Source organism: Haliotis rubra, unplaced genomic scaffold (genome assembly GCF_003918875.1).
Source record: "Haliotis rubra isolate DU_JTF1 unplaced genomic scaffold, ASM391887v1 Scf6, whole genome shotgun sequence".
In the NCBI taxonomy this organism is placed as follows: domain Eukaryota; kingdom Metazoa; phylum Mollusca; class Gastropoda; order Lepetellida; family Haliotidae; genus Haliotis; species Haliotis rubra.
The window spans coordinates 1309164-1381252 of NW_025767301.1; the positions used below are offsets into that span (position 1 = coordinate 1309164).

A 72089-nucleotide genomic window follows, 5' to 3' on the forward strand; every position below is an offset into this window, starting at 1 on the left:
GCAAGAAACAAACCTACATAATGAGTGAAATATTGGTGCCGTTTTTACAGTGGTATTACGTCAAACAATATGGATCACGTGTGTACCTGTTGCGGTGTCAGACTGGGATCTTTCTACACAATAAACGGTGGCGTTTTATACGCAAGAAACTAGTCTTCCGTAAATTATCTATCTTGTGCAATGATTGGTCAGATAGTCTGATATCCACCAATGAAATCATCGCTACCCAAAGAACCTCAGCAGTCAAGCGGAGCGGAAGGAAATAGTCGTGTGGAAGCACGTATTCTATGTTCAGGTGCGTAATACTGTGAAAAGTAGTCTGACTTGATGTGATGTATGATAAATGTATCAATAATAGAAATATGCATCTGTCTGATCGGTTGTCAAGATGATAACCAGGCAACATGTCACATAGGCGACATTTTTCTGACAATTGTCCTATATTCGATCAACTAAACACTACATAATCTCCATTATATCTTTACCTATTAATTTGTATAATGATGAGATTTAGGTCATGAACGTGTAACGCAAATAACTGAGATAAACCTGGGTTGCAATCGGAGTACCAAGACGGGGTATGGTGACATTTCTATCAGTCAAATGACACGTTGATATATTGTATTAAAACAGCCTTTTCTTTGAATGTTAGTCGTAGAGAAACGCATAATAAATATTAGCTACCTACCTTGGTACAGACTATGCTTGTGCGCAACATGCATGCATAACAGATGCACTCACCCATCCCCCCACCAATTCCACATCCCAGATTCCCACTATCATCAGCACCTCACCCAACAGCACAAAGTATATAGTGCTCTTGTGGGGTTGAGTCCCATCCAGGATTCAAATCCACACCCCAATTTGCTTTCTATGGACACTTGGTTTGGAATTCTAGACAGATCTCGGTCATCATATTAATATGTGGATCGACTTTTATCTCACTGTTTGAGAGTGCCAAGCACCCAGATGTTTAGAATGAACGCTCCTGGTATTGTTTTCAGCTCTGTTCTGCAGCAATTATGACCAGACCTGGTCAAGATGAAGAAGAGAGATTTCTGGACAGCTGTTGTTGTTGTGTCGATCATTTACATCGGCCTGAGTTTCTGGATCTACTTTAGACTCGAATCTCAACTGTCACGAGCAGTCAGTCTGAAGAAACAGGAAGAGGTAGGATTGTAACGATATACAATTTTATGTCCTGATACACTTTGCTGGAATATTGCTTAAAGCAGCGTAAAACTAAACTCATTCACTCCTTGGCCAATATTAGTGTTGTTATATGATACACTTACCTGGATGCGGAAACTTGTTTTTATGTGATACACTTGTTTGTGATACGATACACTTATTTACTAAGCAGTATACTTGTGATATGATACACTTGTTTTTCAAGTGATACACATACTAGTAGTATGAGATTCCTATAGTGACTATTTGCAATCCTGATATTATATGTATTTGTATTCAATCAGAAGTGCCCCAGAGCCTACTCCCCCCGCCACGCCCACTTCTCTGGGAACACAGCAGCAGTGAGGCAGATCTCAACAACATGGCCGACCTGCCAAGCCAAACTGACAGCTGATCAACATGGAGTTGATATTCAGGTGAGAAAAATCAGGTAACAATCTCAGATTCATCAAGAAGTGTTCTTAGGTAATGAGAAATCTCTCGTTGCCTCTACTTCTGGACCCACAGATTTGATTGATTTCCCAGACTTTCACCATGTTGTGATTGACAACATCTCTATAATATATAACTTGTTTAGGATTTGTAATTAATGGCCTACAGTCTTATCAGTTTTGCTTGTTTAAAATGCATGTTTAGAATGGCCAGTGAATTCCTGGCTTAGAATCACCTGCAACCCTAGTTAGGCATCTTTGTAATGCTTTAACATTTTTAGTATTTATATTATCAGTCCATCAAACCCTAGATTACAATACAATAGGACAAGCCCAAAAAGGAGCCTGGGAACCTCTAAATTGCAGGAAGTTATATACATCCTGTCAAGACTAGTCTGTTGCTCCCAGTGAAGATCGGAATTGTTCTTCAGCAACATATGTTTGTCGTAAGAGGCGACTTATGGGATCATGTGGTCGTGCTACTGACTTGGTTGATGCATGGCGTTGTATCACAATTGCATGGATCAGTGCTCATGATGTCAGTCACTGGACTGTCTGGTTCTGACTCGATTATTTACTGACCATCATCATGTAGCTTAAATGTTTAGTGTTGAGTGCAGTATTTAATAACAAACAGTGGTCAGTACAGAATATTGCTCCATTTCCTTGTATAGGCACCATATACACAATAATTTGTAAAACATAATTGTCTGACATATTTCATGTCATTTGCTAATAACTGCTGTTGCTATGGCTTCAGATGGAGAGGGAATGGGCGTTTATCAAGGTGGCGTACCCCAAGTTCATCCTTACTGTGAGTGGGTGGGTGCCGGATCTCCAGGTACCCTACTACACAGTCAAGGGAGGGGACAGACCCCTGCATGTTATAGTGGTGCCCCACTCACACCAGGACCCAGGCAAGTAGCTGTCTTCTTATAACATTGCAGTGATAAGGCTAAGGTACCCACTTGCCCACCCACCCACCTGCCCCATTCACCTGCTGTAGGATATTGGTCTGTAATGGTTGTTCCCGGCTGTTACGTTAGTACTGTCCGGATGTTAATCACGGAAGTAGGAGAGCGGAAGTGGCGTTCTCGTCTGTTGTGAGATGGCGACCAGTAAACGATGTCAACCGATCTTGTCTCTTGTTATTGCTGAGTAGTTCAGGATCGAAGGGTCTACGGACAAGTACACAACAGATAAATGGCGACGAGGATGGGATCCACGGATTCCTTGTTGTAAGTCTATGAAAGATACGTGTTTCATAGTGAACTTTTCACTCGAAGTGAAGTGATGTTGCTGGTCGCCATCTCGATAAAAGGGACCACGGACCGACCATGTGCTTTCGTGGGAAGCTCGTTGACAAACATTAATTGTTATTTTGCTAAGGCGGAATATCCACAGAAACCTTAAAGTGAGGTTGCAATAATCACGTGAACATTGCATTATATATTCTACATGAATATAGTGAAAAGTACATGTATTCACGTGAATGCAGTATCAGTGTTGGAACTTTGGAAAATATTCTCGTGAATATTATGAACAATTGTCACTTGTCAAAGAGACGTTTCCTCTTCTAGGACGGATAACGTGAACTTCTGTGAATCTATGTGTCATTAATACTGTTGCTGATTTCGAGTGTGAACCATGAGTCAAGACGAAGGCCCAGGTGACCAAGGAGTGCCTCAAGTAAACTTTTCACTTATTCCTATTCCTAAATTCTCTGGAAAAAAGGAGGATTTTAGTATCTATACAGAACGTTTCATCTCAAGCATGGAAGCTAACAAGATCACAAATGCAAAACGGATTACCCATACACTTATCTCAACAATGGGTGATGAATTGTATAAACTGGCACATGACTTGTTCGCACCTGTCAAGGTGTCTACACTCAAGAGTGAGGACATCATTGAGAAATTAACACAGCATTTGAACCCTCCTCCGAGCATCATTATTGCTAGATGTAACTTCAATCGATTGTCACAAAGGCCTGATGAGACAGTCAATGAATATGTTGCTAAGTTACGACGATAGCAGAAGACTGCAGTTATGGTGAGAATCTGAACATGTGGCTGCGAGATCGATTTTGTGGCAGGTGTGCACAGTGAAGTGATACGTCGGCGACTGTTACAGGAGGATGCTAAGATGACCTTCGACAAGGCCTACCAACTTGCCGTTGGAATGGAAACTGCCACCAAGGAGGCAAAGAGTCTGCAGCAAGGTCAAGGACATGCAGTGAATAAGATGATACATAACAAAGGGCAATAAAGGCCGTGGATTCAAGAGGGACCAGATGGATAAGAAGCCAGGTAACCATGGTAACAAGGGCCAGAGACTGAGCTTAACCAGTGTACTTTCGTTGTTTGTCCACTAGGCACTCTCCACCGAACTGTCCATATAAGGATACTGTTTGTAACTTTTGTCGCAAGAAAGGACACTTGGTACGAGCTTGTAGGAACCGCTCGAACAGAAATCAATCTCAAGTTGGTAAGACCAACATGGTGGATCACTGTACGTCAGATGAATTCACAGAATTGTACATGGTGTCCTCAGTTAGTCAAGGTGGAACACAGAAAATAAAACAATCACTTAAAGTGGATGACATAATGGTTGAATTTGAAGTGGACACAGGATCAAGTGTCACATTGATAAATCAAGGGATGTATAATTCCTTGTTCCCGGACAAAGAACTTTTGGAAAGTTCATGTGTACTGAAGGCTTATAATGGGCAAAGCATACCTGTAATTGGACAATTACAAGTGGAAGTTGACATGAATGGGAAGATACTGGAGTTATCTCTCATTGTAGTGGATGGTACAGGTCCAGCACTACTGGGTCGAGACTGGCTACAGCATATGATGTCATGGCAACACATGTTCACGAACAGTATTGCTAATTCCTCGCAGAAGGAGGATGTCACCGAGATATTGAATGAATATCAGGAAGTCTTTGATGAAGGACTTGGACATTTGAAGGACTTTAAAGTCAGATTGTCAGTACAAGATAATGCTGTTCCGGTGTTCTGTAAGGTCAGGAATGTACCTTTAGCTCTACGCCAGAAGGTAGATGCAGAAATTGATAGGATGGAGTCCGAGGACATCATAAGGAAGGTTAGGTTCTCACAGTGGGCTACTCCTGTGGTTCCAGTCGTTAAACCATCAGGCGAGGTTCGTCTCTGTGGAGATTATAAATCAACTGTGAATCTGTTCTCCAAAACGGACATTCACCCGATTCCTAAAGTGGATGAACTGTTGGCAAATCTGAGTGGTGGTGAAGAATTTACGAAGCTAGATCTTCGTCATGCGTACCTACAGTTGGAACTTGACGAACCATCAAAAGAGCTGACAACCATAAATACAACAAAGGGGTTGTATCAATTCAACAGATTGCCATATGGTGTAAGTGCAGCACCTGCAGTGTTCCAAGAACAATAGAGATGGTGTTAAAAGGATTGATAGGACTTGTAATTTTCATGGATGACATATGCATAACAGGCAGAAACCGTACTGAACACAAGAGGAACTTGAAAGCAGTTCTCAAAGCTCTCAGGAGTGCAGGACTTAAACTTCGATTGGACAAGTGCAAGTTTTTCCTCAGCAAGGTTGAATTCCTTGGCTTCACGGTTGATAAGGATGGTATTCACCCTACACCTAGCAAGGTTTCTGCGATCAAAGATGCTCCAGCACCTAAAGAGGTGAATGAGCTGCGTTCTTACTTAGGAATGTTAAATCACTATTCCAAGTTCTTGCCGAACATGGCTACTAAGTGTGCACCATTGTATGATCTGTTGAAGAAGACTGCCACATGGAAATGGACGCAGGTTGAGCAGCAAGCATTTGAAGATTCCAAGTCTGATCTCACAAGTGATAGTCTTCTCATACACTATGACAGTGATAAGGAGATAGTTGTATCATGTGATGCATCTCCTTATGGCATAGGATGTGTACTTCAGCACCGAACGGAGGAAGGGGAAAAACCTGTCGCTTTTGCATCACGCAAGCTCAATTCCGCAGAGAAAAACTATTCTCAACTGGAAAAAGAGGCATTGGCCCTTATCTTCTTCGCGGTCACTAAGTTCGACAATACCTACTTGGAAGACAATTCACTCTGATTACGGATCATAAGCCATTGATTCACCTGTTCTCTCCATCCAAAGAAACTCCTGTGATGGCTGCATCTCGGATCAAGAGATGGTCTCTGAAACTTGCTACATTCCAATACAATATTGAATATAGGACTTCAAAACAAAATGCCAATGCAGATCTGCTTTCACGATTGCCTTTGCCTTTGATGGAAGATTCCACGGAATCTGACACAGAACTAGTTCTACTCCTATCACAAGTTGATGAGGATTTGCCCATAACTGCACAAGCCGTTGCCAGGGCAACAGATAATGACAAGTTGCTTCGTCAAGTACGACAACTCACACTTGAAGGTTGGCCTGAGGAGCCTGATCATGTATCACAAGAATTAAAGCCGTTCTATCAACGTCGATTGGAGCTGACAGTTGAACAAGGTGTTGTGATGTGGGGAACAAGAGTGTTGATTCCTACTATTTATAGGGAAGCCCTATTGAATGAGTTACACAACGAACATTCGGGAATGGTTCGTATGAAGTCAGTTGCGAGAGGTATCATCTGGTGGCCCTACTTGGACCGTGATATTGAGAATCTGGTCAGGGGATGTTTAGATTGTCAGGAGGAAGCCAATCATCCAGTATCAATCGTGCCTACCCCTTGGAAGTGGCCATCATCTCCTTGGACTAGACTGCACATAGACTTTGCAGGTCCTTTCATTGGACACTCATTTCTCGTAATTGTGGACGCTTCACTCCAAATGGTTGGAAATATATCAGATGAGGTCTACCACTGCTACGATCACGATCAAGCATCTTCGCCGATTGTTTGCTACATTTGGACTGCCACTCCATATTGTTTCTGACAACGGAACCCAATTCACATGCCAGGAGTTCCAAACATTCTTGCGTCGCAACAAAATACGACACACCACAACTGCACCTGCCCATCCGGCAACAAACGGACAGGCAGAAAGAGCAGTAGCATCTTTCAAACAAGCCATGAAGAAAATGAAGAATCAGGATGGTGACATTGAAGATAAGTTACTGAGATTTCTATTTTCTTATCGCACCACTCCTCACTCGTCAACAGGAAAAACACCTGCAGAGTTACTCATGAAGCGCACCTTGAGGACTCGACTCTCCGCTCCGGCCAGCAATGGAGAATGATATGTCTGTGAAGGAAGACCCTCACGACAATGCGCCCAGATACTTTGATGTAGGACAAGCTGTATTTGTCCGTAACTATGGTGTTTACGGTGCTAGATGGTTAATTGGCACTATAGTTGAAAGACTAGGGGACAGAAACTACCAGGTTTCTGTAGGAAGTCAAGTGTGGAAAAGACATGTAGACCAAATCAGGTCGAGAGACATAACTACAGGATGTAGATTGCCTCTCGATCCATTCATTCCGCACATTCCGGACCAAGATATTTCTCAACGAGGAAGGTCAGAGAGCATGTTATCCAGCAACCAGCCAAAGCAGGCAGAGAGCAACCTAGCACCACCTCTAACAGTTGTTCAGGGGAAGAGTTTGACTGCACCATGTGGGAAGCCAGCTGCGACACCAGCTGCTGTTGAAGAACCCCGTCGCAACCCTCCCAGAGATCGGAGAAGACCAGCCCGATTCAGTGACGTGTAATAATGAAAGAGTGTATAGAACACTAAAAGTGTGAATGTGTTCATTCATTGTGTTCTGCAAGATATTGTGCCAGTGAACAGTATTAAGTTCAAATATGAGTGCTACAGATTGAACTCTAATTTTTCTAGTGCTGATGCACATTTCCTTTTGATGTCATGGACATTATATTATTTGAGAAGGTGACAGAGGACTTATTGGTTTTAAGAGGGAAAATTTTAGTTTTTTTGGTTTTGTACCTCTCGGAGGAAATAGTAAAAAACAAGAGGGGGTGATGTAGGATATTGGTCTGTAATGGTTGTTCCCGGCTGTTACGTTAGTACTGTCCGGATGTTAATCACGGAAGTAGGAGAGGCGGAAGTGGCGTTCGTCTGTTGTGAGATGGCGACCAATGCATGATGTCAACCCGATCTTGTCTCTTGTTATTGCTGAGTAGTTCAGGATCGAAGGGTCTCACGGACAAGTACACAACACCTGCCGCCCCATTCACCCACCCACCCCATTCACCTGCGGCCCCATTCACCCACCTGTCCCATTCACCCACCCCATTCACCTGCCGCCCCATTCACCGCCCCATTCACCCACCCACCCACCCCATTCACCTGCGGCCCCATTCACCTGCTGGCCCCATTCACCCACCACCCCATTCACCTGCCAGCCCCATTCACCTGCCCCATTCACCCACCCACCCCATTCACCTGCGGCTGTCCCATTCACCCACCTGTCCCATTGTCACCCATTTCACCCTAAGGATTTTGTTAGTTGTCCTGTGCCCATTTCACATTTGCCACCTGTGCAGTATAAAAATGTTTACATTCAGTTGTCCTTCTGTATTTCAGGATGGTTAAGTACCTTTAGTCAGTATTCGACTCCTACACTAAGGGAACTCTGGACAATGCTGTAGAACAACTGACCAAGAATCCAACAGACTCCTAATGTCAACCGATCTTGTCTCTTGTTTTGTGAGTAGTTCAGGATCCTGAACATGCCCCATTCACCCACCCACCCCATTCACCTGCCGGCCCCATTCATGTCCCATTCACCCACCCATTCACCTGCCGCCCCATTCAGACCTGCGGCCCCATTCACCTGCTGGCCCCATTCACCCACCCACCCCATTCACCTGCCAGAGCCCCATTCACCCACCCACCCCATTAGGCCCCATTCACCCACCTGTCCCATTCACCCACCTGTCCCATTCACCCACCCAATTCACCCATTCCACCCACTCAGACTCCTAAGGATTTTGTTAGTTGTCCTGAAATGATTGCAATGCCAATTTCAGACATTTGCTTTCAGAGTTAGGGCCTCGGCGCAGGGGTAAATATCTAGTTTAATGCAGTATAAAAATGTTTACATTCAGTTGTCCTTCTGTATTTCAGGATGGTTAAGTACCTTTAGTCAGTATTACGACTCCTACACTAAGGGAACTCTGGACAATGCTGTAGAACAACTGACCAAGAATCCAACATGGAAGTTTATTTGGGCTGAGATGATATTTCTGGCAAAATGGTGGGAAACTGCATCTCAGGAAACCAAGGACAAGTTTCTGAAGTATGTCAACAAAAACATATGTGAATATTTTGAACGTGTCGACTGACTGACTTATTCTATACAGGCAAACACCATTGTGTTGAAGTTGAAGGGACCTAAGAAAATGTTTCAGACACATCGAAGTTCAACCCAATGGCATTTGACGATATTTAATTGATGTTGAACAAGGTCATTGGTAGATTAAATTAGTTTTACTGAGTAATGCAGGTAGTCATGTTTGGACAGCATTATGGAATTAGTTTGTTGTCATAGTTTCTCATGGCACTAATTCTGTGAGTGTACTAACTCAAGAGCTTGTTCACAATTGCCTCTGTTCACCCAGCAGAAAATGGGTACCCGGTAGGATAAGTCATATGACTATTAACCTTTAGATACCTCAGAGCAGCTTGGGTTATCTGGAGTAATAGTAATCAGATTGTGCGCTTTGAGCATCCTTATGGTTGGAATTAGAGCCATAGGAATGCACTATTATTATTATTATTATTATTATTATTATTATTATATTGTTATTATTGTACAGATTGGTGTCAGAGGGACGTCTTGAGATTGTGACAGCAGGCTGGGTAATGAGTGATGAAGGGAATGTGCATTATGAAGCCATGCTTGACCAACTTATTGAAGGACAACAGTGGCTGAACTCAAACATAGGTCAGTGGTATTGTGTTCTTGTGTTAAGGATGTCGGTTACATTATGTATGTGAATCTGTCAACCAAGTATTACCAGCAGTTCTCATTTTACTGTTATGTAGTGACCATCAGTACTTCATTGTAAATAGCTGAGTCTGTACCTGTTTGTCTGTTGTTTAATCCTGTACTCAACAATTTTACAGCTATATGACGGCGGTGTGTATATAATCGAGTCTGGACCTGACAATCCAGTGATTGATATCATGAGCAATGCTCTGGGACACAGTTACATGCATGAACCGATTCAGTGAGCCTGACAACCCGAGCCCGTTGCATGGGCTGCTATAGTTCAGTGTACCTGGAGTCTCACCCACCGTTGCATGGGCTGCTGAAGATGAGTTCTAACCTGGATCATCATGACCCACTGCATGATGGGATATTTTGTTCAGGTGTAGGTGACGAGGCTAAGACCGGCTGGTCTATAGTTCAGTGTACCTGAGTCTCACCCACTGCATGATGGGATATTTTGTTCAGGTGTAGGTGACGAGGCTAAGACCGGCTGGTCTATAGTTCAGTGTACCTGAGTCTCACCCACTGCATGATGGGATATTTTGTTCTGGTGTAGGTGACGAGGCTAAGACCGGCTGGTCTATAGTTCAGTGTTCCTGAGTCTCACCTACTGCATGATGGGATATTTTGTTCAGGTGTAGGTGACGAGGCTAAGACCGGCTGGTCTATAGTTCAGTGTACCTGAGTCTCACCCACTGCATGATGGGATATTTTGTTCAGGTGTAGGTGACGAAGAGGCTAAGACCGGCTGGTCTATAGTTCAGTGTACCTGAGTCTCACCCACTGCATGATGGGATATTTTGTTCAGGTGTAGGTGGCCGAGGCTAAGACCGGCTGGTCTATAGTTCAGTGTTCCTGAGTCTCACCTACTGCATGATGGGATATTTTGTTCTTTAGTTCAGGTGTAGGTGATTTTGTTCAGGTGGCGAGGCTAAGACCGGCTGGTCTATAGTTCAGTGTACTTGAGTCTCACCCACTGCATGATGGGATATTTTGTTCTGGTGTGTAGGTGAGGCTAAGACCGGCTGGTCTATAGTTCAGTGTAAGACCGGCCTGAGTCTCACCCACTGCATGATGGGATATTTTGTTCTGGTGTAGGTATATAGTTTGTTCAGTGTACCCTGAGTTCTCACCCACTGCATGATGGGATATTTTGTTCTGGTGTAGGTGAGTTCAGTGAGGCTAAGACCGGCTGGTCTATAGTTCATGATGTATTTTGTTCAGGTGTAGGTGAAGAGGCTAAGACTGGCTGGTCTCAGTGTACCTGAGTCTCACCCACTGCATGATGGGATATTTTGTTCTGGTGTAGGCCAAGACCGGCTGGTCTATAGTTCAGTGTACCTGAGTCTCACCCACTGCATGATGGGATATTTTGTTCTGGTGTAGGTGACGAGGCTAAGACCGGCTGGTCTATAGTTCAGTGTACCTGAGCCTCACCCACTGCATGAAGGGATATTTTGTTCTGGTGTAGGTGACGAGGCTAAGACCGGCTGGTCTATAGTTCAGTGTTCCTGAGTCTCACCCACTGCATCATGGGATATTTTGCAGGTGATGGGATATAGTTTGTTCTGGTGTAGGTGGGATTTTGTTCTGGTGTAGGTGACGAGGCTAAGACCGGCTGGTCTATAGTTCAGTGTACCTGAGTCTCACCCACTGCATGATGGGATATTTTGTTCTGGTGTAGGTGACGAGGCTAAGACCGGCTGGTCTATAGTTCAGTGTACCTGAGCCTCACCCACTGCATGAAGGGATATTTTGTTCTGGTGTAGGTGACGAGGCTAAGACCGGCTGGTCTATAGTTCAGTGTACCTGAGTCTCACCCACTGCATGATGGGATATTTTGTTCTGGTGTAGGCCAAGACCGGCTGGTCTATAGTTCAGTGTTCCTGAGTCTCACCCACTGCATGATGGGATATTTTGTTCTTCTGGTCTATAGTTCAGTGTGGCTGCATGATGGGATATTTTGTTCTAAGACCCGGCTGGTCTATAGTTCAGTGTTCCTGAGTCTCACCCACTGCATGATGGGGTATTTTGTTCTGGTGTAGGTGACGAGGCTAAGACCGGCTGGTCTATAGTTCAGTGTTCCTGAGTCTCACCCACTGCATGATGGGATATTTTGTTCTGGTGTAGGGCCAAGACCTGCTGGTCTATAGTTCAGTGTACCTGAGCCTCACCCACTGCATGATGGGATATTTTGTTCTGGTGTAGGCCAAGACCTGCTGGTGAGTAGTTTGGTGTACCTGAGCCTCACCCACTGCATGAAGGGATATTTTGTTTTGCAGTGGGCCAAGACCCTGTAGTTCAGTGTTCCTGAGCCTCACTCAATGCATGATGGGATATTTTGTTCTGGTGTAGGTGTCGAGGCCAAGACTGGCTGGTCTGTAGATCAGTTTGGTTACTCCCCAACAATGACATACCTAATGAAGAACACAGGAATAGAGAATCTGGTCATACAGCGAGTCCACTACTCCATCAAGAAGCATCTGGCAGCAACACGGAACCTAGAGTTTAACTGGAGACAAGCATGGGGTAAGTGGAGCTACATATTGGAGCATGAGGCAAGCTTATAAAGGGAGATAGCAGATAACTACATACAGGTGTCTCTTTCATTGCCTAAATAAAAGGGGGGTGGGGTAGCCCAGTGGCTAAAGCACTGGCTTGTCATACCGAACACCCGGGTTTGATTTCCTTCATTGGTACAATGTGTGAAGACCATTTCTTGTGTCCCCCACTGTGATACTGCTGGACTTTTGCTGAAATCGGCGTAAAACCATACTCACTCTAAACAAAAATTGGAAAGTTAGATAAGAACTAAACCTGGTTTAGAACTGGTGGTGTTGTGCCCACTCACTAGATTGTTTGAATCGACATGGTTGAAGATTAACAACATTGTAGTATGTTAGAGAGGTTTCGGTAAAGATGCTTACATAGCGTGGAGCGGAGTAGTGCAGTGGTAAGGCGTCTGCCTATCACGCTGAAGACCCGGGTTCGATCCCCCGGTGGAGGCACCTAGTTTTGGGTCCCAAGGTGGGCACATTTGTGTAGTATCCTTGGACAAGATGCTTAGATCCACATTGTCTTAGTTCACCCAGCTGTAAAATGGGTACCCGTGAGGATGTGCTGGCAATGTGAGTGTTTAGTACGTTGCGCCAAACAGGCAGCATGGCTGTATACTCCCCAGGGAGTTGAAGAAGTATCGGAAAGTACTATAGTCTCCTATAACCGGGGATAGTAATGTACGTAGCGCCGTGAGCTGGCAATGTGCCTGGATATGAGCGCCATATAAGCGGACTATTATTACTATTATATTGCCAAGCAGGACTGAATGATGTGAGCAATGTAGAGAAATATGTATAGGAGGACCTACACTGTTGACTGTTGTGTCCCCAGCCTCGGATGTGGAGAATGACTTGTTCTGCCACGTGATGCCTTTCCTCAGCTACAGCATCATGTACTCGTGTGGCCCCGGAGCCCCATGTGTGCTGCAAGTTTGACTTCCAGAAGGACAAGTGTCTGCGTGGCAAGAAGACCATCAAGCCTGAGGTTGTAACAGAGAAGAATGTGGAAAAGCTGTAAGTTTTTACATAAATTGGATAATTTCAGAAACATTTTCCTCATCAACCTTAAATCTGATAACATGTTGATTATTTGATTTGCACTAAAATATAAGGATGTGTATCATACGGTCAACCTTAAGACTAACAGGGTCAAAGCAATAAAATATTAATCTAAAATAAAACCCTTATGACCATTAGTGTTGGGAATTGGTTGAAATCTCACAATTGATGATTGCTTCATTACCAACGAACAATCATCGAAAAAAATTAGTTAGCATCATTTTTCAGATTTTCCTATCCAGGTTGTTATTGTAGATAGGTATCAGATGATGCAGCTTGAAGTGAGTTTTCTAAGAATTAAACAAGTTTGCAGGCCCTGACAACTTCGAAGATATGTTCCATCGTCAAGTATTTCAAAGACTAAAACAGCAGTTCCAAAATCGTTTGTGTTCGATTATGAGAAAATGTGATCGATTGCTTGGTCGTTTGGTCACTTCGACCAATCTTCAATTATTTCAATTAATCAGAACACCACTAATGACCATATGTATTGTTTTTTTGCAACTATGCACAACTTACATCCTTTAATACAATTAAAATTAAAGGTACAATTAAGACCGCCTCCGTGGTGTAGTGGTTAGAGTGTCTGCCCGGAGAGCGGAAGGTCGCGGGTTCGATCCCCGACCGCGTCATACCAAAAGACGTTAAAATATGGTACTTGTTGGTCCCTGCCTGGCACTCGGCATTAATGGGTACAACAATGATTGTTCGGCTCGGAGTCAGTATAATGTGTCTGAGTGGGGTATTCATGCTTCACTGCAGCATGGTATCTCAGTGGGCTAGCACTATAAAACCAGCTTAAGTCTGGGCTAGTACAAGCAGCCGCACATACATACACACACATGCATGCGTCGTCATATGAGCGAAATATTCTCAAGCACGACGTTAAAACCGATTTCACCTCACCTTTAATACAATTACTTGATAATGACTGACAAGCAAATGTATTGGGTGTAAACATTAGTTCCTGTATATGTATACGTATCAGTTCTGTTGCACTTCTCTTGTCTGTGGTTATATCATTGTATGTCCTATTCCCATTGTTGATGTTCAACATGCCCTTGTCAGTTTTTCAGTTTATGAATTCGTCCAATGAAAACCAAAACACACATGTTTGTGATATATTTGAACTTGCTGGTTAGCAGAATAAGCTCAGGGGCGGTGGGGTAGCCTAATGGTTAAAGCGTTGGCTCGTAACGCCGAAGACCTGGGTTCGAGTCCCCATATAGGCACAATGTGTGAAGCCCATTTCTGGTTTCTCTGCCATGATGTTGCTGGAATATTGCTAAAAGCGGCGTAAAACCAAACTCAGTCAGTCAGAATAAGCTCATCTAAAAAATCTTACTTGTTCTCTTGTCACAGGAGATATTACTTGGTAACAAATGTGATGTCATTGGCTACCCTGATGGCACATCAAATGACATATTTGTATATTTGCGACTAACAGGATCGGGTGTTCAGGCACGCTGACTTGGTAGACACATGTCCTCCTAACCCAATTGCGTATATCGATGCTCATGATGTTGATCACGTGATTTACCGTCGTCATATAGCAGGAATATTGCTGAGTGCGGCATAAAACTAAACTCACTCACTCACTCCTCTCACTTGTGGCTTTTGTGTTGACCCGTGGGCAGATCATGGGAACTCTGGGAGCAGCTACAGAAGAAAGCTCACCTGTACAAGAGCAACGTGCTGCTGGTGCCCCATGGCGACGACTTCCGTTACTTCTCTGAATCAGAGTGGACCAAACAGTTGACCAACCTGGAGAAAATATTCACATTCATGAACAGCAAGAGTGATTTCCATATAAAGGTAAAACATGGCTGGACGCTGTATGGTTTTCATTAATCAAAGAGATCCATTACCTGTATGGTATGGTTATCTGTCTGTGTCTGGATATTTCAACATTGGTAAACACAGGGGCAATGGGGGAGCCTGGTGGTTAATGTGTTCGCACGTCACGCCGAAGACCCGGGTTCGATTCCCTACATGGGTACAATGTGTGAAGCCCATTTCTGGTGTCCCCACCATGATGTAGCTGGAATATTGCTAAAAGCGCATAAAACTAAACTCACCGCCTCACATACAAATCTGCTCATGATAATGAGCTAACAAAAAGTAAAACTTGACTGTAAAACTTTAAGAACAGTATACTATCTATGGACAAGACATTAGAGTGTAGTATGTCACTTATTGCAGATAGAGTTCGGGACACTGCGTGACTATTTCACAGCATTGGAGAAGGATAAGCCTCACTTCACGGACAAGTCCCCTTTCCCGTCTCTCAGTGGCGACTTCTTCCCCTACACTGACCGCAGTGACCAGTACTGGTCGGGTTACTTCACATCCCGACCCTTGTACAAGCACATCACGCGTGTCCTTCAGGCCAAAGTCAGGTATGGATCATTGATACGAGGAGCCAAAAGGGGCTTACCTAAACACCACCCTTACTTGCATTACCTCAACATTAACCTATTTTGCACTAAATTAACTAAATTTCCCCTTATAATTAACTAAACATGAAATCCCCTTGTAATGTAGTGAATTAATATGAAAGAGTTAATTTGCACCTAAAGTGAAACAGCTTTTAAACTAGTACATGTGCAATGTCAATGGGTAACTCAGCTGTTGCTGGGGTGGTGGTGTAGCCTAAGGGTGAAAGTGTTCGCCCAGTTTGATTCCCCACATGGGTACAATGTGTGAAGCCTATTTCTGGTGTTCCCTGCCATGATGTGGCTTGAATATTGCTAAAAGCGGTGTAAAACCATACTCATTCACTCACTCACTCACTCACTCACTCACTCACTCACTCACTCACTCACTCACTCACTCACTCACTCACTCACTCACTCACTCACTCACTCACTCACTCACTCGACTGTTTCTGTTTTGTCTTCTGTCTGTTCTATTCTAATTAAGTGGGATTTATTATGTTATTTTTGCCAGAAGCATGGGACTTTTTGTTTTATAGTTTGCTTTCCCATTATAGTAATATCATGCTCATGAATGTGCACATTATGTAAGTTATTGAGATAACTAACAGCATTGATGTCTTTCAAGGTTTTACTGCTGTTTCTTTCTTCCAAGGTTGTACTGGACTACACATCTGCTTTCCCAAACTTGTCAAGTAATCTGAAGTTCTTATGACTTTATGATGAAGACATGATGTTTCAAACTTGCATTTTTATCCCCTGGCATGTAATGTGGGGAGACATAGTTGACGCCTCGTCCATCTGTCCATCCACTATCATTTTGTTTCCGGAGCATATCTCTAAAACCGTTCAATATTTTCCAATAAAAATTGGTAGATATATCAAGCGGAACCTAAAGTGGTGCCATTTGCTATTTGCAGATATTTGCTTTTTATTTTTCTGGTTTCCATGGAAACGATTTGGACTTAGCTTCAAACTGGAGGAGTGGACTTCGTTTCCAGAGCACAACTCGAAAACCTATCAATATCTTTCAACAAAACTTAGCAGATATGTGAGACAGATCCCAAAGTGGTGCCTTTTGCTATTTGCAGATTTTTGGCATATAAAATTTTCTAGGTTTCCATGGAAACGATTTGAACTTAGTCTCAAAAGGGAGGGGTTCGTTTCCAGAGCATGACTCGAAAACCATTCAATATCTTTCTACAAGACTTGGCAGATATATCAAACAGATTATGAAATGGTGCCTTTTGCTATTTGCAGATTTTTGGCATTTATAGTAGTCATGATTTCCATGGAAACGATTTGGACTTAGTCTAAAATTATCAAGTTGGACTTGAAGTAACTGTCAGTCAGATGATTTGTTCTTTCAAATGTGTGTGTGTGTTGGGGGGGGGGGGGATTTGTCATCTTCTGATTACTCTTGTTTGGGCATGTGTTTTCCTAAATTCAAATGTGATGTCTTTAAACAAGTGTGGTTTATAAGTTTGTTAGAGGCATGGAACTTTCTGTTACAAGGTTGTAATACATTGAACATATGTTTAATCAAACCAGTGAAGCCATTAAACCAGAGCTAAACTCTGGACTATAAGTTAGTGGCACGGGAAGAGTTGTATGGAAGTAAACAATGACAGGAATTAGACTAGATATTGTTGAAGATCACAATAATAATTAGGATTTCTCATGTCTCTGGAATGAAAGTTTTTGTGCTTTCAGGACAAGCTGATAATGGGGGCTGCTTCTGTTTTGTTTATGTAATGCAAGCTGTTCTCAGTGTTGTGATGTTAAATGGATGGGTATATTAGATTACTTGATGTGTGGTAGTAATCATGGTATGTACACATTACAGGTTACTTGATATATGGTACACCCTGTGTTACGCCCGTGCCATGAGGAGGCAGAAGACAGCAGTGGTGTCATTTCTCCGTGAGAGGTTCCCCATCGTTGTGTCCGTCAGGAGAGCCAACGGTCACTTCCAGCACCATGATGCCATCACTGGGACATCATCATCATCGGTCACTAAGGATTATGCAAATATGTAAGCACATGATTGGTGTATTTTAGTCTCTGGACTCTGTTGGAAATTTGGTTAAAATTGCTCTCATCACTGTTATTCCCTCAACCTGAAGGTGACTTAATTGGATTGGGTGGTCAGGCTTTGTGACTTGACTACTTGAGGGTTGATTGGCCAGTCAAGTTCTGGGACGTGTCTGATTGTTTGAAGATTGGGTGGTCATTCTGGTCCTTGTGGATGGTTAGGCTATGAGTGACTACTTGTGTGACTCTGTCGTTGGAAATTTGGACTTGTTAAAATGAGTGGTTGATTGGTGTTGTCAAGTTCTGTTGTTGACGTGACTGATTGTTTGAGTGTTTGTTGACTTGACTGATTGTGTGTGTGAATTGAGTGTTCAGGTGTTGGACTTGACCTTGTGGATGGTTGAATTGAGTGTTCAGGTGTTGTTGACTTGACTGATTGTGTGTGAATTGAGTGTTCAGGTGTTGTTGACTTGACTGATTGTGTGTGAATTGAGTGTTCAGGTGTTGTTGACTTGACTGATTGTGTGTGAATTGAGTGTTCAGGTGTTGTTGACTTGACTGATTGTGTGTGAATTGAGTGTTCAGGTGTTGTTGACTTGATTGTGTTAGACTGTGAATTGAGTGTTCATTGTGTGAATTGAGTGTTCAGGTGTTGTTGACTTGACTGATTGTGTGTGAATTGAGTGTTCAGGTGTTGTTGACTTGACTGATTGTGTGTGAATTGAGTGTTCAGGTGTTGTTGACTTGACTGATTGTGTGAATTGAGTGTTCAGGTGTTGTTGACTTGACTGATTGTGTGTGAATTGAGTGTTCAGGTGTTGTTGACTTGACTGATTGTGTGTGAATTGAGTGTTCAGGTGTTGTTGACTTGACTGATTGTGTGAATTGAGTGTTCAGGTGTTGTTGACTTGACTGATGTGTGTGACAGGTGTTGTTGACTTGACTTGATTGATTGTGTGTGAATTGAGTGTTCAGGGTGTTGACTTGACTGATTGTGTGTTTGTGTGAAATTGAGTGTTCAGGTGTTGTTGACTTGACTGATTGTGTGTGAATTGAGTGAACTTGACTTGTGTGAATTGAGTGTTCAGGTGTTGTTGACTTATGTTTGTTGAGTGTTCAGGTGTTGTTGACTTGACTGATTGTGTGTGAATTGAGTGTTCAGGTGTTGTTGACTTGACTGATTGTGTGTGAATTGAGTGTTCAGGTGTTGTTGACTTGACTGATTGTGTGTGAATTGAGTGTTCAGGTGTTGTTGACTTGACTGATTGTGTGTGAATTGAGTGTTCTGACTGATTGTGTGTGAATTGAGTGTTCAGGTGTTGTTGACTTGACTGATTGTGTGTGAATTGAGTGTTCAGGTGTTGTTGACTTTGACTGCACTCTGGTCCTGAAAAGACATCTCTGTATCTTGACCCTCCTTGGTGAAACACTAAGTTCAGACTAATGTTTGTTACAATAAGTTTCAAGATGATGTAGAACTCAGTAAGAAGTGTCAGCCGACTGAATGTAGTTGTATATATGTTGTACAAAATGTACTTGTAGTTTACTGTATGCCATGGAAAAAGCTGATGCCGTCATCGGTGCCATCACCACCATCTTCATGACGGACGGACCGCTGGAGGAGGGAGGCATCACTTCACACATCACGCCGGTGAGTATCAAGTCAGTATTCATCTGCACCTTTCTACTGAAGCTACAGCAGTGTAGAAGGGTGCTCATGTTCTTCATAATGTTTTGTCGTCACGATATGGCTGAAATATTGCCTATGTGACGTTAAATAATAACTCACTCACTCACTCATAATGTTTTGTGTTCCTAAATTTCCCTCACTGGAGATAGCATGTCACGTTGTTCAGGTGAACTTTTTTCAGGTGCGTTTTTGTTTCTGAAATACGAACATTCATGCAATCGCTATTTACTTTATTACTGCGTGAAACACGTGGAGTTGAACTTGCACGAGGTTTCTTTGATAGCAGTCTTGAACAGAGTTGTTAGAACTTCGGACTTGAGTGGTCGTGCTCTCCACGACCTCTCCAAAAATTAGTGTTAGAACTTGAGTGGTGAGCGGTTGTATATTTGACGGCCTATCGTTATATTTGAATTATAACTCACCAGTTTATAGGCTGCATTCTGCAACACCTATCGATAGTTTTTGTTGTAGTCACAATAGGACTGTATTGTTGTAAACAGGTTACCAACTGTATACATTTGTGCAAAACAAAAATAGAAATAGAATTAAAGTGAAAATAGATTAGTCACAGTGTTGAGAGTTTAATTTATAGAACACTGCGTAACACACGTTTTGTTGTATCAAACATGTTCATGTTTGTAAAGATATAATTTCTTTTCACAGTTTCAGTATGACAGCAGAATAATTAGTTACAATGTATCCACAATGTGTTGTGTTTCAGATTGAGGAATGGAAACACTTTGATGAACCTCTCATGAGAAATGCCTTCAATGTTGATGAGAAGAGGTCAGTGATATTACTGTTTCAACTCAACATATCTTTACTTGCTGCATTTCGTACAATAGCAGCACATTATCTTTACAATAGCAGCACATTATCTCTAACATTGCTTGGGTTGAATAAACAGTCTTGGTGTCTATGTTCTGATAACAGCACATTATCTTTTACATTGATTAGGTTGAATAAACAGTCTTGGCGTCTATGTTCTGATAACAGCACATTAAAATCTCTTACATTGCTTGGGTTGAATAAACAGACTTGGTGTCTATGTTCTGATAACAGCACGTTATCTCTTACATTGCTTGGGTTGAATAAAGAGACTTGGTGTCTATGTTCTGATAACAGCACGTTTTCTCTCACATTGCTTGGGTTGAATAAACAGACTTGGTGTCTATGTTCTGATAATAGCACATTAAAATCTCTTACATTGCTTGGGTTGAATAAAGAGACTTGGTGTCTATGTTCTGATAGCAGCACATTGTCTCTTACATTGCTTGGGTTGAATAAACAGTCTTGGTGTCTATGTTCTGAATAAACAGTCTTGGTGTCAGCACATTATCTCTTACATTGCTTGGGTTGAATAAACAGTCTTGGTGTCTATGTTCTGATAACAGCACATTGTCTCTTACATTGCTTGGGTTGAATAAACAGTCTTGGTGTCTATGTTCTGACAGCAGCACGTTATCTCTTACATTGCTTGGGTTGAATAAACAGTCTTGGTGTCTATGTTCTGATAACAGCACATTATCTCTTACATTGCTTGGGTTGAATAAAGAGACTTGGTGTCTATGTTCTGATAACAGCTCAGTGAATTGTCTCATTTGAAGTCAAAATGATTGTATAGTTTATATGAAAAAACAACAAGTTAAAGTAGTTTCAGTCTCTTTTGATAACTGACTAGAAACTCGAACCCCAGATCAAGTAATTGGTCATGTTTGTTAAAGAGGTATCAGGAGCGGATAACCCTAAATAACAATTGAACGAATCTGGTGCTTCCTGCATATTACGCTGCATATTTATCAACGGAAGTCAATTACTAAACTATCGATAGTCACAGATACTGTCGATGCATCGATAGGTTTTCGTTTCTACTATCGATTAATTGCTATCGGAGACTCAACAATTGCAAGTCATCGATAGTTGGATGCATCATTACAGCCCTACCGCTTCCAGTGTTCATGAGTTTCAGACAACATTAGTGAACCTCTAAAACAGACACCACTTTCGGCTTTGCCTTCCAATTAAACTGACAAGTCATGATATTCTGGAATACAGCTGAAAGTGGGGTTAAACCCTCCATGCTGTGAAAAAGTCACTTTGCCGACACAACTTCTAGGCTCAACAAAGTTTTCTGTCCAGTATGTTGTCACACAACACAATAAATGGCAATATGAACATATGCATTTCACCAAATGCATTTGGTCAGCAAGCCTGGGCTTCGGATGACCAATCTCTGGCTGTTCTACTGATCAGTTGATCGTCGAGTCATTCCGTGAAAAATCACTGAGCATGTGCAGTGTGCCAAATAATTTCCAAATGTTGCTAGACATTTGGGCTTGCTATGCCTGAAAGCTACTAGCCCACGAAATAATTCACAAGCCCAAAATTTGAATGTAGACACAGGTTTCATCATTAAGCTGCTGATATGATGAACATTTTTATCAGGCCATAAAGATTTAAAAGTGTATTAACTTAACAAGTTGGAGAGAGTGATATATTTACAAAATGACCCCATGAAAAGTCACTAGCCAGTCGGGCCAGTGACTGTGGAGATTTACTGGCCCGAATGGATTTTTACTAGCCACGGGCTAGCGAGCCAGTGGCTATTTTGCACACTGTTGCCATCTCATGACATGAAAAACACGATGCCACTCGTAAAAATATTTTTTTAAGTCAATCGATGACAGATATGTCATATTTCACTGGACACATGAAATATCCTGTACGTATTTACATAGATATGAATCCATGCCTGAATAGTTGTCATTGCAAGAAATGTGATGGCTGTCTATAGTTGTTAGTTGTGGCTGCTTGTTATCCAGGACTGTTATCATCAGTAATCCTCTCACCACACGTCGCAGAGAGGTTGTGCGGATTACAACGCTGTCCCCCCGATGTTGCCATCACTGATGCTGACCTTGGATTTGTTCTATATCAGATTAACCCAGTGCTGACCTTGGACTTCAACATTGATCCCAACAGATTCGAGGCAAGATTGAAATTGATGATCTTGAAATAACTTCAGATGAAATAATTTTCTGTGAAATATAAATAAAAATTTATATGATAGCCGTTTCAAAATTTTAACTTTAATTTGAAAAGAAAAATGTATTCACACAAAGATATTCATCTTTCTGACTAAGGTACTACCAGTATTATTGTACAATGTATGATACATACAGTGATAAATACTGTGAATCTTTTCATCAGTTCTAAAGTGGTATGGTAGGCATGTTCCCTGGGCATGCTAGACATCAATAGTCCTGAGTTTGAATCCAGGTATCTTGGTTTGTCACCACCAAGCTCCTGCTCCTGTGTTTCACCAAAGTTTAAGCTTCTGAAACCTGCATCACTTTGGGTTTTCCTGCCACAATAATCACAAGCTGATGTAACAGGAATACTGTTTGAAGTGGCGTTAATCCCAACTCACTTGTTGTAAAGAAGATCATATGTGTGTTACTTAGGTGGCCTTCATGGTAGACTTGCCCCCGCTCTCCATGAAGACATTTTATCTCACACCATCCAAGAATGCTGAAAGATCATTTGCTAGAGTTTCAGCATTCAACACCAACTTTGCAGAGGACTTTAAGAAGTGAGTTTGTATATGCATGTCAAGGTTCTGGCACAACACTGTACATAGCCATAACAATTTGCTTTTGGCTGTATAGGATAAGCTTCCATTGCATGTGAGAAGACCTACAGACTTTAGCAGCTTTCAGCCAACCCGCTAAGACCATCTTTATCAATTGAGCATAATACTGAGCAATCCTCAGTCTGAATAAGATGCTCAGTATAAATTTATTGCTTATTGTCATTGATAAACACAGTTTATTATCATTGATGTTCCTTACAAACACAGATGACTGTATATGTTTGCTGTATATGTTGTTTATTTTCTCAGAACTCGATTCCGCATCAGTACTGGTCAGCACCCAAGAGTGCTTGAGCTGGACAATGGCTATTACAGGCTGTCTTTTTCTCCATGCACTGGCTTCCTGCAGGTTAGTCATTGTTGAGTGCAGATTGTGAAAGATGCTTTCGTTATATTCTGACCATGTTTCAGAACAGAGTGAACGGCTAGTGCTATTTGACAACAGGGTCCGAATACTTTTGACATAGCGACAAGACATACTGATCAACAAGCTAGATAATTGTGTGGATATACATCTTGTGTCAATGCAAACTTTCTGTGTAGTTAGGCATTTCCAAGCCAGTAACTGGACGTATGTTTGTGACGTCTTCTTCACTGTTTTCAGCATGTACACAGGAAGGTGGATGACTGGATGTGTGTGTGATGTCTGCTCCACATTTTCAGCATGTCCACAGGAAGGTGGATGACTGGATGTATGTGTGTGACATCTGCTCTACGTTTTCAGCATGTACGCAGGAAGGTGGATGACTGGATGTATGTGTGTGACATCTGCTCTACGTTTTCAGCATGTCCACAGGAAGGTGGATGACTGGATTTGTGTGTGACATCTGCTCCTCGTTTTCAGCATTTCCACAGGAAGGTGGATGACTGGATGTATGTGTGACGTCTGCTCCACTGTTTTCAGCATGTCCACAGGAAGGTGGATGACTGGATGTATGTGTGTGACATCTGCTCTACGTTTTCAGCATGTCCACAGGAAGGTGGATGACTGGATGTATGTGTGTGACATCTGCTCTACGTTTTCAGCATGTCCACAGGAAGGTGGATGACTGGATGTATGTGTGACATCTGCTCCACGTTTTCAGCATGTCCACAGGAAGGTGGATGACTGGATGTATGTGTGATATCTGCTCCACTGTGTTCAGCATGTCCACTGGATGACTGGATGTGTGTGATATCTGCTCCACTGTTTTCAGCATGTCCACAGGAAGGTGGATGACTGGATGTATGTGTGTGACATCTGCTCCACGTTTTCAGCATGTCCACAGGAAGGTGGATGACTGGATGCTCCTCGTTTTGTGTGAAGGTGGATGACTGACATCTGCTCCACGTTTTCAGCATGTCCACAGGAAGGTGGATGACTGGATGTATGTGTGTGACATCTGCTCCACATTTTCAGCATGTCCACAGGAAGGTGGATGACTGGATGTATGTGTGTGACATCTGCTTCACTTTTCAGCATGTCCACAGGAAGGTGGATGACTGGATGTATGTGTGTGACATCTGCTCCTCGTTTTCAGCATGTCCACAGGAAGGTGGATGACTGGATGTATGTGTGTGACATCTGCTCCACCTTTTCAGCATGTCCACAGGAAGGAGGATTACTGGATGTGTGTGTGACATCTGCTCCACCTTTTCAGCATGTGCACAGGAAGGTGGATGACTGGATGTATGTTTGTGACATCTGCTTCCCTTTTTCAGCATGTCCACAGGAAGGTTGATGACTGGATGTATGTGTGTGACATCTGCTCCACTTTTCAGCATGTCCACAGGAAGGTGGATGACTGGATGTATGTTGTGTGACATCTGCTCCACGTTTTCAGCATGTCCACAGGAAGGTGGATGACTGGATGTATGTGTGACATCTGCTCCACCTTTTCAGCATGTCCACAGGAAGGTTGATGACTGGATGTATGTGTGACATCTGCTCCACCTTTTCAGCATGTCCACAGGAAGGTTGATGACTGGATGTATGTGTGACATCTGCTCCACCTTTTCAGCATGTCCACAGGAAGGTGGATGACTGGATGTATGTGTGTGACATCTGCTCCACCTTTTCAGCATGTCCACAGGAAGGTTGATGACTGGATGTGTGTTTGACATCTGCTTCACTTTTCAGCATGTCCACAGGAAGGTGGATGACTGGATGTATGTGTGTGACATCTGCTCCACCTTTTCAGCATGTCCACAGGAAGGTTGATGACTGGATGTATGTGTGTGACATCTGCTCCACGTTTTCAGCATGTCCACAGGAAGGTGGATGACTGGATGTATGTGTGTGACATCTGCTCCACCTTTTCAGCATGTCCACAGGAAGGTGGATGACTGGATGTATGTGTGTGACATCTGCTCCACGTTTTCAGCATGTCCACAGGAAGGTGGATGACTGGATTTGTGTGTGACATCTGCTCCTCGTTTTCAGCATGTCCACAGGAAGGTGGATGACTGGATGTATGTGTGACATCTGCTCCACTGTTTTCAGCATGTCCACAGGAAGGTGGATGACTGGATGTATGTGTGACATCTGCTCCACCTTTCAGCATGTCCACAGGAAGGTGGATGACTGGATGTATGTGTGACATCTGCTCTACCTTTTCAGCATGTCCACAGGAAGGTGGATGACTGGATGTATGTGTGACATCTGCTCCACTGTTTTCAGCATGTCCACAGGAAGGTGGATGACTGGATGTATGTGTGTGACATCTGCTCCACGTTTTCAGCATGTCCACAGGAAGGTGGATGACTGGATTTGTGTGTGACATCTGCTCCACCGTTTTCAGCATTTCCACAGGAAGGTGGATGACTGGATGTATGTGTGTGACATCTGCTCCACCGTTTTCAGCATGTCCACAGGAAGGTTGATGACTGGATGTATGTGTGACATCTGCTCCTCGTTTTCAGCATGTCCACAGGAAGGTGGATGACTGGATGTATGTGTGACATCTGCTCCACCTTTTCAGCATGTCCACAGGAAGGTGGATGACTGGATGATGTGTGTGTGACATCTGCTCTACGTTTTCAGCATGTCCACAGGAAGGTGGATGACTGGATGTGTGTGTGAGATCTGCTCTACGTTTTCAGCATGTCCACAGGAAGGTGGATGACTGGATGTATGTGTGATGAGATCTGCTCCACTGTTTTCAGCATGTCCACAGGAAGGTGGATGACTGGATGTATGTGTGTGAGATCTGCTCTACGTTTTCAGCATGTCCACAGGAAGGTGGATGACTGGATGTATGTGTGTGAGGTCTGCTCACGTTTTCAGCATGTCCACAGGAAGGTTGATGACTGGATGTATGAGGTGCAGTTGAAAATGATGACATACGATACAGGATCCTGGTTCAAGGACAAGAGTGGAGCCTACACGTTCCAGCCCAATGGACCAGCAACAGTAAGTGTTGTTATTAAATTATCCTCATAGGTAGCAAAATAGAAACAATTTCCCCCTTTTTCTGAAATTTTGTCTAGGATTTGCACTATCTTAGCACTAAGAGAGCCTCGAAAATGTAATCCCTGGGATTTTTTTGCCACATACCACAGGTTTTGTGATAGGAGAAGACTTTCTTTGGTAATTTGCTGCGAAGAAATGAATATTGAAGTCATCTGTTTATGTAAACAACTAGATGCTTTAGATGCCAAAGTTGAGATGGGGTTATTTAAGAAAATGAATCTAATTTGCTTCAGGAGTTGGACATAGAGTACCCTGAGATGATGATGGTGGATGGTCCAGTGATGTCTGCAGTGTATACATCTGTGTCAGGAATACTACACTCTGCCACAGTGTTCAAGGTGGAAGGTAAGACATCGTTCCCCCTGGACTGTCCAGTAATGATGTCTGTGTCAGGAATACTACACTCTGCCACAGTGTTCAAGGTGGAAGATAAGACATTGTTCCCCCTGGACAGTCCAGTAATGATGTCTGTGTCAGGAATACTACACTCTGCCACGGTGTTCAAGGTGGAAGGTAAGACATCGTACCCCTGGACAGTCCAGTAATGATGTCTGCGTCAGGAATATTACACTCTGCCACAGTGTTCAAGGTGGAAGGTAAGACATAGTTCCCTCTGGACAGTCCAGTAATGATGTCTGTGTCAGGAATACTACACTCTGCCACGGTGTTCAAGGTGGAAGGTAAGACATCGTTCCCCCTGGACAGTCCAGTAATGATGTCTGTGTCAGGAATACTACACTCTGCCACGGTGTTCAAGGTGGAAGGTAAGACATCGCACCCTGATAACAACGCCCCTGATACGTCCCTGATAACAACAATAGCAATGTTATAGTTACATTGAGAACCTGGAGTGTGATTGTATCCTCTCAAAATGGAATATTGCACATGATGTATCAGCTTTGGTTTGTTTGCTCCGCACATTATGTACAGTTTCAGACTGAAAGACTGCTGACTGTGACGTGACATCATTCACCCATTGACTGTATATCTCAGGTTCCACTGTTGCCGGCCTTCACCTTGAGAACCTGGTAAACCTGAACAGTGAGCACTGGGACAACAAGGAGCTGGTGATGAGGCTGGACTCCAGCATCTACAACAGGGAACACTCCATCTGCACCGACCTCAATGGCTTCCAGGTCAGTTGTGTCCCACATCCCAGCTTGGGATTTACTGAAAAGCAAAACATTTGGTTATCTCCCTTAATGACAAGTTGCATTTTATCGCCAGGGTTTGTTTAGGTCATGGAATTCTGGAAAGTTCATGAAATTTTAGTTTTAATTTTCCAGGCCTGGGACAGTTTTGGAAAAATAACCGTGGAAAGTCATGGACAAATTAACATTGTTATAACAGTAGTCTGTTCTACTGATGTATGGGCGGCGTGGGAGCCTAGTGGTTAAAGCGTTTGTTTGTCATGCCGAGGGCCCAGGTTCGATTCCCCACATGGGTACAATGTGTGAAGGCCATTTCTGGTGTCCCCCTGCCATGATATTGCTGGAATATTGTTAAAAGCGGTGTAAAACCATACTCACTCACTCATGTTAGGGTATGTGACTTGGCTTATTGCATGCCATCTGCGCCTTGATTGATGCTCATGGTTCCAGTCACTGGTTTGCCTGTTCCAGACTAAAATATCTTTGGGGCAAATTTAAATATTGTTGTCTGTGTCATCGAATCACTTTGTTCCAGATGCACCGGAAGCAGTACCAGTCGAAGCTGACGATGCAGGGTAACTTCCATCCTCTCAGCACTGCAGCCTACATAGAGGACAGCCTAGGGTCCCGCCTCACCCTCCTGACCACGGAGACACACGGGGTGGCCAACCTAGAGCCAGGTAACGTGTATACTGGACACATAGGGTGGCCAACCTAGAGCCAGGTAACGTGTATACTGGACACATAGGGTGGCCAACCTAGAGCCAGGTAACGTGTATACTGGACACTATAGGGTATACTGGACACATAGGGTGGCCAAGCTAAAGCCAGGTAACGTGTATACTGGACACATAGGGTGGCCAACCTAGAGCCAGGTAACGTGTATACTGGACACATAGGGTGGCCAACCTAGAGCCAGGTAACGTGTATACTGGACACATAGGGTGGCCAACCTAGAGCCAGGTAACGTGTATACTGGACACATAGTGTGGCCAACCTAGAGCCAGGTAACGTGTATACTGGACACATAGGGTGGCCAACCTAGAGCCAGGTAACGTGTATACTGGACACATAGGGTGGCCAACCTAGAGCCAGGTAACACATACACAGGCCCGAGGCAGTCCACTGAGTGATTAGATATCATTTGTTAAAGGTCACATGCAACGTAAAACACAACTTTGCAGATTCTGATACCTTTCGGTATGGACTTACCGAAACAAAGCGTCAAAAATGCAAATTCAACTTATAAAGTTGAAAAAGGTAACGTATACTGACACATAGGGGTGATGAAAAAACAGCACCGAGGAAATCTGAGGAGTTCAAAGCGTTTCACTAACTTTTTTCCCCAGACTTTTCTGGGGAATGCAAATTCAACGAGGTTTCAACAGCTGGCTGCGCTCATAGAGTTCAAACGCGTCCCCAGCGCAGTGAAATAGGTTCGCCAAGCGCGCAGTGAAAACTTGGAACTTGGAAGCCGGGCTGTCTGGTGAATACCGGTGAAGGCTTTGGTGTGAGCTATTTTCATAATGTTTTGTTGATATCTCACAGGTAGCGAGCTTTTATATGTTATGACAGTAAATAAACTGTTTATATAATTTCATTTGTCTATTTCACCACACGTTCTTCTTACCGAGTCACTTTCTCAGTTCGATACTTAAAAGCAATGTCATTATTTAGCTTTGACACAATTTCTAACTGTGATATAGATATGTCGCTGTCACAGACAAAACTCAATGTCTTGTTTTATTGACACCTGTGTGTCTGCCTGCCTGTCTGCTAATGACAATATTCAATACACAACTGCGATCACTGACCACATGCAATTTGAACTTAACACCAATCAGGCTATACACCATAAACAAAACACATTGATTTTTGGCCCGAGTTCGGTCTCTGTCACATTATGTAATTACACAGACAGGCAGGTGTGATACTTGAACACATGACATGTTATGATGTCTGTTGATTGCAAAATGTTATACACAAAAAATGAGCATGTATTTACAAAACCCAACATCTCTATATATACACACACAATGAGCCGTGAAGGCAGCATCTGCTACTGAACCAGACGTTACACTTGAGTGCACACCCACCCGCTCTGACTGGGTTCGGTATCCTGGCTGCTTCGTTTCGAGGGAGGTAAACCCAAGTACAAAATATTGCACTTTTGATTTGCGATTATACGCTTATAATTTTGTTTATTTGTTTTTTCATAATCAGCAATGCATATTATATGTCATGAAGAAGTGATAATTGTGTTTTAATTATGTTTGATTTTTTGGTTGCATGTGACCTTTAAATCCATTTTGTCTATTATCTGATGTGTGGTTTATGTAATATATACTTAATCTGAAGGGATGACAAATGGGTTAGCAGCCCTAGGATCTGTTCGACAAAGCTATGATAGTATTAAGGTGATCATAATGCCCATACTTTAACATAGACTTATGACAGTCATTGCACTAATGTTGCTTTGAGGGATGTGGTCCTGTTAATCAATGAATGTCTTGGGTAGAGATGTTCATGATATATCGAGATCATGCAATGTTTCAACTGACTTGGCAAAGCTAACACATGAACTGTCTTCAGTTATTTCAAGAAGTGTCGTAAATCAAACACAGATTTAAATATTTACCCTCCGGGTTCTCTCCCTGTCAGGCTGGCTGGAGGTGGTGTTGGACCGCCGCCGCCTCATGCAGGGGGACTGGCGCGGACTGAATGAGGGGGTCAAGAACAACATGCCCACCCCTAGTCACTTTGTTCTAATGCTGGAGAAGTCACGCAGGAAGCTGGATGCAGGGGTAAGTTAGAGGGCGATATCTTATGGGCAGGTATAGTCCGTTTGGCTCAAAAGCGGACCGATGAATTGCAATCTAACTCGAAAACTAATAAACATAAAATACTCAATGAAACGCTGATCATAATCAAAACATCATACCCACTCTGTGAGGTTTTTGCAGAATTTTTGTCCTAAAAATAATAAAGTTGTTTAAGAAACTATCATTAAAATATTGACACAGTTCACTGTTTGTTACGAAGGAGGAGTGCAGAGAAAGGGACAGCCAGGTGTTCGAGAAGCACGTTCACAGACAAAGTTATTTATTCTTTAACCTGTGCTGTGCCGTCTCCATCCGTTCTCGAACACCTGGCTGTCCCTTTCTCTGCACTCCTCCCTCATAACAAATAGTGAACAGTGTCAGTGTTTTAATGATAGTTTGTTAAACAACTTTTTTATTTTTAGGACAAAAATTCTGCAAAAACCTCACAGAGTGGGTATGATGTTTTGATTATGATCAGCGTTTCATTGAGTATTTTATGTTTATTAGTTTTCGAGTTAGATTGCAATTCATCGGTCCGCTTTTGAGCCAAACGGACCATAACAACGACTGACCACAGATATGCTGACAAGTACCATTTTGAGCATTATTACAATTTTTGTCATTACATGTAATATTATTGAGAGCAAAATGTTAAATCAGAACTGACGTGAAGCTTTTACATTGAGACTATAATTAATGATTGATGGTGTCTTTATTCTGTCCATTGAGATGTGAATCTAAAACCAACTGTATGAATCTGCATGGCTGTGTTATTTGCATGTAGCCTGGAATGGCATAAAAATATACTCACTCACTCAGAAAGTTCCAAATTATGTAGCTCATTTCATTATTCAGAATGTCTGAATGTAAAATGTTTATGTACTGCAGCCACCAGTGCCTGCCTGCTTCCTCTCCCCCACCAGCCACCTTCTGTCCCAGTCTCTACTCCACCCCCTCTCTGTGGGTGTGGTCAAGACAGGGGGAGATGCACTAGGTACCAGGTACTTGCCCCAGCTGTCTCTAGTCAATAAGTCTCTACCTCCAGCCCTGGGGCTGGTCAACCTGCGTACACTCGGGGTGAATGACACCCAGGCAGTGACAAGTTTGCTTATAGTCCACCGTGCAGGGTTGGACTGTGATGTCACGGAGACCCTAGAAGATGAGCAGAATATGCAGGTGAGTGCATGTGGAATATGCAGGTGAGCGAATGTGGAATATGCAGGTGAGTGAATGTGGAATATGCAGGTGCGGACATCAAATATGTGGAAGTGGAAATGCAAGGTGTGATGTGGAATATGCAGGTGTAGAGTGGAATATGCATGGTGCAAAAGTGTGCACGGAATATATTTATTGACAACAAATACTATTGTAGAAAGTGGAAATGCAATGATGTTATGTCACTATATTCCACACACTTCCAACATTCCACAAAGCACGCTGAACTGCCATCACATCCACAATGTATCCAGGTGGTCTGTGGTTCAAGCCCCTGTGGAATATGTCTGATTACATGTCCAATAACAAGCCCAACACACATACATTAAGTCTTGCATTTTTTGGAACAATTATTTCTGTCAACACTTTGATGGTTTGATGACCAAGTTTAGGTACTTCTCTTGTGATAATGCTATTGTGTTACTTATCTATATATTGATTTATCTTGATTCTTCAGAGTTGATGTATCAATAATAAACTCTTCAGTCCACGACAGTAGTAAACATTATCTACATCAGGACATATTCTTTATACCCGCGAAGATCCGGGCTAGAATTGGTCTTCAGTAACCCATGCTTGTTGTAAGAGGCGACGAACGGGATCGGGTGGTCAGGCTCGCTGACTTGGTAGACACATGTGATCATATTCTGATTGCTCAATGCTCATGCTGTTGATCACAGGATTGTCTGGTCCAGACTCGATCATTTAAAGAGGGCCACCATATAGCTGGAATATTGCTGATTGTGGCGTTAAACAACAAGAAACCCCAAATAAACAAACAAACAAAACATTTTCTTTAAAGGGAAATAATCTTAGCCCTGTTCAGTTCTCAAATGCTAATCATTAGTGTTTCGCTGTTTAAACAAATATTCCCAACCAACAAACAACCTAATATAAAACTCACCAGCTATATGTTGACCTTATATTGCAGGAATCTCCAAATTTAAAGCTTTTTGAAGATGTGAATATCGTTAGTGCCTTGGAAACCAACTTGAATGGATTGAAGATCAAGAAGAAAATGTCATCATATGAGATGAACGTGCCACCCATGGAACTGAGAACATTTAAATTGTCATTAGGATAAGTCCATTATTCAAAGGTGTGATATAACTGTGATATCTTCTGATTATGCGTATATCAGTGGTACATTTGGGACCATCTGTTATTGATTATATATGTAAAAAATATATTTATTGAAATACAGAGGGAAAATAGTCTGTGGATGTACAAAAAAGTATTTAACTCTAAAAGTATCTTACTAAGAACCCCCTAGAATATTAATAGTTGCTTCCTCAGGTTATTCTCACAGTTACAGGCAAACCACATTCACCCCATCTGTGATCTCCACTCTGTGATTTTCAATTGTCATATTTAAAGACTACAATTTGTTGTTCATGTCAGACTGATTCATTTTTCAAGCGTTTACAAACAAACCGCTTCAGAAAAGTAAATAACACAAAAATGACGCTATTTAAATGAACATAAAATTTTTTTCAATTATGATCCTTTTTAATCTGTATTGTTAAGATAATAGAAAATATGAAATTACTTTTGTCAGGCTGAATTATTTTTAATCTTATTAGTATTGATTACAAGTCGTTTCAATGATTGTCTACTTTTGAAGACAGTTGTATCTCATGTCAAAACATATCATGTTTTCATTTATTTTGGAGATGTTACTGTTTGATAACAGTTATATTATACAAGTGCTTGATATGTTTTGAAATACTTGTGTACAATAGAAACAGTGACTCACTGAGTAATGTGTTTGTTATATCACAAAGCTACTCTCTGTATGAAGATTAGTACAAGGTTTAAGATCCTATGTTATTTGTATGATAAAGTAATTCCTGTTCTTGTTCTTGTATGAATTTTGGTGTTTGGCAGTCTGTCTTTTCAAAATAGTTTCATTTTTCAATTATCCATCATTCAAATATTCAGCTTATTTTAACCAAGGCTCTCTCCATCGTTCAAACATTCAGCTTACACACTTTAACACATACACACACACACACACACACACACACACACACACACACACACACACACACACACACACACACACACACACACAGAAGTAAGATCAGAACAGTCATTAACAAGATAGAGATGCTGTTTTGAAACACATATTGCTGTCAAATATCCAACTTAATCTAACCCAAACCTGATATTTTTTCTCTGAACTAGTGTATGACCCATTTATTCCTCGACCCAGCCCCCCCCCCCAAACACACTGTGGTAATAGGTCCACAATTAATGCTGCTAGTTCCTTATTTGGCATTTGAATTTATAAAAAGGGGCGACAAGGTAGCCCTCTGGTCACAGTATTTGCTCATCATGCCAAAGAAACTGGTTTGATTCCCCACATGGGTACAAAATATTAAGCAGACTTCTGGTGTGCACTGCTATGATATTGCTGGAATATTGCTGAGTGTGGAAAACCACAATCCCCCACTTCAATTATGTGTGTACTTGATCATGTACCAAATACCACACACACTCAACTGCTTCGCATTCTTTTCTGACACTTTTATATTTTATGTTTGGGTACACAATTTTTAACATTTTGTAAATACAAATGTGTATGCTATAATAATTGGTTGCTGTTCTGAAGAACATTTGATCTACACAAATTACTGTGATTGTAATATGAATCTCCTTTACGGACATTTCTGGTGTCCCCCGCCGTGATGTTGCTGGAATATTGCTAAAAGCGGCGTAAAACTAAACTCAGTCAGTCAGTCAGTCAGTCCTTTACGGAGGTGAGCTGCAGTCCCTAGAAAGTGATGAGTTGAAGAATATTTTGCAAAGTGAAATTGTGATGAAGCAAAATCTTGGAGCAATGATTAAGTGGCATTACTTGGAATTATAGTTTCATAAGTTTCATTTTTTTTCGATTCAAAGGGGACACTGAGGTAGCCTAGTGGTTAAAGCGTTCACTTGTCACACTGAAGAGCCTGGTTTGAGCCATTTCTGGGCCCTTATTCTTCAAACGTTCGTAGCTCTAAGAATTCTTAATTTTGATTGTAGCCAATGTGTTAAGAATGGGTTAAAGAAGTTCGTAGGGCTATGAATATTTGGAGAATAGCTAGTGGAACACTTTTTATGGATAGACAACTTCTTTGTTGCAGTAGTAGTTGCGACGTTTCAATGTAGATCCTAACACCGTTATCAAGCAAATGATACACAACATTTGCACAAGGAGTAATATATACATGGCGGGTATTGGTTTATACAATAGAAGAGGTTGATGTACGGTGTGTTGGCATGAGACTTGTTGTGATAGGAATGATTGAAGTAGACAAAGGAAACGTCTCAACTACTACTGCAACAAAGAAGTTGTCTATCCATAAAAATTGCTCCACGTCATCATACCAGCTTCTAAATGCCACTTAAGGAAGAATAGCTAGCCTGGTCTCCCCTTCATGATGTTGCTGGAATGTTGCTAAAGGCCTTAATTACATGTACTCACTCTCAGTTCAAAGGGGATTTCACTTCATTGTATGACTTTCTGAATGAAAAACTAAACATTTCTCAATGTCTAGTTTCCATGTACTGTCTTCCACTTCATTGCAATATGTGTTTGTGTAATGTACATGCTGGTGCCATCATTTATAGTGAAGAGTGATTGTTGATGATAAAGTTGTTCATCACATGTGTGATTTTTGTAAAACGTTAGGTATATCATCACATATGTGAATTGTGTACCACAAGTTAGTTTGATCATCACATGGGATTTGTGTACAAGTTAGTTTTATCATCACGTGTGCTTTATGTACCACAAGTTAGTTTGATCATCACGTGTGATTTGTGTACCACAAGTTAGGTTTATCATCACGTGTGATTTGTGTACCAGAAGTTAGTTTGATCATCACATGTGATTTACTAGTATGTACCACAAGTTAGTTTGATCATCACATGCGATTTATGTACCACAAGTTAGTTTGATCATCACATGTGATTTATGTACCACAAGTTAGTTTGATCATCACATGTGATTTATGTACCACAAGTTAGCTTTATCATCACATGTGATTTATGTTCCTCATGTTAGTTTGATCATCACCTGTGATATATGTCTACCACATGCCCATACCTTCATGTGACTGCCATTCATCTGTCAAGGTGTGAAAGATACACTATTGTAATATGAATCAGGTGGTCCTCTTTGACTCATTAGCTATATTTCTCTGTTTTTGGAATTGCACTATGAGCCGTGCTCTATTGCCAAGAAGGGAATACCATGCAATGATAGTGTGTTAGAGTTTTCTGGGTGAGGATGTTAGATGGAATAACTGTATATTTATATGGTTTTTCAAAAAGAAATAGTAACCATATCTGGTGTCTTGTGTTTGTTTCTTTCAAGTTCACCAGAACCAGAAGTGCATTTGAGGTTCAAGGCTGGCTGCAGAGATTAACCTGGGTAGACCATGGAGGACTGTCTAAACGGTTGAGTCTGTAACTGGGTTGAACATTTAGGACTGGCTGAAGCGTTGAATGTGAAATTGGGTTGAACATCTAGGACTGTCTGAAAGGTTGAATGTGAAACTGGGTTGAACATCTAGGACTGTCTGTAAGGTTGAATGTGAAGCTGGGTTGACTATGTAGGACTGGCTGAAGGGTTGAATGTGAAATTGGGTTGAACATGTAGGACTGGCTGAAGGGTTGAATGGGAAACCTGTTGGACTGGTTGCCTTCAGTCACTTTTGAATGTTTGTTCAGCAAAGACGAATGTCTAGGATGGTCTTGAATGTGAACATATTAGGGTGCTGTCGCCCGATACTAAAACGTACTAGAATCTGTACTTCATTGAGAAAGTGTATTCTTAAATATAACTTAACTACTTTGTTTCATTTGACGTTGGGGTATTGTGTTCCATTCTAAATGGATGGCTTGTTCCAGTACTTCAAATCTGTTCACGTGGGGGCTATTCTTTCTGCGACCCATAATGTCCCAAACATGCTCTGTGGGATTCAGATCTGGACCTCTGGCGGGCCAAGTTGGAGTTACTACCGATTCTTGTCGTGAATATTCACCTACGGCATGTGCACGAAATAGCCTAACATAGTCGTCAACTGAAGTCAACTTTCCCGTGACGTCGCGCTTGACACTAAGCTAGTCGTGATGCAAATCTTTGAAGGGCATTTCGAAGTGGAATGCATAAGAAGAACAAGATTTATGGATGTCAACTTCTTTATTGTGAATAACACGACCTGATGAAGGAGCAATCATACACTCCGAAACGTCGTGTTATTCACAATAAAGAAGTTGACATCCATAAATCTTGCTTTCTTTGATCGTGATGCGTTATGCTCTGGGAATACCAACGGACGTCGGATAGGTCTTCAGGCTTTATACCCGGCCGATTTTAGGCGATAAAGGACCGTTCTTTTGGACAAACGACGATGTGGAAGCCACTTTGTTTTAACACCCGACTTAACATGAACAAATGAAGTGTGTGATCCTGAGAAGGGCCGTATCCTTCCTATGACTTATCATTCATGGTCCACTTGAACGACCACCATCGTTAAAGGTCACATAAACCCTAGGGGGTTAAAATACATAAATCACTAACTGGCATCGTTATAAATGAAACCCCGTCATTAAAACTACTCATTTCGACCTTTAATTGACTTAAATCGACCTTTTTGACAACAGTGCACAATTCTCAACCGCGAACGACATTTCAACCAATCAGAGCGGCGCGACTCTGTGACAGCTGTGAAAGCTATATGTTCTCACAATCTACTGTCATTTAATTTTGTCTCCTGCTTTGCCTAGTTTCCGAGTTACAACTTGTTTTCATAGACGATTCTGTCACAATTGATTGTTGCGTTAGGCCCTATTTGTATAATGACTGATCCAAATTGATCCCATTTCTGTGTTTTTTTACCTCGATATTTAATCATGTCATGTAAAAATATGTTTGTATTCTCAAAACAGTGTCGGCCTATAAGTTTTCACATGCAATACAGCAATTAATACTCCCTTGTTGTAACCTACACATGTTATTTGTCATCATTCACTTGATGGTCAGTTAAAGGTCACATAAACCCTAGGGGGTACAAATGCATAAATCACTAACTGGCATCGTTATAAATGAAACCCCGTCATTAAAACTACTCATTTCGACCTTTAATTGACTTAAATCGACCTTTTTGACAACAGTGCACAATTCTCACCCGCGAACGAAATTTCAACCAATCAGAGCGGCGCGTCTCTGTGACGTCATATGAGGAATAGCTTTGAGGGCCGATGCAGAATTCATCTACATTTTAGGGGGTAAATTATCTTGTTTACAGGCTTGTATAAACCTGAAATCGTGACAATTGTTGTTGAAAATGAACGCTATATGTTCTCACAATCTACTGTCATTTAATTTTGTCTCCTGCTTTGCCTAATTTTCGAGTTACAACTTGTTTTCATAGACGATTCTGTCAAAATCGATTGGTGTCGTTAGGCCCTATTTGTATAATGACTGATCCAAATTGATCCCATTTCTGTGTTTTTTTACCTCGATATTTAATCATGTCATTTAAAAATCTGTTTGTATTCTCAAAACAGTGTCGGCCCATAAGTTTTCACATGCAATACAGCAATTAATACTCCCTTGTTGTAACCCGTGTTATGTGGTATAGACCTACACATGTTATTTGTCATCATTCACTTGATGGTCAGTTAATGAATTTATAACAGGTATAATTAGTGGTAACACACTTAGATTACCCGACAAAGGTTCCCATTTGGCGTTTCTTGTGTCTGGAGTAAATATTCAACATTATAAACATCGATCAAAGGATTAACCGATAACACGCTGATTGATTAATTACTTTTATCTTATACAGCGGAATTGTCAAAAGGTAGTGTTTATGTATGTAGATTTACTAATACACTCTGTCGTGTCGGTGTCTGCGTAAAAACAACGTCCTTCTTTCAAAGGATTAACCGGCAATACATTGATTGATTGCCCATTATTGGCTAACTAATTTACTGTTTTTAAAGAAAGGCGGACATTATGCAATTAGTTGCCAGGTGTGCTATCTTGGGTGACCAATGAGACTATACACCAATACCTGAAAAGATTTATCACTTTTTCGTATGTTAAACTGTTAAAAGACACATCATTTGGAACAGTTTGTGGATATTGATGGATACACTCCTCGAACAAGGTAATGGCCTGATATTGTTCTTATAACTTTAATCTGTTTTAATTTTAATATTTGCATGTTGTTTTTATTCATTTGTCGTAGCATTCAACAGAATCATTGTTTTCGCCGTGAAGTGTAATGAGACAGACAACATACACTAGGGTGTGTGTGCGAATTATGATTCACATTGGCAAACTATAAAATGTCTAGATATTACAGTTCACTATAAGTATCAGCAGATCGTCTGCTTTTTATTTAGTTTCAAAATGCATACAAGTATGATAATAAACTAATTAGGATTATAAGACCAAATATAAAGACGCACATTGACTAGTATCTACATACTGGTGAGTGGACATTAACCATGTGAATGTAGCAAGAAATTTATCGCGCAGTATTGTGACTTCGACCCCCACCTCGCTTCCGTGGAAGAAATCGTTATGTTATAAGTTGTGTCATGCAAAATCCGTTTGGTTATGATTCCAATACATATTTATCTACGAGTAGAAAGTAGTTTTGATTTTCTAACTTGATGAAAACAAACTATAATCTCATTAATTCTAACAGACTTTACGATTTTCAAAAATGGCGGCGCCTTGTTGGGAACATCCGCCAGTCTGAGGGATAAATGCTATTTAGGTTTGTTTTCACCGAGTTCGCTAAAATCAAAACTACTTCTACTGGTAATAAATATGTATTTGATTGATGGCCGGGAAGGATTTTTGCATGACATATGAAGTAACAATTTCACTCTTCTGGCAGCGAGGGTGTGTTATATATAATACGTACTGCCACATATTATTAAGGCTTCTAGACCACAACCTCACTTGCGTGGAAGAAATCGTTATGTTATAAGTTGTGTCATGCAAAATCCGTTTGGTTATGATTCCAATACATATTTATCTACGAGTAGAAAGTAGTTTTGATTTTTCTAACCATGAAAACAAACTATAATCTCATTAATTCTAACAGACTTTACGATTTTCAAAAATGGCGGCGCCTTGTTGGGAACATCCGCCAGTCTGAGGATAAATGCTATTTAGGTTTGTTTTCACCGAGTTACAAAATCAAAACTACTTTCTACTGGTAGTAAATTATGTATTTGATTGATGGCCAATAGGATTTTGCATGACATAGCGTATAACATAACAATTTCTCTCCTGGCAGCGAGGTGGGTGTCAATATAATACTACTTACAATATTATTGTTACTTCGACCACAACCTCACTTCCGAGGAAGAAATCGTTATGTTACAAGTTGTGTCATGGAAAATCTTTATGGTCATCAATCATATACATATTTTACTACAACTAGTAAGTAGTTTTGATTCTTTAACTTCCGTGAAGCGATCTGAACACAAGTAAGATATCGTTTCAGGCTTCCACAACGCTCGCTTCGCACTCACAAACATAACCCATTTAGCACGAACTGTGGGGTCCTGTGGAAATCTGTGCATGGTGACACCATCGCCCGACCCCTAGGAGCAATTGACGACAAAGCAACGATTCGACATGTCGTCGTTGATGTCGAGAAATCATCAAAATGATGAGCATGCTACACATTTTCTATACAACTAACTGAAAATCGTTCCTCATATGACGTCACTTCCGGTTCGCTGTGGCGACAGTTACGTAACCTGTCTGAGGTTTCGTTGGCGGGCGAGAGGGAAGCAGGCGACTTTTTGGCCAATTTTAATCGCTCGGTATTAATTAACCACAAGTTGTTAAAGAATAAATTTGGTGTTCCGCATAAGACTAACCACAAATCTTTCATATGTAATAGTTAAAAGAGTAACAAAAAACAAAGTTTAGTGGTTCTTTAATGAATTTATAACAGGTATAATTAGTGGTAACACACTTAGATTACCCGACAAAGGTTCCCATTTGGCATTTCTTGTGTCTGGAGTAAATATTCAACATTATAAACATCGATCAAAGGATTAACCGATAACACGCTGATTGATTAATTACTTTTATCTTACACAGCGGAATTGTCAAAAGGTAGTGTTTATGTATGTACATTTACTAATCTATACTGAATACACTCTGCCGTGTCGGTGTCTGCGTAAAAACAACGTCCTTCTTTCAAAGGATTAACCGGCAATACATTGATTGATTGCCCATTATTGGCTAACTAAATTACTGTTTTTAATGAAAGGCGGACATTATGCAATTAGTTGCCAGGTGTGCTATCTTGGGTGACCAATGAGACTATACACCAATACCTGAAAAGATTTATCACTTTTTCGTATATTAAACTGTTAAAAGACACATCATTTGGAACAGTTTTGTGGATATTGATGGATACATTCCTCAAACAAGGTAATGGCCTGATATTGTTCCTATAACTTTAATGTTTTAATTTTAATATTTGCATTTTGTTTTTTATTCATTTGTCGTAGCATTCAACAGAATCATTGTTTTCGCCGTGAAGTGTAATGAGACAGACAACATACACTAGGGTGTGTGTGCGAATTATGATTCACATTGGCAAACTATAAAATGTCTAGATATTACTGTTCTGTTATAAATTCACTATAAGTATCAGCAGATCGTCAGCTTTTTATTTAGTTTCAAAATGCATAAAAGTATGATAATAAACTAATTAGGATTATAAGACCAAATATAAAGACGCACATTGACTAGTATCTACATACTGGTGAGTGGACATTAACCATGTGAATGTAGCAAGAAATTTATCGCGCAGTATTGTGACTTCGACCCCCACCTCGCTTCCGTGGAAGAAATCGTTATGTTATAAGTTGTGTCATGCAAAATCCGTTTGGTTATGATTCCAATACACATTTAACTACGAGTAGAAAGTAGTTTTGATTTTTCTAACTTGATGAAAACAAACTATAATCTCATTAATTCTAACAGACTTTACGATTTTCAAAAATGGCGGCGCCCTGTCGGGAACATCCGCCAGTCTGTGGATAAATGCTATTTAGGTTTGTTTTCACCGAGTTACAAAATCCAAACTACTTTCTACTGGTAATAAAATATGTATTTTATTGATGGCCAATAGGATTTTGCATGACATAAGCGTATAACATAACAATTTCTCTCCTGGCAGCGAGGTGGGTGTCAATATAATACTACTTACAATATTATTGTTACTTCGACCACAACCTCACTTCCGAGGAAGAAATCGTTATGTTACAAGTTGTGTCATGGAAAATCTTTATGGTCATCAATCATATACATATTTTACTACAACTAGTAAGTAGTTTTGATTCTTTAACTTCCGTGAAGCGATCTGAACACAAGTAAGATATCGTTTCAGGCTTCCACAACGCTCGCTTCGCACTCACAAACATAACCCATTTAGCACGAACTGTGGGGTCCTGTGGAAATCTGTGCATGGTGACACCATCGCCCGACCCTAGGAGCAATTGACGACAAAGCAACGATTCGACATGTCGTCGTTGATGTCGAGAAATCATCAAAATGATGAGCATGCTACACATTTTCTATACAACTAACTGAAAATCGTTCCTCATATGACGTCACTTCCGGTTCGCTGTGGCGACAGTTACGTAACCTGTCTGAGGAGGTTTCGTTGGCGGGCGAGAGGGAAGCAGGCGACTTTTTGGCCAATTTTAATCGCTCGGTATTAATTAACCACAAGTTGTTAAAGAATAAATTTGGTGTTCCGCATAAGACTAACCACAAATCTTTCATATGTAATAGTTAAAAGAGTAACAAAAAACAAAGTTTAGTGGTTCTTTAATGAATTTATAACAGGTATAATTAGTGGTAACACACTTAGATTACCCGACAAAGGTTCCCATTTGGCATTTCTTGTGTCTGGAGTAAATATTCAACATTATAAACATCGATCAAAGGATTAACCGATAACACGCTGATTGATTAATTACTTTTATCTTACACAGCGGAATTGTCAAAAGGTAGTGTTTATGTATGTACATTTACTAATCTATACTGAATACACTCTGCCGTGTCGGTGTCTGCGTAAAAAACAACGTCCTTCTTTCAAAGGATTAACCGGCAATACATTGATTGATTGCCCATTATTGGCTAACTAAATTACTGTTTTAATGAAAGGCGGACATTATGCAATTAGTTGCCAGGTGTGCTATCTTGGGTGACCAATGAGACTATACACCAATACCTGAAAAGATTTATCACTTTTTTTCGTATATTAAACTGTTAAAAGACACATCATTTGGAACAGTTTTGTGGATATTGATGGATACATTCCTCAAACAAGGTAATGGCCTGATATTGTTCCTATAACTTTAATGTTTTAATTTTAATATTTGCATTTTGTTTTTTATTCATTTGTCGTAGCATTCAACAGAATCATTGTTTTCGCCGTGAAGTGTAATGAGACAGACAACATACACTAGGGTGTGTGTGCGAATTATGATTCACATTGGCAAACTATAAAATGTCTAGATATTACTGTTCTGTTATAAATTCACTATAAGTATCAGCAGATCGTCAGCTTTTATTTAGTTTCAAAATGCATAAAAGTATGATAATAAACTAATTAGGATTATAAGACCAAATATAAAGACGCACATTGACTAGTATCTACATACTGGTGAGTGGACATTAACCATGTGAATGTAGCAAGAAATTTATCGCGCAGTATTGTGACTTCGACCCCCACCTCGCTTCCGTGGAAGAAATCGTTATGTTATAAGTTGTGTCATGCAAAATCCGTTTGGTTATGATTCCAATACACATTTAACTACGAGTAGAAAGTAGTTTTGATTTTTCTAACTTGATGAAAACAAACTATAATCTCATTAATTCTAACAGACTTTACGATTTTCAAAATGGCGGCCCTGTCGGGAACATCCGCCAGTCTGTGGATAAATGCTATTTAGGTTTGTTTTCACCGAGTTATCTAAAATCCAAACTACTTTCTACTGGTAGCAAAATATGTATTTTATTGATGGCCAATAGGATTTTGCATGACATAGCGTATAACATAACAATTTCTCTCCTGGCAGCGAGGTGGGTGTCAATATAATACCACTTACAATATTATTGTTACCTCGACCACAACCTCACTTCCGAGGAAGAAATCGTTATGTTACAAGTTGTGTTATGGAAAATCTTTATGGTCATCAATCATATACATATTTTACTATAACTAGTAAGTAGTTTTGATTCTTTAACTTCCGTGAAGCGATCTGAACACAAGTAAGATATCGTTTCAGGCTTCCACAACGCTCGCTTCGCACTCACAAACATAACCCATTTAGCACGAACTGCGGGGTCCTGTGGAAATCTGTGCATGGTGACACCATCACCCGACCCCTAGGAGCAATTGATGACAAAGCAAAGATTCGGCATGTCGTCGTTCATGTCGAGAAATCATCAAAATGATGAGCGTGCTACACACTTTCTATACAACTAACTGAAAATCGTTCCTCATATGACGTCACTGCAGTGCTCTGGCGACAGAGTTACGTAACCTGTCTGTGGTTTCGTTGGCGGGCGAGAGGGAAGCAGGCGACTTTTTGGCCACTTTTAATCGCTCGGTATTAATTAACCACAAGTTTTTAAAGAATAAATTTGGTGTTCCGCATAAGACTAACCACAAATCTTTCATATGTAATGGTTAAAAGAGTAACCAAAAACAAAGTTTAGTGGTTCTTTAAAGTGCATATGAAAAAGATCAAATTATAAAAACAAACATAATTATATTATAAATGTAATTGGCTATATGGGGGTTAAAGTGAGTGCGTTAATATTTATCGTCACGTCGGCAATATTTCAGCCATATCGTGACGAAAACCAATTTGACATTATATGGGGGTTAAAATCATGGTTACAGTGAGTAAAAAAACCCATGTCTTTACCAGAGGCTATGTATTGTGACCATGTTCTGAATCGAATAGAAGTGTGTATGTTTAACCTCCACCGTGGGCTTCCTGTTCTAATTAGTTTGTGGGCGGTGGGGTAGCCTAGTGGTTAAAACGTTCGCTCGTCACGCCGAAGACCCGGGTTCGAATCCCTGAATGGGTACAATGTGTGAAGCCCATTTCTGGTGTTCCCCGCCGTGATGTTGCTGGAATATTGCTAAAAGCGGCGTAAAACCAAACTCAGTCAGTCTAATTAGTTTGTACTATCGCACATAGTTCAAAACTAGCGTATTGACTTCAATTAATACCATCCAATATTTTCTTGCAAGACGACACAGGTAGTTGGTCCCGCAGTCCTGGGACTCGATCCGCAAAACGTTCGTAACGTTACGACTTGTCGTAAGTATACAGTTTATTATATGCTTACAAATGTCGTAGCGCTACGAACTCATTGTGGATCGGGGCACAGAGTTGCATCTCTAGGCCTGCCAGCAACTCGTGGATCTGAGTTGGACTCCCAGAATCGCCCTGATTATATTTTAAAGCTGCGTCACTCCTGGCCTTCTTCACACTTCAAGCTGACACGCTCCGTGATATAAGTGAAATACCGCTAAACGCTGCGTTAACCCCAACACACCAACGTATCTACTCCTTTGGTCCAGCCCAGCTGCGTAGAACGATGTTCATGATGTTGATCACTGGATTGTCTGTTCAGGCTCGTTTATTTACAGACCGCCGCCATATAACTGGAATATCGCTAAGTGCGGCGTTAAACAACAAACAAATCAACCAACCATCCAACCTTTTCTCCCGCGCTATTTGTACCAGATGGTTCCATACCTTGTCAAAACGAAGGGAATCTGGTAGAAATAGGTCCCCAGTTTTCCATGGGGCCGACTAAAGAGGATCGAGTGTTATCTCAACCCTCCATCTTGTGTCGGAGACGCTGGCCGTCATATAATCTACCACTGGCTTGACTGCCTGGTCCAGGCTTGATAACTGGTCTGGTTAGGTTAGCGTGATATAACTATAATATCTGCGACGAAATGTAGCAATAAGTCACATCATTCATGCTTGTGGATTTTCACCAAACGACTGAACTGAAAAGTTAGAAGGTTGGCTCATTGTCTTCTCATGCCATTCACTGTTGCTTGAAGACAAGCATGTATTGAATATAGTCACCTAAGAAGGTTGGAATGTCGAACGTCATAGAAATTCTCAGCAGTCGAACTGCCGTACGGGGTACAACCATCCAACTTCTCTCAAATGTTGCTTACCTTCACCTTGTTAGCCGTAGATAGTTCCATTGACACTATAAAACATATCAACGCAAACACTGGTCATGCGGAACATTAGCCTTTTCTTCCAGACCAATGTACGTGCGGTCAGGAGCAGAGTATACTGCAGAACAGACGACCTTTCTCCCCAGAATAATGAAAACAACAGAACTGGTAATTAGAAATGAAACAAACATGTATATTACTATCTTACAAATTACACTTATAACGACTGTTAAGGTAGGTAAACTACTACGATCGCCTTAAGGCGAAGATCGCTTTAACAGTACCTGCATATTACTGTTATATTAAGGGAAACAGACTACAGGGTGTTACTAGTGTTCATGTTGTTTCTAGGGATGTCGTCCGATGTCATCTACCCCATAAGTAACTGGAGAAACTAATTAAGTCACTGCAAACATCGATGTCACAACATAAATCCGCTTGAATGGATTTTATCCTGGCAAAATTCTAATGTAGAGTAACGGGTTCTTCTAACAGGTCCTTTCCCACGTGTAACTCCGGTCGGCATTACTGCGGTTACTGCCATCTCATTATTCCGATGTTCATCGCCATCAGAGTCTTGCTTATCTTACTAGCTCTAGTTAAGATTTTATTCTTATCATGCACGCTGTTGAAAGTGATCAGAATATCTCCAGGCGATCCTTCTGGTGTACCCGACATTCGAGCTAGACGGAAGCATGTCATTGGCATTGTGCGTGCCTGTGCCTCCTCTATTCCAAACGTTGCAATCAAGAACTTCCTGAGAACCTCATCAACGTTCTCCCCAGGCATTTCCTTGATTCCCACGAAGCGTATTCTTGACATAGGCGAGTATGAAGACGCAAAATTGATCGCTTGTTTGATGTCATGTTGGCTATCGGGAGGGGTGGCTGCAGGAACTGCCTGTGCTCCTGCCACCGTTCCTTGTTCCATAATGGACAATTTATTTGATACAGCCCTCACCTCCGTTGCCATTGCTTCTATCTTCATATTCAGCGCGTCCATCTTTTGGTGCATGCCCACCATGGCTGCTCTCATGTCTTCTGGAGACATATATCCAGCTCCCGCCATACCGGAAGCAGAATTTTCTCTTGTTGTGGACACTACTGTCAAGTAAAGATTTGCAATAGAAGATTACAATCACAAAGTTACCACAGCACAGCAGGAGCTAAGATGAGAACACGTACCTTGCTGACGAAACTGTTGTCCACAAGTTCTTCTAAACACACTTGTATGATAAAACGTTTGATCGAGATGCGATGGACTTAGCTATCACCTGATAGGTGACATACTTACTGAATTTCACAACAATGAAGTTAACACTTTATATATCACCACGTCCTTTATACGGTATCGCCTATCAACGACGGGACAGTAAGATGTGCATGGGTTAATGTACTAGTAACCTTTAACCTCGAGTGGCAAACGCTAGATGCACTGGGTTGTTATCACTGATAAGTGGATATTTTGCAACAAATGGATGTGGATCATATCTGGAGACAGAGCGAATGGAACGGTGGATGGGGAATTTGTATTATTTGGATATCGAATAGTTTTATATTGATTGATTGAATATTGATTGTGTGAATTAGTGAGGATGAGCGGAGGGTAGAATGAAGAAAAGGACATGTAAAACGATAGAATGAGTGATTGAGAGAGTTGTGGATATGAGCTTATGGGTGTATTTATATTTCTTGAGCACGTTACCTTGATGGTAAAATTAGCCTAAGAAACTTGCTCAATGTAAAGTAAACGCATTTCCTCCACTGTTTGGATCAGGTGGGGTACATTAATATGGTAATCAAGTAGTATGGTACCTTAATAGAAGCGTGATACTCTACTGCTTCCTGAAGATTGAACATTTCAGCATGATGACAAACCTTAAACAACAAACACTTGACAACACAAACCGGACAGTTTATATGAAACCAGTCTGTTCGAGTGTGAATAGTGGAGGGATATGCACTATACGCACAAAAAAAACAGAAGGAAGCGAACTGTATTTTTAAGGTTTATTGAATAATAATCGTGCAACAGACACAATTTGAAAAGGAAACAACAACACGGTCAATATACTAACAGAAAGCAAAAGCACTTTGACATTTAGCCACTTCAATATTTGGAATGTCTCTTGTTTACTGGAGCACTGGCAGGATGACAACATTTGTTGTAGAAGACAGACTTGTGTCTGTTTTACTTTCGGAGAAATGCAAGAATCTTCTGTGAAAAGGAGACTCTTTCTTCTGAAGAATCTCTGGTGGTTGTCTGATGGAGTTTGTTCCGTCTTCGTAGAGCAAAACGTCTGGAGTTGACATTTGTCCAAATGTTGACTTTGCTGTCTAACCGACGTCTTTTAGCTGGTGCTTCAGCTTCACATACATGGGCGCCAGACGTCAAGAGACACCTTTCAACTTTGGAAATGACACGTTCTTTCCTTCGGAGCTCAGCCTCTTCTTCTTCTTTCAAGCTGAGCGATATTCGCGTCTTGATGTTTCTAGTGAAAGGTTGGTGCGAATGTGTCAGTCGTCGCATCTTCTTAAACTGCACAGAAGGAAGTGGACTGCCAAGTTGAGCCAAACTGGACTGGAGACTTCGAAGAGACCCCATGTGACCCATGTGACCCCATGCACACATGACGGATTTTCAAAGTCGCAATGGCCAAGCTGAATTGAAATACAAGGAGTCTTTTGCTCTCGTATCTTAAGTTGATATGAACCAGTATGACCTAATGATACCATCTTGTATTATACTGCGCAATCTACGTCTTGACAAAACAGTATGTTAAGTTTCGTACATTTAGCCTATGGCTTTCTTTGTGTACATCGGCTATTGCCCTTATGAATTTGATGTCAGGAAAAACATGTCCGTTTCTAATGTCAAACGTTACTCTTTACTTTCTCGTGAATCTACTTTTGCCGAGGCTCATCCAACGAGCCAAGATAAAATTGAAGATGATGAAGAGGACACACGTGTAATGGACTTACACATCTATTCATTGACGGCAGTGTTTGTAAACTTTTCGTCCTTACCCTTTCAGATTCTCATAAATGGGCAATGTCACGTGTTATAGGTAAAATTGTCTATCAGCTAATCTTATATTCATTAATGCTCTATGGGATCTACATGGGGATGGCCTAAAAGTCTGGCCGGGCCCGGCCAAGGCGGTCCAAATCTGTTATTGGCTAATAAAACCATGCCTACAATTAATCAATGCAACATACACTCATGATAATAATGATCAATCGGAAGCCACAAACGCGTACCATAATAACTTTATTACGAGTAAATCGGCTAAAACCCAGGAAGACGAGAAGCCTGTGAACTGGCTGACCGTGGTTACGTATAAAAGTGGAATCGTTAAACGAAACGGGATTTAATACGTATAAATACTTCAGCCAATTCCGATACACATTTCCGTCGGCCCGAAAATGATTTCACATCTATATCCAATCGCATACCACCCCATAAATTCACTATTCATCGTATTTAAAGCATGCCCACATTTAAATGATACGATCTCTTCCCCACACTCTCAACATTATCTCGGCCACAATTTTCCGCCCGGGCTCCCCACATGGGCTCGAGCCGTCAAAAGCAGCGTAAAACCAAAACGTAACAACAAAAGCAGTATCTTGAAATGTGTTTAATTCCATAGACTGGTATGATATCTGCCTAAATATCGCTTTGTAATATTATAAAATGCCACATGTAAAGAAAACTGCTCCGTTAAAGTGAAGCCCTTCTCTCACATTTTTCAACATAGCCTCAATCAAAAGTGTTTAGTCTCTGTTCAGCCAGACTTGGCCCGTGCTGTCAAAAACACCTTAAACCCCTACATGTATCCTGATTTGTGTTTATATCCATAGATTAGTATTATATCTACCTACATATCATTTCACAGAGTCTAGAAGCGTAGTATTTGAAGCAAACACCTTGCTCAAAGTGAAGCCCTATTTTCTGTACATTCTCAACAAAGACACAGTATCACAAGCTTTCGGTCCGGCTTGGCCCGGGCTCTCAAACGCACCTTAAACCTCACAGATGTATTTTGAAATGTGTTTAAATCCATAGATTGGTATTATATCTACCTAAATATCAATGTGTGATGTTACAAAATGCCACATGTAAAGATAACTGCTCCGTTAAAGTGAAGCCCTTTTCTCTCTCCATTCACAATATAGTCTCAATCAAAAGTGTTTAGTCTCTGTTCAGCCCGACTTTGGCCCGTGCTCTCAAAAACACCTTAAACCTCACACATGTATCTTGAAATATGTTTATATCCATTGATTAGTGTTATATCTACCTACATTTCACTTCACAGAGTCTAGAAGCGTAGTATTTGAAGCAAACACCTAGCTCAAAGTGAAGCCCTATTTTCTATACATTTTCAACAAAGACACAGTATCAAAAGCTTTCGGTCCAGCTTGGCCGGGCGCTCAAACGAACCTTATACCTCTCAGATGTATCTTGAAATGTGTTTAAATCCATAGATTGGTATTATATCTACCTAAATATCACTTTGTAATGTTATCAAATGCTACATGTAAAGATAACTGGTTCGTTAAAGTTAGCCCTTTTCTCGCTCCATTCTCAACATAGCCTCAATCAAAAGTGTTTAGTCTCTGTTCAGCCCGACTTGGCCCGTGATGTCAAAACACCTTACCTAAATATCAATGTGTGATGTTACAAAATGCCACATGTAAAGATAACTGCTCCGTTAAAGTGAAGCCCTTTTCTCTCTCCATTCACAATATAGTCTCAATCAAAAGTGTTTAGTCTCTGTGCAGCCTGACTTGGCCTGTGCTCTCAAAACACCTTAAACCTCACACATGTATCTTGAAATGTGTTTATATCCATAGATTAGTATTATATCTACCTACATTTCACTTCACAGAGTCTCAAAGCGTAGTATTTGAAGCAAACACCTTGCTCAAAGTGAAGCCCTATTTCTGCACATTCTCAACAAAGACACAGTATCAAAAGCTTTCGGTCCGGCTTGGCCCGGGCGCTCAAACGCACCTTATACCTCTCAGATGTATCTTGAAATGTGTTTAAATCCATAGATTGGTATTATATCTACCTAAATATCACTTTGTAATGTTATCAAATGCTACATGTAAAGATAACTGGTTCGTTAAAGTGAAGCCCTTTTCTCTCTCCATTCTCAACATAGCCTCAATCAAAAGTGTTTAGTCTCTGTTCAGCCCGACTTGGCCCGTGCTCTCAAAACACCTTAAACCTCACACATGTATCTTGAAATGTGTATATATCCATAGATTAGTGTTATATCTACCTACATATCACTTCACAGAGTCTCAAAGCGTAGTATTTGAAATAAAACGTTGCTGAAAAATGAAGCTCTTTTCTACATATTCTCAACAAACAGTATCACAAGCGTTCGGTACGCCTTGGTCCGCTCTCAAAAACAACTTAAACCCCACGCATGTATTTTGATTTGTGTTTAAATCCATAGATTAGTATTATATCCACCTAAATATCAATGTGTGATGTTACAAAATGTCAAATGTAAAGATAACTGCTCCGTTAAAGTGAAGCCCTTTCTCTCTCCATTCACAATATAGTCTCAATCAAAAGTGTTTAGTCTCTGTTCTGCCCGACTTGGTCCGTGCTCTCAAAACAACTTAAACCTCACAGATGTATCTTGAAATGTGTTTAAATCCATAGATTAGTATTATACCTACCTACATTTCACTTCACAGAGTCTCAAAGCGGAGTATTTGAAGCAAAACGCCTTGCTCAAAGTGAAGCCCTATTTTGTATACATTCTCAACAAAGACACAATATCACAAGCTTTCGGTCCAGCTTGGCCCGTGCGCTCAAACGCACCTTATACCCTCACAGATGTATCTTGAAATGTGTTAAAATCCATAGATTGGTATTATATCTACCTAAATATCACCTTGTAATGTTATCAAATGCAACATGTAAAGATCAGATGATTTGAAAATAGGCTGCTACTGCCCAGCTCGGCCAGTTAGGCGAGACACTGTGGATTTAATGAAAACATACTTCTCCCACTTCTCTCTCTAATACTTCTATTGTCTGTATGCGTGTTCAGGAAAACAGGATTATCAGAAGAAGAAGAAGAAAGTATTTATATTTTTGTGTCACATGTTATATATAAAACATACATAAACTTTAAAACATTCAATAAAATATAACATCCGGCCTTATGGCCTATGAGACACAAGGCACTATATTATATCTAAAAACAGTATAGTAGTAAAGAAAATATCACAGCTTTGTAAGCAACATTGGAGTGTGGTATATATATTTAATTACATGACTACAAACTGCGTTTACAAATGGTTACCAAGAAGAAAGAGTGTTATAATTTGTGTTTAACATGTTGTACCATAAGACTCTTAATATAACATCTGGCCTGTGAGACCCAAGCCACTACATTCTACCTAAAACAGAATAGAATCTCACAATTCTCTAAGCAACAGTGGAGTGTGGTATATTAAATTACATGACTACAAAGTGCGTTTACGTCTATTAAACATTTTAGTAACTAATGCAGCTAAGGGTTTTATTATTTTAACATTACCTAGCATATATATGGCAAGAGAGAGAGAAAAAAAGGGTTAATATTTAGTACATTTTCCAACAAATCATATCGTAAATCCGAATATAGTGGGCAGCTGACCAAAAAGTGAACTTCGTCCTCAATCGTATTGCCATCACAGCATTTACAAATTCTATCGTCTAAAGGTGTTTTAGGGCGTGTAAATCTACCGACCTCTATTTCAAGGGGTAAGGTGCCACATCGTAACTTGCTAAGTGTACTGCGATGAGATCTAGGCAGAAGTTCAGTGACATATGGTTCAGCTGTTAATAGTTTCTTAAAGGTCACATGCAACCAAAAAATCAAACATAATTAAAACACAATTATCACTTCTTCATGACATATAATATACATTGCTGATTATGAAAAAACAAATAAACAAAATTATAAGCGTATAATCGCAAATCAAAAGTGCAATATTTTGTACTTGGGTTTACCTCCCTCGAAACGAAGCAGTCGGGATACCGAACCCAGTCAGAGCGGGTGGGTGTGCACTCAAGTGTAACGGCTGGTTCATTAGCAGATGCCGCCTTCACGGCTCATTGTGTGTGTATATATAGAAAGTTGGGTTTTGTAAATACATGCTCATTTTTTGTGTATAACATTTCGCAATCAACAGACATCATAACATGTCATGTGTTCAAGTATCACACCTGCCTGTCTGTGTAATTACATAATGTGACAGAGACCAAACAGAGGGCCATAAATCAATGCGTTTTGTTTATGGTGTATAGCCTGATTGGTGTTAAGTTCAAATTGCATGTAGTCAGTGATCGCAGTTGTGAATTGAATATTGTCATTAGCAGACAGGCAGGCAGACACAAAGGTGTCAATAAAACAAGACATTGAGTTTTGTCTGTGACAGCAACATATCTATATCACAGTTAGAAATTGTGTCAACTCTAAATAATGACATTGCTTTTAAGTATCGAACTGAGAAAGTGACTCGGTAAGAAGAACGTGTGGTGAAATAGACAAATAAAATTATATAAACAGTTTATTTACTGGCATAACATATAAAAGCTCGCGCCTGTGAGATATCAACAAAACATTATGAAAATAGCTCACGCCAAAGCCTTCACCGAGTATTCACCGGACAGCCCGCTTCCAAGTTGCGCGAACCTATTTCACTGCGCACGTGCTATGAGCGCAGCCCAGCTGTTGAAACTCCGTATTCCCCAGAAAATCTGGGGAAAATTAGTGAAACGTTTGAACTCCGATTTCGCGCGTTTTTTTTCATCACGTTATTTTTCAACTTTATAAGTTGAATTTGCATTTTTGACGATTTGTTTCCGAAAAGGTATCAGAATCTGCAAAGTTGTGTTTTACGTTGCATGTGACCTTTAAACTTTCTGTAAGTACGGAGTTTATTCCCGTTAGGTTTCCCTCGGTCGTTCCAAAGTTCTTTATTCCAGTCCTGACAATCTAATGATCGTATCCACAGTGAGGCGTAATAAAATTCCATTTTAGACATATTATATAGGTCAACCACGGGGAGATCCAATTTGTTAAGAATATTTACAACAATTTTATTCCAGGATTTTGGAAAAGTATTAGACCATCTGCACACAGCACTAGGTATTCTCGGCTGCTCAGTAGAACACAGCTTACTCCAGAACCGCACAATTTCATTTTTTTGTTTAGAAAATGGAGTTGTCCAACCCATCTCTCCCCGGACCGCTAGATTTGGAGTCTTACTGCCAACGCCCAGGAAGAATCTACAGGCCTTGTTTTGTACTGCATTTATACAATTGAATTGTTTTGTGCCCCATATGGCTGACCCATAGGATAAGATCGGCTGGACAAGGTTATTGTATAAAGTATTAAAGACATTATAAGCCAAACCACCACAAGATCTGAATTTACACATGATAACACCAAGTGCTCGACTAGCAGATTTAGCGATTTCTTTAGCTGTAAAGTTCATATCAATGTTTTCCTGCAACCAAACGCCCAGATATTTATACGCACTGGTATAGTCAATAGTAACATCACCAATTTTGAATACAACTTGTGATCTATTGAAACAACAGGGTCGGTAATGAACGACATTAGTTTCCTTATTATTAATAGTTAAACGCCAACGTTTACACCAATTATCAACGCAATCTAACATCCGCTGTAGGGACAACTCGTCTCCTGCTATCAAAGCAATATCATCAGCGTACAGTAGTGTACTCAACATAACTCCGTCAATGTTTACACCACAATTGAGAGCGTTGATTTCTTCTGCTAGGTCATTAATGTAAATAGAAAACAAACTCGGTGACATTACACAACCCTGCCTAACACCGGAATTTACATTAAATAAATCAGTGAAACAGTTGTTTATACGTACACGGGCGTTAGAGTTATTGTACATAGATTGAACAGCATACAGGAATTTCCCTTTGATTCCAAGTTTTAACAGTTTAAACCATAGACAATGTAAATCGTCATGGCGAAGAATAACTATTATTTGCATAAATAAATCTGAAACTGAACGATGGATTTCTCACGTGTGTGTAAGGCACGATATATTCATATCGCTTGACCCACAATTTCTTTGGTGTACATAGATTGTATTGTTTGATGTATTTTTACCCACAGTTTAAAGATATATTACAGTTTTGTGTACAAATCTGCTCAAGGGGAAAATTCTCAAAACATTGTGAACTCTGCAAAAGATATTGTAATGATTATGACTGCCATATAATTTTACACTGTGAACACTATATGTACAACAGAAATAATTTCTTTTCAAAACTTATAGATCTCTTTGATGTGGATGTTTATGTACAAATAGAATTATTATCTGAAGATGAAATGTTATCACTATTTTCTGGGGGTGAACTACTAGTTACTAACGATATTGATGAAATGTCATGGAGATGTATGATTGTCCTCTTCTGTAAATACCTATATTCCTTGCTTCCCTCACTAAACTGTGCATTCTAGACCTTTCATCCTTTCTTTGTACATATATATGACTATATGAATGTGTTGTGAATATATTGCTGTGATTATGTTGCTGTAAATATTTCATGTACATGTTTATAATGATCTTCGGAATATAATCTGAGGAAATAAAGAGATTCATTCATTCATTCATTCATTCATTCTACCTTATCAAACGCTTTCATTGCATCGATGAAGCAACACAAAAGTAGGTTTCCTAGTTAACTTTCTGTTATTGATTACTGAATATAGACTGTAACATGTTCTTGAGTACTACGCTTGATCGGAAGCCATTTTGTTCCTCAACCATTATATCATGTAATTCTAACCACTTTGTAAGTCTAGTATTAAGGAAATCTGAGTATATTTTACATGGGACTGAAAGCAGTGATATACCGCGATAACCCAATGGATCACGAGGGTCACCCTCGGGCTTTGATAGGATTTATAAAACTAGTACGCCAAATATCCGGGCACTTATTGTTTTCAAAACAAAATGTAAACAGTCTAAATAAAAGATCAATACATGTTTTACTTTTAGAGCTTCAGCAGGTATACAGTCTGACCGGCAGCCTTACCACGTTTAACACGGGCAACCGCGTACTCAACCTCCGCCAATGTTACAGGTTTATCTAGGTCACTGGTATCAAACGTCCGATCACTCGCCCCGTGACCGTTGTCCATTTCATCCCGAACTCGCTGTAAGTGAGCCTCTGTCAAAACCGGATTATCAGGAAAACAGGATTATCAGAAACGCTTGAAGTTTACAACATCCGGAAACGGCATCTCCGAGTAACCTTTGGCAAAGCTCACAGTGAAAACAATGTTCTGCTGAGCCTGAGCTGGGCAACACAGTGTCATTGCCGTGGAGGTGTTTTCATACTTTCGTATGTTCAAATTATATAACCATAACATCTCATACGGCAAGTCATTTTAGCTGATACCCTCTGATATTTATTAAATTACTGATATGTTCAAATCATGTCATGAATAGCTTCAGCCGGCTATCAAAATCTGTACTAGTATGAATTGATGTTTATACTGTGGAAACTGTACGGAGAACATCCTGTATTCTGAACCACTAAAAAACCCACCTCTTTCAAGCATTTCATGTCATATAATTGGGTGTAATATCTTCTGATATTTATTAAGTTAATTATATGTGTAAAGCCTGCCATCTGTATCGGTACTAGTATTCATTAATGTTTATACTCTGAAACATGTACGGAGAACATCCCATACGCATCATATAACACGAGTGGAAGCATAAATAATTTTATATATATATCTATTACATATTATATATACATCTGTGATAAACGTAATGAAGAAACGGTGGAGTAATCAATAACACTGAAGGCCCCTGAACGGTAATTAAGGGCAACAATGGAGTATGTTAATTGAATCACAACACCTAGCTGATTGCAATTAGACAAGAGGCAATTAAGCAAGCTGAATACAGGTGTAATTAACAGGTGTATTAAATTCATTAGCCCGCACAGAGCCAGATTGAACACTGGGCTTCACTTAAAGCAACGTGTTAGATTCAAATACATGTACAAAGCTTTGAGCCTCAATAAAGAGGTATTTAGGTAGATATAATACCAATCTATGGATTTAAACACATTTCAAGATACATCTGTGAGGTTTAAGGTGCGTTTGAGAGCGCGGGCCAAGCCGGACCGAAAGCTTGTGATACTGTGTCTTTGTTGAGAATGTATAGAAAATAGGACTTCACTTTAAGCAACGTGTTTGTTTCCAAATACAACGCTTTGAGACTCTATAAAGACGTTTTAGGTAGATATAATACAAATCTATGGATATAAACACATTTCAAGATACATGTGTGAGGTTTAAGTTGTTTTGACAGCACGGGCCAAGTCGGGCTGAACAGAGACTAAACACTTTTGATTGAGGCTATATTGTGAATGGAGAGAGAAAAGGGCTTCACTTTAACGGACCAGTTATCTTTACATGTGGCATTTTGTAACATCACATATCAATATTTAGGTAGATATAATACTAATCTATGGAATTAAACACAAATCAGGACATATGTGTTGGGTTTAAGTTGTTTTGAGAGCCCGGGCCAAACATTTGTCCAAATGTTGACTTTGCTGTCTAGCCGACGTCTTTTAGCTGGTGCTTCAGCTTCACATACATGGGCGCCAGACGTCAAGAGACACCTTTCAACTTTGGAAATGACACGTTCTTTCCTTCGGAGCTCAGCCTCTTCTTCTTCTCTCAAGCTGAGCGATATTCGCGTCTTGATGTTTCTAGTGAAAGGTTGGTGCGAATGTGTCAGTCGTCGCATCTTCTTAAACTGCACAGAAGGAAGCGGACTGCCAAGTTGAGCCAAACTGGACTGGAGACTTCGAAGAGAGTATTGGATTTCAGTATCTGTATCACATTCAATGTCATCGTCGCTGAAGGAGTATTCAACAAGTTTGGTGCACTGGGAGAAGTTGAAGGTAGGCTTGGTCTGGACGTCCAAGTTAAAGGGAGTGACACTGGTATACACAACTTCAGAAGCCCTCTTCATCGTGAAAAATGTCACCTGATGAGTCGATGTGGAAATCTGTACACACGCTTGATGGTTTATCAAATAGAGCAGGATTGGTTTGTAATCCAATACCTATGTGCATTTAGTATCCAGACTATGGGGAGTAAACTGCAGCTGTCTACAGGTCCTTCGCATTCGATCTATGGCCTCACTACGGTCATGGTCGCTTATATACAGTAGCCCGCTTGTTGTGTATACAGGGTAATTAACAAAGACAACTGATTGACAGCATCCTAACATGTCTGTGTTCACAGCCATCCCAGACATTCGTCTCCGCTGAGCAAACATCCAATAGTTTCCCGTGATTGAATTCTTTTGCTTGGAGATTAGGCACCGTTAATGATGTGGTCAAGGGTTAATTAGGCGAGCACTACTTTTGCTTATTCCCGACTAAGTAAAATATTTACCTGTACTGTTTTGGTCAGTGCTGTTATCATGAATGGCGATTGAAAGATTAATTTCCAAACACATCTGAGGTGATTGCTTGTGGATTTGCCATGACTGATTGACACCACCCTAACGTGTTAGTGTTTACAGTCATTCCAGACATCCGTCTCCATTGTACAAACAATTCATCTCTTGACCCCATGCACACATGACGGATTTTCAAAGTCGCAATGGCCAAGCTGAATTGAAATACAAGGAGTCTTTTGCTCTCGTATCTTAAGTTGATATGAACCAGTATGACCTAATGATACTATCTTGTATTATACTGCGCAATCTACGTCTTGACAAACAGTATATTAAGTTTCGTACATTTAGCCTATGGCTTTCTTTGTGTACATCGGCTATTGCCCTTATGAATTTGATGTCAGGAAAACCATGTCCGTTTCTAATGTCAAACGTTACTCTTTACTTTCTCGTGAATCTACTTTTGGTGAGGCTCATCCAACGAGCCAAGATAAAATTGAAGATGATGAAGAGGACACACGTGTAATGGACTTACACATCTATTCATTGACGGCAGTGTTTGTAAACTTTCCGTCCTTACCCTTTCAGATTCTCATAAATGGGCAATGTCACGTGTTATAGGTAAAATTGTCTATCAGCTAATCTTAGATTCATTAATGCTCTATGGGGTCTACATGGATGAAATATATGCTGCATCTCCAAGAGTTCCTATCCGGTCGTGAGCTGATATGCCCGCCTGTCTATGCGCAACCATTGACTTATATGTATTTGGAAAATAGGTGTTTTACTTCTTATAGAGCTGAAGATCGTATGCTTGTACTTGAATGACAGTTTCCGTTTAAGACCTGTCTTCACTGGATGGGTAAGGGTTATACTTCCGATTGATCTCATGACTGCATGCTTGTAATTGACTGACAGTTTCTTCAGACGATCTGCATTACCTTGTTACTGTAACGATATCCCTAAGTTTTAAACGTAATTCTCACATCTCATCTCAAACGTCATAGCCGAGGAGAATCCGGGACTTTGGAAGGTGTACAATGGTTTCACTTCCCCCTAGGCTTATTCAAAAGATGAATGTGACTAATCCTTTGTCAGGAATGGAAGGTAGCTGCTGACACCTGTAAACTAGTTACTAAGTCTTTGTACAAGTCCTGGTATAATCAACATTACACTTGATAAATCACAGCAAATCGCCTGACTATTTACAGTCCAGACTTTCTGTACATGGAGAATCACATATATACGCGTCAGATTCCTTGAGCATAACCTAGTGAAACATAACTTGCTTTAACTGACGTCTGCAATGTTATTACTATACACACAAAAAAAACCCAGAAGGAAGCGAACTGTATTTTTAAGGTTTATTGAATAATGATCGTGCAACAGAAACAATTAGAAAAGGAAACAACAACACGGTCAATATACTAACAGAAAGCAAAAGCACTTTGACATTTAGCCACTTCAATGTTTGGAATGTCTCTTGTTTACTGGAGCACTGGCAGGATGAAAACATTTGTTGTAGAAGACAGACTTGTGTCTGTTTTACTTTCGGAGAAATGCAAGAATCTTCTGTGAAAAGGAGACTCTTTCTTTTGAAGAATCTCTGGTGGTTGTCTGATGGAGTTTGTTCCGTCTTCGTAGAGCAAAACGTCTGGAGGTGACATTTGTCCAAATGTTGACTTTGCTGTCTAGCCGACGTCTTTTAGCTGGTGCTTCAGCTTCACATACATGGGCGCCAGACGTCAAGAGACACCTTTCAACTTTGGAAATGACACGTTCTTTCCTTCGGAGCTCAGCCTCTTCTTCTTCTCTCAAGCTGAGCGATATTCGCGTCTTGATGTTTCTAGTGAAAGGTTGGTGCGAATGTGTCAGTCGTCGCATCTTCTTAAACTGCACAGAAGGAAGCGGACTGCCAAGTTGAGCCAAACTGGACTGGAGACTTCGAAGAGAGTATTGGATTTCAGTATCTGTATCACATTCAATGTCATCGTCGCTGAAGGAGTATTCAACAAGTTTGGTGCACTGGGAGAAGTTGAAGGTAGGCTTGGTCTGGACGTCCAAGTTAAAGGGAGTGACACTGGTATACACAACTTCAGAAGCCCTCTTCATCGTGAAAAATGTCACCTGATGAGTCGATGTGGAAATCTGTACACACGCTTGATGGTTTATCAAATAGAGCAGGATTGGTTTGTAATCCAATACCTATGTGCATTTAGTATCCAGACTATGGGGAGTAAACTGCAGCTGTCTACAGGTCCTTCGCATTCGATCTATGGCCTCACTACGGTCATGGTCGCTTATATACAGTAGCCCGCTTGTTGTGTATACAGGGTAATTAACAAAGACAACTGATTGACAGCATCCTAACATGTCTGTGTTCACAGCCATCCCAGACATTCGTCTCCGCTGAGCAAACATCCAATAGTTTCCCGTGATTGAATTCTTTTGCTTGGAGATTAGGCACCGTTAATGATGTGGTCAAGGGTTAATTAGGCGAGCACTACTTTTGCTTATTCCCGACTAAGTAAAATATTTACCTGTACTGTTTTGGTCAGTGCTGTTATCATGAATGGCGATTGAAAGATTAATTTCCAAACACATCTGAGGTGATTGCTTGTGGATTTGCCATGACTGATTGACACCACCCTAACGTGTTAGTGTTTACAGTCATTCCAGACATCCGTCTCCATTGTACAAACAATTCATCTCTTGACCCCATGCACACATGACGGATTTTCAAAGTCGCAATGGCCAAGCTGAATTGAAATACAAGGAGTCTTTTGCTCTCGTATCTTAAGTTGATATGAACCAGTATGACCTAATGATACTATCTTGTATTATACTGCGCAATCTACGTCTTGACAAACAGTATATTAAGTTTCGTACATTTAGCCTATGGCTTTCTTTGTGTACATCGGCTATTGCCCTTATGAATTTGATGTCAGGAAAAACCATGTCCGTTTCTAATGTCAAACGTTACTCTTTACTTTCTCGTGAATCTACTTTTGGTGAGGCTCATCCAACGAGCCAAGATAAAATTGAAGATGATGAAGAGGACACACGTGTAATGGACTTACACATCTATTCATTGACGGCAGTGTTTGTAAACTTTCCGTCCTTACCCTTTCAGATTCTCATAAATGGGCAATGTCACGTGTTATAGGTAAAATTGTCTATCAGCTAATCTTAGATTCATTAATGCTCTATGGGGTCTACATGGATGAAATATATGCTGCATCTCCAAGAGTTCCTATCCGGTCGTGAGCTGATATGCCCGCCTGTCTATGCGCAACCATTGACTTATATGTATTTGGAAAATAGGTGTTTTACTTCTTATAGAGCTGAAGATCGTATGCTTGTACTTGAATGACAGTTTCCGTTTAAGACCTGTCTTCACTGGATGGGTAAGGGTTATACTTCCGATTGATCTCATGACTGCATGCTTGTAATTGACTGACAGTTTCTTCAGACGATCTGCATTACCTTGTTACTGTAACGATATCCCTAAGTTTTAAACGTAATTCTCACATCTCATCTCAAACGTCATAGCCGAGGAGAATCCGGGACTTTGGAAGGTGTACAATGGTTTCACTTCCCCTAGGCTTATTCAAAAGATGAATGTGACTAATCCTTTGTCAGGAATGGAAGGTAGCTGCTGACACCTGTAAACTAGTTACTAAGTCTTTGTACAAGTCCTGGTATAATCAACATTACACTTGATAAATCACAGCAAATCGCCTGACTATTTACAGTCCAGACTTTCTGTACATGGAGAATCACATATATACGCGTCAGATTCCTTGAGCATAACCTAGTGAAACATAACTTGCTTTAACTGACGTCTGCAATGTTATTACTATACACACAAAAAACCCAGAAGGAAGCGAACTGTATTTTTAAGGTTTATTGAATAATGAGCGTGCAACAGAAACAATTAGAAAAGGAAACAACAACACGGTCAATATACTAACAGAAAGCAAAAGCACTTTGACATTTAGCCACTTCAATGTTTGGAATGTCTCTTGTTTACTGGAGCACTGGCAGGATGAAAACATTTGTTGTAGAAGACAGACTTGTGTCTGTTTTACTTTCGGAGAAATGCAAGAATCTTCTGTGAAAAGGAGACTCTTTCTTTTGAAGAATCTCTGGTGGTTGTCTGATGGAGTTTGTTCCGTCTTCGTAGAGCAAAACGTCTGGAGGTGACATTTGTCCAAATGTTGACTTTGCTGTCTAGCCGACGTCTTTTAGCTGGTGCTTCAGCTTCACATACATGGGCGCCAGACGTCAAGAGACACCTTTCAACTTTGGAAATGACACGTTCTTTCCTTCGGAGCTCAGCCTCTTCTTCTTCTCTCAAGCTGAGCGATATTCGCGTCTTGATGTTTCTAGTGAAAGGTTGGTGCGAATGTGTCAGTCGTCGCATCTTCTTAAACTGCACAGAAGGAAGCGGACTGCCAAGTTGAGCCAAACTGGACTGGAGACTTCGAAGAGAGTATTGGATTTCAGTATCTGTATCACATTCAATGTCATCGTCGCTGAAGGAGTATTCAACAAGTTTGGTGCACTGGGAGAAGTTGAAGGTAGGCTTGGTCTGGACGTCCAAGTTAAAGGGAGTGACACTGGTATACACAACTTCAGAAGCCCTCTTCATCGTGAAAAATGTCACCTGATGAGTCGATGTGGAAATCTGTACACACGCTTGATGGTTTATCAAATAGAGCAGGATTGGTTTGTAATCCAATACCTATGTGCATTTAGTATCCAGACTATGGGGAGTAAACTGCAGCTGTCTACAGGTCCTTCGCATTCGATCTATGGCCTCACTACGGTCATGGTCGCTTATATACAGTAGCCCGCTTGTTGTGTATACAGGGTAATTAACAAAGACAACTGATTGACAGCATCCTAACATGTCTGTGTTCACAGCCATCCCAGACATTCGTCTCCGCTGAGCAAACATCCAATAGTTTCCCGTGATTGAATTCTTTTGCTTGGAGATTAGGCACCGTTAATGATGTGGTCAAGGGTTAATTAGGCGAGCACTACTTTTGCTTATTCCCGACTAAGTAAAATATTTACCTGTACTGTTTTGGTCAGTGCTGTTATCATGAATGGCGATTGAAAGATTAATTTCCAAACACATCTGAGGTGATTGCTTGTGGATTTGCCATGACTGATTGACACCACCCTAACGTGTTAGTGTTTACAGTCATTCCAGACATCCGTCTCCATTGTACAAACAATTCATCTCTTGACCCCATGCACACATGACGGATTTTCAAAGTCGCAATGGCCAAGCTGAATTGAAATACAAGGAGTCTTTTGCTCTCGTATCTTAAGTTGATATGAACCAGTATGACCTAATGATACTATCTTGTATTATACTGCGCAATCTACGTCTTGACAAACAGTATATTAAGTTTCGTACATTTAGCCTATGGCTTTCTTTGTGTACATCGGCTATTGCCCTTATGAATTTGATGTCAGGAAAAACCATGTCCGTTTCTAATGTCAAACGTTACTCTTTACTTTCTCGTGAATCTACTTTTGGTGAGGCTCATCCAACGAGCCAAGATAAAATTGAAGATGATGAAGAGGACACACGTGTAATGGACTTACACATCTATTCATTGACGGCAGTGTTTGTAAACTTTCCGTCCTTACCCTTTCAGATTCTCATAAATGGGCAATGTCACGTGTTATAGGTAAAATTGTCTATCAGCTATGTCTCGTGGTCAGAAACTACCGGCAACAAGACTGACTGACTGAGTTTGGTTTTACGCCGCTTTTAGCAATATTCCAGCAACATCACGGCGGGTGACACCAGAAATGGGCGTCACACATTGTACCCCTGTGGAGATTCGAACCCGGGTCTTCGGCGTGACGAACCAACGCTGGGCTACCACTGGGCTACCCGACCGCCCCCACCGGCAACAAGAACGATCACACAGTTGTATGCTGTAAATGAAACAAAATGGTCATTGGATCGTTTTATATTTCATACGGGATATGGTTGTGGTTTTGACCTTAAGACTGCAGGGTTTCAGCGACTTGTTTTAATTTAGTAACGCTTGTAATGCCTTGGTCAAATCAAACGAGCACAGTCAACCTCGATTATCTACCATAACAGATTCCCTTTGTTGAAAAGGTTAAACCGGTGGTGAAAAATATATGAATGGATTTCTGAAAATCAATGAAGATACAAGGTGCTCACGAAAAGAATTAGCCTGTCCTGCCTCAGATTTACCGGCTGTAGCCGTCACACACACAATTTTCACAAGAGCAGTAAGGGTTTCTATTTGCCTGACGTCGCACTCAGCAATATTCCTGTGAAACGACAGCGGCTTGCAGACATGGGTCACCATGGTGGGCGACGTTTCACCTCTTCGACTGTCTGTGGGTGTGGCGATGAATATATTCATACGTGACTTCCCCACATTCTACTCGAACAACTATTGTAGATGTCCCCCCGCCCGGATATTGAAATTGCCACAATCGTCGTTAAACCATACCTGATCACATTCAAAACAGCTGGCTTGGGTTTTCTGTATTATAGAAGTATTAGTATGTCGTCATAGACAATATATTCATTGTGTTATAAACATACATTTTTTACCACATGACAAAATATATGTTAATATAGCCTGCCGTTATACAATAATATAAAAAAACGTATGATTCCATCAGATGTGGATCATGTACACTTAGTCATGACTGGGGGCGGTGGGGTAGTCTAGTGGTTAAGGTGTTCGCTCGTCACGTCGAGGACCCGGGTTCGATTCCCCACATGGGTACAATGTGTGAAGCCCATTTCTTGTGTCCCCCGTCGTGATATTGCTGGAATATTGCTAAAAGCGGCGTAAAACCAAACTCAGTCAGTCAGTCAGTTTAACGCACAACTCAGTAATATTCCAGCTATATGTAAATAATCGATCTGCGCAATTGGGATATGATGACATGCAGCAGCTAAGTCAGTGAGCCAGATGACCCCATTCCTGTCGTCACTTCCAATGACAAGGACTGGTTGCTGGAGATCACTTCTCTTCTTACCCGGACCGTCACGTATAGTGGATGTTTTAACGTATATGACACGTCATATGAGGGTCAGGCGTAATGAGGTTTATCATTACATCACTAGAAAATGCCTTCGCAGGTGGTGGTGTGTGGTTTTGTGCAAAGAGCGCAGGTCACAAATCAGTTGACGTTAAGCAACGTTGGTGGCGGAGAGTCATTGGATATGTGACCATGTTTCGCAGCTTGACTCCTGAGTATTTCTAGAACTCCGTTTAGGTCCAACAGCGAAGCACACGCTACGTATCATACGGTGGTCTCATCCTAGATAAGTGGCAAGTGAGCTTGTTAATAACTGCCTCTGTTCACCTTGCAGTGAATGGGTACCCGGTGGGATGAGATGGTCATAAAACTGTTTATCTTCTAGGGCCTCACTTGCAGCTTGTGTTGTAGTGCACACTAGTTGGTACTATCTTACATGGTAATGCGGGTATCTCAGAAAAAAATCAGAATGTTTTCAAATATGCACATATCTACATCTCTCAAACAAAACACTTTCTCAGTTAACTTCTGTTGTACATATCCTATTATTGGGAGATTGCATTTATAAGTTGTGCCCAATCCTTTTCTTGAATGAATGAAATGTGTTTCAATTAATAAAAACAATCAAACCTCTCAGTGACAAGCCTGTTTTTATATAGAAATGGTATATTAAAACAATTTTGAGAAGAGAAGAAAAGTTCGATATAAACACAATAAAACTTCTCAGTAACGAACCTGTTCCAGGCTCACCCTACTCTACTCACTAGACAGTGGACTGTTTCATTATACCCGTAGGTGTTTCCCTAATTAACCTTCCAGTTCAGTGTCTGTCAATCGACTGTCTGTCAAATGGGTGTCTGTCAGTTGGGAAATAACCGTTCATTGACCGGCGCAATCACCTTATGTGTGGATGACAGCGCAATATAAGAACTTATTAATGAGGGTCAACATTATAATGAGAGAATAGTGGAGAAATTGACTTTCACCACACGGCGTCAGAAAACAGTAACTGACACAAGGAGATGTTTATCATGCTTCTTAACCTTTGGGACCGAGCTTCTTTCAAGAACTTCCCTACGATTTTAGAACGGGTTTTGTTACTTTTGTTTCTTTCCATAATAAACTGTGAAACGGAATAACTGACAAGCAGTCTCAGGCAACCTAATAAAATTTCACCTTCTGAGGCTGGTACAAGCAGATACACATCCCTAGGCATACTTACCTAATACATAAACATCCCCCACACCTGGATACACCCACCCACAAGAGAAGCAACACACACACCCTTAAACCACACCCACAAACTTACACCTACACCCCACGTCCGTATCCCACTGTCCCGTTACAAACAACCCACCCTCCTCCCCCTCAACATGAAACACGTCACTCACATATCCCCAATAGACACACGTATCACCTGCTGTGATCGTGCACACTCGTATATATACAACCATAAATAGAGATAGATAGTAACAATGTTAGTGACGATGGTAGTATAACGAGAGACGAACAGCCCACGATATGTACTTCCAGAACAAAACGTGGCAATAGCACAGCCGTCAATGGCCCAGTCTTCAACAGTATTGCAGATCTGCCCACGTGTTGACTGCTTGGACCGTGTAATTAAGTTTAACTGTTGTCAGAATCGCCAACGGGAATACAGGTATGGAAATCACAATGATGTTACATCTATAATTCAGTGTGTATTTGTTTACGTAAATGCGTGAGTTAAAATGTTTTATATTTTACACACTTTCTAGCAATATCCTGGACTGACTCCTAACCCTCCAGAAATAAAGTTTTGACGAAAACAAATAATTCCATTTAAATCGAAACGGAGGGTCGGTGTGAAACTCAGAACATAAACATGAAGAGAATCTTAGACTTGCTTCAGTTAAGACTGGGGGAAGGGGGCTGTTTTGTTCGGAGACTGTGAGACAGACTAAACAACATCCCAGCAATATCATTACGGAGAACATCAGACAGGAGCTAGTTTTACGGCATAAAACAACACATTATTGTAAAACAGTGGCTACGATTGCCACAGTTGTAATGTAGTCCCCAAACAGGCTTCACACAAGGTCATACAGGAACTGGAACCATGGGTCTTGGGCGTCACCACAGTTGATCCACTAAATTACGAAACCGCAGAATTATGTAAACAAATACAAATGAACACTTTTACAGTTTACTTTTCAAAAGAGAATGAGGCATTTTCTAATAACAATTTGTTTAAATGAATGTCATCATCCAACATGGTATGTAATAAGCACAATCGGCCGCACACGGAATCAATTATATACTGAACATCATTGAAAACGTACCACTTATAAAAGTTCAGATTATTAAAAGCACGTGTAAGGAATTGATATTTTTTGAGTGGATAATAACAGATGGACGACTAACAAAAACAACAACACAGAAAAGACGCTCATTCATTGAAATGTTCCACAGTCAGAAAGGATCAAACACACGTAGGGTCAAATCGAAAAGACAATATCGCGTGTGGCCGCCATTTGCATTGACACATGCTGTTCAACGTCTCCTCATTGAGTCAATGAGCGTCCGAATAGAATTCTTGAGGATGGCATTCCACTTCTGCGGTAGTGCAGCCTCAAGTTATCGGATGTTTCGCATCTGTTGTCGCCGCGAAAGACTTTGACCAATTTCGTCCCACAAGTGCTCCATGGGGGATACATCTGGCGACTGTGCTGGCCAATGAATAACCTGGATGTGTTGTTTGGCCAGATACTGCATGGGAAGTCTTGTTGTGTGTGCCCGTGCGTTGTCCTGTTGAAAAGTATGGACATCTTGGTGGTGATTGAAGAAAGATACGATGTGATTCTGAAGAATCTGCTCACGGTAATAAAGGGCATTAACTCTCCCTTGACAGACATGAAGGCAGTCCTGTGATTGTAATTTATTCCACCACAGACCATGTCACTCCCACCACCCAAAGGTCTATCTGAACCACACACTCATCAGCATAACGTTCACCACGTCTACACCAAACACGTAATCAGCCGTCAGCATTACGTAGATGAAGACGTGACTCGTCAGTGACTACCACACCATGCCATTGTTGTAACCTTTACTGAAAATGCCTGCTAGCCCATTGTATACGCTCATTACGGTGTCTGTCAGTCAGAATTGGTCCAACGTAAGGACGTCGAGCATGGAGCCCTGTAGCGTGTAGACGACGTCGCATGGAGTCAGCGCTGATGACCCCCACGTCAACCTTGAACTAGTGCAGCAGTCCTGGCAGTCGGCAGTGTTCATCACTGATATGGACAAGGTCAATATGGCGATCCTGATGGAGCGTCGTAACACGTTGTTACCAAGGTCATTGAAGGTCACGGGTGCTGCCTGTCTAATGATGTCGTCTATGAAGCCTAACGGTAGTGGAGTGGCCAAATCCAAGTTGTCGAGCAATATCCCTGCTGCTGGTGCCAACCTGAATCATGCCTAGTGCACGTTCTCTTTCGTGAGGTGTTAACCTCGGCATCTCTGTCCTCGTTTCACAATCGTTAGTGAAGCAATGAGAATCGGTTATATTTGAGGAAAGGATCGCTTTGTACTGTAGATTTTTAACAAGTAACATTTCTAAGTGACAAACACAACTGCGAAACCAGAAATGACGTATTAGCATCCGTATATATGAGTACGTAATCCGTACGTTATGGATTCGTAAGGTGTTGTCTTCCACTGCTTAACACACTGTACATACGAAAATCAAGATCACCGACAAGGTCACCTGTCAATCTACCGCCATCTAATTGAATTTCCCTTACAGCAGTAATCGCACGACCCAATACATTAAACATCAAGTGATTGCTCACGAGAAGAATTTAATTTGTAGGGGATCCCATGGTAATAACGAGACGTTGTTCAGATAGCTGATTTGGAGAGGGTATTAATAGGTAGCGTAATGGACTGATGGATGTGTACCCTATCAAATCAACATTGAAGCACGTACCAGGGCGGTTAATAACGGTGCTTCTATGACTCGGAATGAATAACGAATCAACGGTCACCTTTAGATGGAGCTTGCAATTAAATGCCTCATAAAATGCTATGGATGTGTAGAGATCAAACGTGTAGAACTGAACGTATTACTTCATAGAACAACGAAGCCTTCATATGCTCATATATCTATAAACATTAATCAACCCAAATAAATATTAATATCTGCAGAATTTACTGGCCATTGGAATTGTAGACGAAATATTCTTCAACCAGATGCCAATGTTGAAGAATAAGCTTTAATAACGAAAAGCCATTAATACAAATATTTCATCTATTGCATAGCTACCGTGCATCAAGTTGCAGCATGTGCACTGGATTACAATCAGCGTGGCTATAGCTATTTACAGGTATATATCGATGATATTAGTTCCTCAGGACCGTTTATGGAAATATTGCACTTTGACATTAATACCGATGCCAACTTAGACATCGAACCATTTACTCCATTAGAGAAGGATGGCATTCCAGACTTAACCTAGAAAATATCCGAGATTTGACAACACGGTGAACAGCGGGGAGAGTCGTTTCATGATGTCAAATGTTTGTTTTAATGATTGTCATATATGGTATCGTAAAGAGAAAATAATTTCTTCATATCAGTCTTCCATGTTTATAAGGGTGGGGTGGCATAATGGCTAAGCGTCCGTTCGTCACGCTGAAGACCTGGGTTCGGTTCCCCACATGAGTACAATGTGTGAAGCCCATTCCTGGTGTCCCCCGCCGTGATATTCTTGGAATATTGCTAAAAGCGGCGTGAAACCATACTCACTCACCCACTCACTCATATAGATGTACCAGTCACGTACGATGTGCCTTTATGTAACCTGTTTCTGAAAAACGGGAAGATGTTAGACAAAATGAAGGTGATATATACCATTCAAAACAAGTAGGCGATATTGGATTAACAAGATTGATAAAATGCAAATAATGAAGCCAAGGAGGAAACAGATGATGACGAGAAATTAAGGGAAAATGTGACAATTAATTCCATTCCTTTGGAAATGTTCATCTGTATGGATATACATGTATGTTACTTTTCTCATATGCATTGACATTGGCCAGTGGTATGCTCGCAAACTGGATATGTCCCCTACTTTTTTGTAATGGTATACCAGTTTATAGATCACCGATAAGATATGACGACACCAGGTGTTCTTGAAAGGATAAGCATGTCCACTCTACCGTTAACTCCCGACACTCACATTATTTTCATTCAAATGTATTGGTTTTTATTTGTTGCTGGCTGCGGCAGCCAGTATCATTCCAGGCATAGGACAGCACTCAGCCAACGGTCGTGTCTGTACCAGACAATGCAGTTATCCATGCTATGCACAACGACCCATACCGTCTTGATGCGATCTCATGGAATGCTATGTGTTGGTTATTTATTGCTGAATGCGGCAGCCAGTAACATTCCAGGCATAGGACAGCACACTGCCAACGGTGGTGTCTGTACCAGACAATCCAGTGATTCATGCGCAACGACCCGCGCCGTCTTGGTTCGATCTGACCAACCAAGTCACCGTGCCAGATCCGTGTCATTCATTTCCAGCGAATAGACGTTGTGGAGACTCCATGATAAGGGCATAGCAAGGTCATTGCAAATGAAGCAACTAGTCGTGACAAAGATTTTGTTTGTACACACGAGGCATGTGTCATCAATTACTGTACTCATTCTATGAAAACATATCGGAAGGACTTTTATTAACAAGGACAGTCTGAAAGAAATTCCCCATGGCTTCCATACCCTTTGAAACAAATAGGTACGCTAAACACCACAGCGTTATCCGAGTTAACGCAGTGTTAAACTATAGATGGAACACGCATGGCTTAGGGATCTCTGGGGATGAGGGATGAAGGACGGCGGTTTGTTTGAAAACTAATCTCTTAAGTGGGTCTGAAACGGATGAAGAATTGTATTAATATGAACCCACGATGCCACTCGGAATGTTTACAAATGTGGGGGCGTACTGTTGTACGTTCCTGATAGGCATTGGGTACATAGCACCATTGCCCACTAAGAATGGAGACAGGTAAATGCAATGTTTTCACTGATCTCCATGATCAATGAATAGGTTCAACAACGTTCAATAGGTTCAACACCATCTCGCAATTTGATGGTTCAGTTGAAAGAATGTTTGCTTGTTGTTTAACGCACAGGGGCGGTAGGGTAGCCTAGTGGTTGAAGGGTTGGCTCGTCACGCCGAAGACCCGGGTTCGAATCCCCACATAGGCACAATGTGTGAAGCCCATTTCTGGTGTCCCCCGCCGTGATCTTGCTGGAATATTGCTAAAAGCGGCGTAAAACCAAACTCAGTCAGTCAGTCAGTTTAACGCACAACTCAGTAATATTCCAGCTATATGTAAATAATCGATCTGCGCAATTGGGATATGATGACATGCAGCAGCTAAGTCAGTGAGCCAGATGACCCCATTCCTGTCGTCACTTCCAATGACAAGGACTGGTTGCTGGAGATCACTTCTTACCCGGACCGTCACGTATAGTGGATGTTTTAACGTATATGACACGTCATATGAGGGTCAGGCGTAATGAGGTTTAGAGTAGTTTTCTAGATCATGGCAG

At 41.0% G+C, this 72089-nt stretch overlaps 2 protein-coding genes and 1 long non-coding RNA gene across 4 annotated transcripts; 2 read left to right on the forward strand and 1 right to left on the reverse strand.

The window, feature by feature from the left end:
- The first annotated feature begins 218 nt into the window (after nucleotides 1–218).
- On the forward strand, nucleotides 219–34763 carry LOC124255342 (alpha-mannosidase 2-like). The gene is given in 25 exon segments (XM_046689238.1): nucleotides 219–295; nucleotides 1005–1170; nucleotides 1476–1607; nucleotides 2383–2539; nucleotides 8719–8890; nucleotides 9411–9538; nucleotides 11942–12115; nucleotides 12977–13050; nucleotides 13052–13158; nucleotides 14841–15018; nucleotides 15406–15602; nucleotides 17485–17673; nucleotides 19215–19323; nucleotides 20084–20148; nucleotides 22185–22261; nucleotides 22642–22649; nucleotides 22827–22954; nucleotides 23264–23363; nucleotides 26280–26405; nucleotides 26699–26810; nucleotides 27459–27601; nucleotides 28152–28296; nucleotides 30278–30420; nucleotides 31327–31614; nucleotides 32585–34763. Coding segments are annotated over 24 exon segments (3234 nt in total). The 5' UTR covers nucleotides 219–295; nucleotides 1005–1041; the 3' UTR covers nucleotides 32738–34763.
- A 49-nt stretch (nucleotides 34764–34812) lies between these two features.
- On the forward strand, nucleotides 34813–35990 carry LOC124255363. The gene is made up of 2 exons (XR_006892671.1): nucleotides 34813–35479; nucleotides 35517–35990. It is a non-coding gene; the product is annotated as an uncharacterized LOC124255363 (long non-coding RNA).
- A 10108-nt stretch (nucleotides 35991–46098) lies between these two features.
- LOC124255334 lies at nucleotides 46099–47224 on the reverse strand. Of its 2 annotated transcripts, none has more exons than XM_046689229.1 (2): nucleotides 47111–47224; nucleotides 46099–47029 (listed from the first exon to the last, which is right to left on the reverse strand). In XM_046689229.1, the coding sequence occupies exon 2, from the start codon at nucleotides 46992–46994 to the stop codon at nucleotides 46461–46463; it is 534 nt and encodes a 177-aa protein (XP_046545185.1). In that variant the 5' UTR covers nucleotides 46995–47029; nucleotides 47111–47224; the 3' UTR covers nucleotides 46099–46460. The 2 variants fall into 2 exon arrangements, with proteins under 2 accessions (XP_046545185.1, XP_046545186.1); XM_046689230.1 differs by having other exon boundaries at nucleotides 46099–47026; nucleotides 47111–47198.
- Between the last annotated feature and the right edge of the window lie 24865 nt (nucleotides 47225–72089).

What these genes read in the sequence shown, in the direction of transcription:
- LOC124255334 (XM_046689229.1), bottom strand. Translation starts at nt 46,994, where the DNA reads ATGGCGGGAGCTGGATATATGTCTCCAGAAGACATGAGAGCAGCCATG.